At 36.5% G+C, this 72,089-nt stretch overlaps 1 protein-coding gene across 1 annotated transcript; it reads left to right on the top strand.

Moving 5' to 3' along the window:
* The first annotated feature begins 15,981 nt into the window (after positions 1 to 15,981).
* SMC2 (structural maintenance of chromosomes 2) lies at positions 15,982 to 71,390 on the top strand. The gene is made up of 25 exons (XM_060014407.1): positions 15,982 to 16,100; positions 17,545 to 17,773; positions 18,400 to 18,549; positions 20,786 to 20,908; positions 21,527 to 21,565; positions 24,190 to 24,300; positions 24,507 to 24,551; positions 25,828 to 26,061; positions 26,291 to 26,440; positions 29,418 to 29,651; positions 31,089 to 31,248; positions 31,759 to 31,876; positions 32,634 to 32,772; positions 33,156 to 33,275; positions 40,584 to 40,788; positions 42,734 to 42,869; positions 46,084 to 46,208; positions 50,309 to 50,502; positions 51,533 to 51,676; positions 54,871 to 55,065; positions 56,968 to 57,168; positions 59,495 to 59,611; positions 62,746 to 62,906; positions 65,993 to 66,140; positions 67,033 to 71,390. Exons 2-25 carry the CDS (start codon positions 17,606 to 17,608, stop codon positions 67,189 to 67,191), a joined length of 3,576 nt encoding a protein of 1,191 aa, XP_059870390.1. The 5' UTR covers positions 15,982 to 16,100; positions 17,545 to 17,605; the 3' UTR covers positions 67,192 to 71,390.
* Positions 71,391 to 72,089: the final 699 nt, after the last annotated feature.

Genomic DNA, 72,089 nt, shown 5'->3' with positions numbered 1-72,089 from the left:
AATTCAATATTTTCTGATTTGGGGACATGATATGTATCATTCTGCATTTCATCTTATAGAGGAAGTAGGGATACTAATTAAGTTGGGGACGTGGGTAGGTGCAAGCTCTATAATTACAGAATAGCATAGGTGTTTCTATTTGACATATAATCTAAGAACTCATATAAGTAAAATATGAGGAACCCCTGAACTTAAGATTACCACTGAGCTTATTCATGATTGTGTCACTTTAAGGTTGCTATTAACACTTTGATTCTAAGGGGACTTTTAAAATGTATTAAATGCTACTTTTGTAAAAAATAGCTACTATGTGTCAAGTGGTATATTTTTTCTATATACCTTATATCTAATTTTGCCAGTAATCCTATAAAATAGATATCCATTTTCTCCACTCTACAGGTTAGGAAACTAGGAATCAGAGAAGTTAAGTATCTTGTCCAGGTCCATGTAGTAAATGGCTAAGATGAATTTCATATCCAATGTTGTCTCTCTCTACAGCTATGATCTTTCACTTATACTGAGTTATTTAAAAGGGTAAGTATATTTTCTTCTTTAAACCTTAATTTTCTATTATAAATTATACTTTAACATTAGTATATTTTAAGATATGAATAAATTATAATCCATGTAATCAAAACTCTCAACCAATTTCTATTTCTGCTTATAAACCAAAAAATATTTCTTTCCATATAAATTTTCACCTGAATTTAAAAAACCCAGTATAAATAAAAAACACTTTGGAGGCCTTATCTCCCAGTGCTCTGTTACACTAACTGTACTTTCTGGGTAACAGGCTCATTTACCATTCTTTGAACATGATTTACACCTTCTTGCTTTTGCACCTTAGCTTATTTTCAACTGCAAACCTCCTTCTCCAGCTATTAGGGGTGTAATCCAAAAGATATCTTCCTTATGACAGATTTCTTAATAACTTCAGTCAAAGTAACTCCTACCTCTTTGGAATAGCTATACGACTTTGTTCTATGATCTTCTACTTCATTATTTTTATTCCACACAGTGTATGGAAAGAACATGGGCTTTGAAGTTGTACAGGCGTGATTCAGTACTCTTCCCTAGTCTAAATTATGCCACTTTTCTAAAGATTGGCATGTCAGTTAACTACTGCTGTGTAACAAATCACCCCAAAACTCAGTGTCTTAAAACAGTACGGATTTCTTCTTGCTCTTCAGTCTATGAGTAAGCTAGGTGGTTCTTGTGGTCTTGGCTGCACTTACTTATGTATCTGCAATGAGACTTGTATCAAGGAGGCAGCTTTACTGGTCTTGGCTGGAGTCTTTCATGTATTTGGTGGTTGGCTAGCAATAGATGATGTAGAGAAGTCTCAGGACCACTAGACTTTTTCCACATAATTTCTCATCCTCCATTAAGCTAACCTGAGCTTTCTCCATATGGCAGTGAGCATTCCAAGAGAGAGCAAGTGGTTTTCTTAGAGCCTAAGCTCAGAAATGACAGTCACTTCTACCACATTCTGTTGGGCAAAAACTAATCATAAGGGAAGTTCAGATTCAAGTGGTAGGAAATAGAGTCCGCCTCTTAAAGGGAGGAGCTGCCAAAATCAGCATAATGGGAATATCTACATTTCAGAGCTGTTAAGAAATAGGATATCTGAATGAAAAGTACGTAGCAAATGCTTTAAATATATATGTATACTCAACATGCTAAGTTACATGTTCCTTACACATATCAGCCTGCCATACCCTACACAAAGTCCACAAGAAATACCAAATGAATGGATTATAGAAATATATAATTTAGAAGACTTTCTGGAAAAGATTTTTAAAAAACATTTTAATAAAAATATGCAATTAAATAGATACACTATTGCCTCAAAATTATATTTAACTCAAGTTTGTAAAATATATAGCAAAATAAAAATTGATGCTAAAAGTCATGACAACTTTAACCATTTTTCTTTAAATTTCTGTTTCCTAATTTATATTTTTATGTCATATAAAAAGTGGGAATTTTGAAAGGAGGTATTTGATCATTTTCAATATATAATTTGATCAGGACCATTATTTTTGGCAATAGATTTTCTTTTATGGGAAGAAAATAGAGTATATAAATTCTGCATCACATGCTGGGAGAAAATCAGTATGGCTACACACTTCTCACGCTTCAAAGATTTTTACTATAATAGAAATCTACAGGAACATAACACCTTCGAACTTCACTGCCTCAATGTGTCTTAGACAGACATGGTGAGAATGCATTCTCGTGAGTTTTACTTGCTGAAATAAAGCACACATTGTGTTTAGTAGCCAAACAAATGTGCTGACTTTACTTACAGTTTTAGAAACCACCTTATTTTGTCAAAGAGCTTTGAAACAATAATCTGAAAAAACTAGTATTTCCAAGAGAAAATTGAATATACATGTGTTTATATATGTAGTAAAATTCAGGGCCCAGATTTGACTCATATAAAAATGAATAAAATTTCTCTCATTCAATAAGAAAATACAATCCCCTATGATAATGAAACTTCCCTAATTAATCTCCTTTTACAGATTTATATGTTTCTATAGAACCCTGAGCAGGCACTTCAGTGTTTCTAACATTTGACTGACATTTTAGCTTTTATACAGGTCAAGGGCAATTTTCATACATGTAAAAAAAAATACGCAAGTTTGAATGTTCTATATACAATATTTAAGCTTTTAAAATTAGTGTTTCAAAGTTATGAAGTAGTTCAAAAAACTCAGACAACAATGTTGAATAATATAATAAAAATCATGTGCTCGGCACCTAGCTTTACCATATTCTCACATTATTCCATATTTGCTTTAGTTATACTTGGGGTTTTCTCTAAAATTTTTCATATTTCCATTACCTTCATTCCTTCCCACAGGTAATCTACTCTCATTAACTCAACGTGTATCATTTATAGTTAGGTTTTCTAATATTTCCATTTGTATTTGTCTCTAAACAATATGATTTTGCAGAATTTTACACTATATAAATGATATATTATAGGTAGGTATTATTTTTCAAATTGCTTTGGGAGCTTTTTCCATATTAATATGTGTTGCTCAGGTTTGTCTGCATTATTTTTGTAACATTCTATTTTATGACTATATCACATTATTTATTCTCCTGTTGATGGACACTGCAATTGTTTCTACTTCCTTCCCTTTTCAAACAATGCTGCCAAAAGGTCTAGGACATATCTCCTTTTGTACACATAGAAGAGTTTCTCTGCTAGAAAATGAGCTGCTGAGTTATGGGGAACATACTCCTTCAACTTGACTAGATATTACCAGTTCACAATTCATTTGCTGTGGTTGAGAGTTCCCATTCTCCACATTTTTCTTTCTATAATAAGTTATGTGCTTTCTTATTATCATATAATAACACCTGTAATGTGTCTCTTAACTCAGACCTCAGTGTAGTACTCAACTATGGTAATTGCCATACTCCTCATCAAGATCATGGATCATGATTAAACATACCAGTTGGTCTACCATGGTTTGCAGCAAGGAAGACGTTTATTTTGTGAGAGGAAGAAATTGGGAATGTTGAGAATGGGACCTCTCTCTGCTCCCATATGGAAGGAATGTTTGATTGGTTAAAGACTGACTATTGCCAGATGAATCCTCTGCAAATAAACATACGGATCTCACAGGGCAAGGCTCTTGGGATTTTGTAGCCTGGGAATCAGTAGTCAAGCATTCTTACCCCTCCACTCCCAAGTTCTCCTAGAAAGTTTATATTTTGAGAAGCTCCTCTTGTCTTTGGAATGAGACACCTTTGGTACGTGTTGTGTTACAGTCCAGGAGACACCAGATTTTGCCCTCCTATCCTCCAGAAAGTGATAAGTCTATTTTGCCTACTGTTCTGATTTTGATCTTCCAGGTGGCATCAAGTTTGTCTGATATTATAATGATACATTAATGATATATCATTATAATGATACATTAACCTCTTCAATTCCCAGCAGCCTCATTTATTCCAGGAGAGACAACTGGGAATCAGGGAGGGAAAGTATTTTCTCAGAACAGCGAGAAACTAGCAAACCATAGATTGTAACCCAGTCCTTCTGCTTCTTAGCAAAATGTTCTTTTTCCTATACCATTCTTCCAAAATGACTCCCTTTAGTTGCTGTAGTTTCTCCTCTGAGATTTTATTGGCATTTGCAAAACTGGGTTTTGTAATGTGTTCCTAGAAATAATACTGTGTAAATATGGACTTTAGTCTCAATATTATACAGGTCCTCTGCATTGTATTCTACCCCCTGTCGAGTCTTACAGCCACAGAATTTCAAAGCAGGAAAGGATCTTCAAAAAGTTGGCTCAACACTATCAATTTCCAGATAAGACAAAGGTGAAAAATTAAATATAAAGAGGTTATTCGCCCAGTGTCATACTGCTAGCAAGTGGCACTACCACTATCATACTAACTTCTTCTAATTGTAACTGTAAAGGACAAAATAAAACTTAGCTACAAAATCCTATTAAACAGAGATAACTACTATTAAAATATCTTTGTTTCTCCAATCTTAGTATCCATCAGAAAAATTTATAAAAGAGAAATAAAGGGATGCCTTCTCCCCTGTATTAATTGTTTATATCTGAACCATAATACATTTTTAATTGAAGACAAAGACAAATCTTTGGGTGTCCAACTGAGGCTGACTTACATTACGGTATGTCACAAGTTAGGCCACGCCTCTGTGTTTTTGCTTATCTGTGTTTTTGCTCCCACTGCCTGTATCCCCTTTTCTCCTTTCACCTCCAATACTCATCATCACCCTGAAGGAAAAAAACCAAACCATATTGCCAGACACAATTTGATTCTCCTCCTGAATTAAGATTTTATTAATTACTCAATAATAATTGACCTCTCCTATCTTTGTAACACATTGTAGCTTGAACTTATACTTGTCATAAAATGAAGCAATTTTTTTTCATCTTTCCAAGTATATGTCTCTACCTTGGGATTACAGACTAATTCATCTTTCTTTCCTCAGTACTTAGCAGGATAGGTGTTCTGTGAATATTTGTTAAGGAAGGAGAAAAAGAGAGAAGGAAGGAAAGAAGGATGGACTCTGATAAACTGGAGCCAGACTGTGGTAAGGGACAATAGCCTTTCAGCAAGAGAATTGTTTTTATGAGTAGAAGGAATTGGTCTGAAAAGACATGGGCCCCTTTCAGTGTTTTTATTTGTATCCGTTCTAACCCAGGTAGGATTGTGTATACGTCCAGAGAGAATAAAAAGGGCTGTGTGTCAATTGAAAGGTCTGTTTCACTAGACTCAGTAATGACTTGGGACCCAAATAACTCTGCTGTAGAACACTTCTTTTTACAAATGAACATAACATACTTCACAAGTGCAGAAGTACTTGCATATTGGCAGCAGTAATACTGGCTCATGCCATCATAGATCACTGGACATGATGCCGTTAAAATAAGGGCAAAACAGTTTTGGAGCAGCTGCTGAGAAATCCCTATTATACTAGCAACCTTGGCTGTGACATTAGCAAATCTTGAGAGTGGCTGGTTTTCAATAAATTGTGGTGGTAAAAATGGTCTGATTCTAAGGCCAGTGAGAGGTATCTGCTTAGACCAGAGATGTGTCATCTTGGAGCAGCATTTCTGTAGAATTTTTGAGGCTGGTGGTTGTGGAATCCTGACTCAGTTAACAGAAATGAATTAGCTAATTAATTTCTTCACAAATTCATTCATCATATATTTGCCTAGTGCCTTACCTCTATGTAAGTCATAGTCCTAAGTTTTTGCAAGTGCTGGACATACACTAGGGGACAAAACATCTGAATTTTCTTACCTAGTGCAACTAAAATTTTAGGAGGAGGAGATAGGAAATAAACAAGTAGATGAGTAAATAAGTAATGGAATTTTAGGTATTCATACACAGCATGGGAAAGAAAGGAATCAAGAATGACTTCTAGGTTTTGGAGAATGGTTATGCCATTTACTGAAATGTAGTCATTTTGTGATTTTTTAGTGAGCAAAACCAAGTGTTTGGTTTTGAACATGTAAATTTGAGATGCTGACTTGATGTTAATGGAAATGTTGATTAAGCAGTGGAATATAGGAGTCTGGAGCTTGATGCCCAGCAATGAATCTCCACTGCAACAAGCATGGAATTAGGGATAGGAGCATTGGTAGTGCAGCCTGGAGCAATACATACAGGCTGACAGCAAGCGGCTGCCTGGACTGATTCATAATCTGTATGTCCCCATCTCTTGTGTGTTCCCATATATGTTTGAGGATGGTTACTCTGAAAGGAAAGGACCTAGAATTGTTGAGGAGCATGTGGAAGCTTGAAGCAAGCAAGATTTGAGTGCTAATGTTGATGTGCTCACACTGATACCTACAAATTAGTAAGGTATGGCATATTCCCATAATAGATGTACCTGCAGAGTGCTATGTAATTGTTTAACAGTGTCCCAATGTGATTATTTACTCTCACTATATAATTCACAATTAACGTTTATTAATGTCAACAGACTAGTGGTGTTACATCAGTGGAGATGGGTGACAAAATGGGAGGGTACTGGATTTGGAACCAGTGTAAGTAATCTTCCTTCAATGAAGAACTTGTTGCCTCAGCTGCTGGGAGTCCTACTGGCAGACAATCCTCAGCTGTCACCACCTTCAGGGGTTGCTTCAGTTGCAGAGAACCATGTTTCCCCAGTTCACGCCCCTTCCCAGGGTGGCCCACACCCAATGTGGAGAGTCCATGTAGGCAGACCACGGAGAGAGCTATGGCTGAGAAGCCCAAATGGCTCTCACACTGGATGCTAGAGACTTCCCAGCCCAGGCATCAAACATGTGAGTCAAGCCTTAGAGGTGACCTAGCCCCAGCCATCACCTGATTGCAACTGCTTGAGAGACCCCAGGTGAGCATTGACTAGCTGATCCTAGTCAACCCTTGGGTGAGCAAAGAAATGAGCGCTATTATTTTAAGCCACTGTTTTAGGGTGGTTTGTTCACAGCTACAGATAACTGCAATTATGATTAAATTATTTTACTTCTTTCAGCCTCAATTCCTCTATCTATGGTATGGGAATAATTTTATTAAAACTTCCTGAACCTAACTCATGAGCATGTTGTGGAAATAACTTTAATAGTAATGTAAACTAGGCATTAGAGGAGCAACTTACTATAATTATCACCGTAAATCATCATTAACTTGGAAGGGATTGTACAGAATACCAAAAAAGCAGGGCTCTTAATTTCAAGGAGCAATGATATCACCTTTCAGTTCACAATCATTTGTCCTAACCACACAAACATTTGTGGCATTATCTATGGAATTTTTTTAATATAAATAAAGGATCTGGAATGGGAGGGGTGGAATGGAAATCAAGAAGTGGACTTAAAAATGATAATGTAACATTTACTTTTGTTTAGCCCCTCTGTATAGCTCAGATCAGCAGGCTATTTTCAAGCATATTTGTAGATGGCACAATTTTGTCCACTCCAGCTTCAAACCTGGAAACTCGGCACTTAACAGTTAGCCTCTTTTACACTCACTAAACACGGCCTGCCCCGCACCCCATCTTCTCTTTGTTTTCTTCCCCTATATAATTTGAATGCCTATATCTCCAACTAGATATGTCTTTAAAGAAACAGATCCAGAGATTTCTTTTTGTAGTTGTGCCCTAAGAGTAACTATCATAGCACTTCGTAAATAGCAGATACCTAACACATGTTTTCAAAATAGATAAATATAAAATCCAACAGTGCAAATATAATTTGAAAGATAATAAAGGATCAATGAGTACTTACTACTAAGATGCTTTCCATTTAATTGAAAGTTGAAAATTCAACTATCAGTTTAACCTATTTCTTTTCTTTTTTGATTTTCTAGATTCCAAGATTTTCCCCTAGTTGCTAGTACAGCCTGCCAAATAGTCCAGTTCTCCCCTTCTCCTTGTGCCTTTCCAGGCACATTTTGAGATTGCATTTCCTGAGCCCCTTGTCATAAATAGCTGTGGTGAATTGTGAGTGTAAGTGACGTGTGTCACTTTGGATGGAGCATTTTAAATTCTGGTTCTAGGCACTTCCAGAGCTCTTGTTCCCTCTAGCAGGTATCTACAAGATTCTAGGTAGTGGCTGCTCCATTAGGCTGGCTTCCTTACTGACTAGGAAAAGAAGAAATGCCTCCTCCCTCTGCAATGGATATGTAGTATAAACAAGAAATAAGTCGTTGTTTTTAAGCCCTTGGTAATTTTTAGTTTTTTTCCCCACAGCATAATTTCCTGATATAGCCATTCTGATAGAGCACCTAACGCTTAGTGACCAGAACTGATTGATAGGTTTGGCAAAGCCTGAGAGCAGAAGAATCACAGCTCAGGTATTTCTTTCCTTTCCAGTTCTTTGTCAGTGGAATATAAATCGGTTTAGTAATTCAGCACTTAACTTGAGATGCCAACGTGTTACCGTAGAGACCACGAGTCAGCACTTCTAATGACTGAATCATAGGCACACTTTAGGCTTTCCAAACTCTACATTAGATTCTGTTAAAATAGCCTATAGTATCCCAAATTTTATCTGGCATTATCTTAGGTGGATTCCCCAAAGAGTAGACTGAGACAGAGATTTGTGTGCAGTAGGTTTATTTGGGAGTGCTGTGCAGAACACCTGTGACCTAGTAAAGAAAGCAGAATTGGCCAGAGGGAGAAGCCGCACTGCGATGCAGTCACAAGGCTCCAACTGATGGCATGGGGAGCTCTTCAGATGGCCCTTTATAGTGGTCCTGGTTGAAGCAAAGGGGTTTTTGTGTCCCTGCATCAAGTCATTGGATATGGGCCAACGCAGAAGAGGAGGTGTAACTTTCAGCTGGGCAACTTCCTTCTGTGGAGGACAATGCTGGGGAAGAGGCTCAGCTGTAAGCAATCTGCAGCCAACACTCCTGGCAACTGGAGGATCTCATGCCTCTACCCGAAGGAGGATTCTGCGTGGTATGGCACAGACCCGCTATAAGAGTGGTATAAATTGCTAGTAAAATTATTGGAAGCCTGTACAGGGTTATCTCCTATCAAAGCCATTACCTCCTTGTATTGTCCCCAAATGATCTGTCCACTTGGACTGTTGTTTCCCTACCTCCAACTGTCAAAGGCATATTTTTCCTTAAGGATTCAGCTCAAATACCATCTAGGAAAATCCTCTGAGGATGTATCTCTTGATGATGTCCACAGCCATGATTTTTTTCTTCTTTTGGGCTTCCCTGGGACTCTGCACCAATCCTGTTTTACAAGTTTGCCTTATATGAGGAAAAGGTCCTTTAAGTGAATGACTGTAGGGTTGCTTCTCAAGCAAGGCATAGAGAAACTAGGATGGAAGATGGTGGGGTCCGGGGGAATAACAGGAGGGATTCCGATGCGACACTCTAGTGCCATTTGTTTTTCTGGGGTCCCACACAGATGACACTATGCCTGTGAGTCCCAGACTATCTTGTTGACCCATTTTGTGTCTTGTAAGTTAGAGTCTTCTCTCTTTTCACCATATTCTATTGATCGTTTCCCCAATATTATTCTTAAAGTTCTAGTCAAGGATTGTTTAAATGTTCCATTCTTGACTTGGCCTTATTTCAGAGCCTTAAAGGGAGAACAGATCATTTCAATTCCTTCTCAGGCTTTCTGTCCCCACTCCCCACCCGACTCTATCCGCACCCACAGCTGAATCCTGCATGGTGGTTGTGCTACTACTTATTGAGGTATTTGTCGGAGGGAGAGGGAAATGTCAGAGAGTAAAAGTCTGGGCTGTTAGGTCTAACTGTTATTTTACAAGTAAAAATCCTACCTACAGAGTCAACCTCTGATAATCTGTTTTAATTTTTATTTTGCAGGAAAGCAATTTCTTTATACTTTGAATTAAAATCATTCATATACCTATTTTATTTCCTCATTAGACCTTAATTTATTTGAGATAAAGAATAAATTTAAGAAAAATCATCAGAAGCCTTAATTTCCCCATTTGCAAAATGAGTGGCTATAATTCTTCCAGGGCCCTTCCCTCTGTAGAAGTTGCTGATTTGATGTGAGTCAGCCTAAAATGATAGGATGTCACAATTCTAGAAGAGTTGAGAATACCTTATTCTCCAGTTTCCATATTAGTTTGCTGGCAGATATGCTGCCTACATCTTTTTGTTACTGTCAAGTAAAATAACTGCTCTGGAATAGAGGGCGAGAATAACACAAAGAAGTAAAACAAAGAAATTTCACAACAGCCATCATCAGGAATTCAGGGGCAATTTGACTTACAGCAGCTTGAAATTTTAAAAGAAAAACAGAAAATGCAGTCTGTTTTTTCATTTGCTTTCTGTTTCTTCTTTAAACAAGCATACTCTATCTCCCCAAAGATTTTCCCCTAGAAAGAAAACACATTGCACAGCTTGACCTCTAATTTAAATCATAATTAAGCTTCCAGTTAATCCCCCAGTGTTCCGTTAAATCCCCTTATCCTCTTAAACAGCATGACCCCAGTTTTATTTTCCCCAGACATAAAATGCTGAATTATAGCTTATTTATGAGTTTCATGAATAAGACTAATTTGATTGCCGTTTGCAGAGAAATTCTCACCAGGTTATTACATTTCTAGATCCCATTAACTAAAAAAATATACAAAATAAAAATTATTTTAAATTAGTCTTCCAAGCAGAATCGCTGGCAACATTTCTTTCTATACAAAGAAGGCGTGGGGCTTCCCTGGTGGCGCAGTGGTTGAGAATCTGCCTGCCAATGCAGGGGACACGGGTTTGAGCCCTGGTCTGGGAAGATCCCACATGCCGTGGAGCAACTGGGCCCGTGAGCCACAATTACTGAGCCTGCGCATCTGGAGCCTGTGCTCCGCAACAAGAGAGGCCGCGATAGTGAGAGGCCCGCGCACCGCGATGAAGAGGCGCCCCCGCTTGCCGCAACTGGAGAAAGCCCTCGCACAGAAACGAAGACCCAACACAGCCATAAATAATAAATAAGCAGACGCCACCAACCAGCCCAATTAGGAAACTTTCCTCCTGTTGTCCCTGCTCAGCACTACTACCTATGCTAAATCCAACCTATTTTTTATTTTACGGGTCAAAAGAGCAGGACTGAGGAAAGTATATGGCGCTGACAGCTCCGTGAAACCAAAAGCTGTAATGTTCATATCATGATAGATTCCTCAGCCTTATGAATGTCACAGTGGTCGCTGGTGGTATTACACAAAAAGAACACTGCAAGCTGAAAAAAATTTTCAGTGTTAGATCAATGAAATAATCACCACTCTTAACTTGCTGAATCTTATAATATTGACTAGTTCGTGGATTATGTCATATAATTCAATATTTTCCAAGTCTTTATTTTTTAAATCTATTCTTTCCCTTTACCTTGATCAGAAAGCAGCAAATGAATCTCCTAAATTTATTCATATTCAACCAATATTGTCTACTATGTGCTATGTCACGAAGATATGTCACAATAGCAATATAGGTCAGAAGAAAAGTCTGGATAAAGGGTTAAGGGATTACAGAAGAGGTTGCAAATAAATCATCCAGAAATGGATAAGATTGGGGTTACAAGTATCAGTAGAAATACACATGGGGGTAGATATGGAGAAGGGATAAGCATTTCAAGTTCAGCATGGGCAAAGATACAAAGAAGATAACAAAGAAGAGAACATCAATATTTCGGGGATGACAAAAAGTTCTTTAAGATGGCACATAGGGGCTTCCCAGGTGGCGCAGTGGTTGAGAGTCCGTCTGCCGATGCGGGGGACACGGGTTCGTGCCCTGCTCCGGGAAGATCCCACATGCCGCGGGGCGGCTGGGCCCGTGGGCCATGGCTGCTGAGCCTGTGCGTCCGGAGCCTGTGCTCTGCGACGGGAGAGGCCACAGCAGTGATAGGCCCGCGTACCGCAAAAAAAAAAAAAAAAAAAAAAAAGATGGCACATAAAATGCTCCATAATCTGGCTTCTGTGTATCTCCTACACTAAATCTTGCTACTTCTTGCCTCATACATTATGTTTATCTTCTATGCCCTTGCCTGTGCAATCTATTCTGTTTATAATGCCTTTCAGTCTTCCTCTGGTTAATGTCTTTATACATGTCATCTCTATTGAACTATGGACTCCCTTGAGGACAGGCCCACATCTTATTCATCTTTGTATCCCAGAACATAGTACAATTCTCAGAATAAGGTAGGCATTCTATAAATGCCTATTGAATTCATACATTCATTCATCTATCCATTTAAAAAGGTATCGAACACTTTTTTTTTTTGTCATTGGTTGGTGCTTGGTTTACAGTAGTGAACAACAAATGACATGGTAATCTAAGGAAGAAGCTGCAGGAGATGAGTCTAGGAAAGCAGGTTGAGAATAAATTATGAAAGGCCAGGCATGCCACCTTAAAGAGGTTAGAATTAATTCTGTAGGCAATTTTCACCAAGTTTATACAGAGTAAAGAGATATCATATTTCTGATACAGAAACATATATAGTTTGTAGGACATTAGAGAGGGCAGAGACTGGTGGCTAAGTATTGTTGAAGTAGAAATTTAAGTAGGAATTTGAATAATGTAACAAGAGAGGAAACGTTGATTACAGAGGGGCAGATCTTGTGGGAAAAAATCTAAGAGTGAAATCTAGTAAGAATTGAGTTGGTAGTAAAAGGAAACCAATAGAAGAAGGTCAAGCAGATGTTGTGGATTTGAAATAAAAAGTAATAAGGGACCACTGTGAGAGGGAGAACAATGAAATGAGAATGATATTTGAGAAAGGGGAATGAATAATCCTCCCATAATGGAAGGGGTGTGGCAAAGCAGAAAAGCAATGAGATGAGTAGCGTTGGCTATTAACCAGTGTGGAAGTGATAAAAGCCAAGGAGAACTGGAAAAACTGAAAAAATGTGAAATAAGTACATAGACACTGGATTTTATGAGTAGTGCATGAAAATATTTTCTTAAGCACTAGTACCAGACATCTTTCTCTGTTTTTTAGGAAAAGCTAATTTGAATGTGGAATGTGAGAATCTGAAAGCAAGGTTCAGCAGGAGCAAAACAAAGATCCCTGATGTGCTTCATAAAAGGTCAATGGGAAGATCTCCTCTAGCCTGGCTGACTAAAATTCCCTTTATAACCTCATAGGAATACTGGGTAAAACATAACTATTGGCATGTAAACCATATATCAAGCACGGTAACAAAAAATAAAAAACACTTAGAAAATCCTAAGTGCCAGAGACAATTTGAAGAGCAGGCACTGACAGGCAGCCCTCCAACATTTATTTTACACTTGGCTATAGAGCTCAGAAGCCAGTGGCTGGGCTCTAATGCACAAGCACTGGCCCTTGAGCTTCACTGAGTCAGAGGAGCTGGAACTAGGCCCTTAGGTAAAACCTGGAGCCTTAAAGATCTGCCAGTCATTGGGATTGGAAAAACTCCACCTACTAGCTTGGGTAAGAGGCAAGGAAATTTGTTCTTTGCCTGGAGCTTTGGATAGGGGAATAAAACAAAAGATGACTCCTGAGCAATCAAAACCCCAGACCTGCAACAGATATAAATTTACAATATCTGTATTATTCAGGAACCACAAACTGAGAAACAATCATTTACAAATGTACCCAGATCTTTAAGAGTCAAAGAACCCTGGCAGAAACAAATGTGTAACTGGTCTGAAAGGACGCTTTCACAACTCAGGGCATAAGAGACTCCCATAAACAAAACAACCCCATCCCAGAACAGCACCACAGGAGGAAATAAATCACTATGAGTAAGAGTCAGCCACTGCTGTAAACAGTAAGTTAGGAACTCAACAGCTGGAAATAGTAGAAGTACCTGAAAGAGAAGATAAAGATATTTAACTTGACTAAGGAGGCAAAATAATAGAAATCATAATGAAAGTACAGGCAGATTTCACAAGGCACCAAACAGAACATGGAGTATTGAAAAGAATATTGTCATTGAAATGAAAATGAATGTGTCCAAGCAGATCCCACAAGTGAATGAATATAATCACCTCCTTTGCTATTCCTCATTTTAAATTATGCTCAGCTGTATTTCTTTCCAAGTTTGTCAGACAGGTTATACTTGGTGTATTCAAAATGTGCTGCTACTCAATACAATTTTGCAATGTGAACTTCAGTTCATCCCCTTGAACCAAAAATTAATCTCTCAACAAAATGAATCAACCCTTCCTTATTTCTGCAATGAAGGTAAAGTTCTTTCAGTTTTTTCCTTCTGTCCTAAATTCCAGGGAAAGAGGATTCACCCAGGTCCACAGAAGAACTACTGTAGGACTCCAAAATTAGAAAAGTGCACCCAGGGAAAGACGGTCCCTGCCAATGCCCTGGAAGAGTAGAAGACCAAGTCTTTTTCCTAGGTCTTGTTTCATGGCTTTTATCAGTGTCCTTGCTGGTGCTGCTGCCTTCTACATAAGGACGAAGACTACACTAGCCAGCCAGTGTTAAAGCTTTCAAAAGCTTTTGATACACGGTGATGAAACAAGAACAGTGCTCTATTTATACTATATCCACCCTACAGTCTATCTTTACTTCCAGCCCTAACCTCTCCACATTAGAGTGGTTTTAGCGGCTTTGTGCCTTGGTGTTCTCCACTTCTCTGTGGTGATCTCAGGGGCCAGTTGTAAGTCAGCCATTAGTGATTTCCTCAAGTCCACCTGTACTAACGGAAATTCCTTCGTGCTTCTGACGTGTTCTAAGACTAAAATTGCTCTAGATCTCTCCTTTTATAAGGAATTTTCCTTTTAATAATTACTTTTAGTAGTTAGATGTGTTTATTTTTATAACTACCCAGAAGTTCTTATCCAGCAAGTGTATTTGCATATATTTTTATCCATTTGACTTAAATAATATCAGCTAGTTATTAACTAATTAAAATAGTGTAAAGGCTAATAATGTCTGTCTTAACACTTACACTTTCACCCCAAAGAACTGCTTATCTCACAACTTGGTAAAATCCACATTAGGGTTTGTTGGCAAATTAAAATTCTTTATTCACAGTGATGAAGACGACAGAGTTGAAAAGAAATGTATATTAAGACCGAATAGAATCAATACAAGTGAAGAGCTGTGGAGTGTAGATGAAGGAATCACAGCACACAAAGATAACTGCTTGACTAAATGATGTTAGGCCTGTAATGATTGACTTATATAAGTGGGTGGGATGAGAGTAAACAAATGAATTCTTTCTTATACAAACAAAAAACTTCATAAAACTTATTCTCTTAAGTAGAGAAAGAACTTCAAAACACTGGCTCATTCTTGGTAATTCTTGGTAGTTCGACTGGTATTAAATATTGCAAAGCCAACCCGGGGCGAAGAAAACAACTTTAAATATACAACCTAAAACAGCATACTGACTGAACCATCTTTTTATACATCACCTAGGAATAGACACCACCATAGTGCACTATGAAGCCAAGCCCTTCCTAACTCATTAGTATCAATATCCTTAACTGTGAGTAAACTGGCCTTTTTTTTTTTTTTTTAAAGAAAAGTACACACTGATAACAGGATCTGTTATTACTAGTACTGGAGTCTATACACGAAGAGAAGTAAATATACTATTTAAGAGTACGTGCTCTGGAGCAAGACTGCGTGGGAACAAATCTCCACTGCTCCGCTTACTACTTGTAATAAGTTGCTTAACCTGTGACTCAGTTTGCTCATTTGTAAAATGAGAGCAATATCACGAATTTCATAGGGTTGCTACGAGGATTTTTAAAAGCCCTTGGAACGCAGGCTGGCACACGAAACGCAATAAATATCAGCTGTTACAAGGTGTTCCTCCTAAAATTCTCTGAAATGTTAGTTCTGCCATTGCTTATCATTCTACAGCTTTTCAGTGAAAGGAGGGGAACTCCTATTCATCCAGCACCTATTATCGGCCCCACTCAATTTCTCCCCTGGGCGCTGCACAGCTTTGGCTGCGAGCCTATCGTCCCTTCCGGACGCTAAACCCGAGATGTAGCCGGCGAGGGGTGGAGCCAGACCGCGACCCACAGTCCTCACAAGTTCGGTCGGCGCTGCCCCAGTCCCAACAAGGGGCAGCTTCCATTTTGGACGAATCTGCGCCAGCATGGGGAGATTCCGGGGCTTCTGAAGCAGAGCGAGGAGACCGGTAAGAAGCCACCCTGCCTCCCTTGCTCACAGACCACACAGCAGCCGGCACCTGCAAGTACCCCACCCCCCCCGGCCCGCGGGAAGGCAGGGCTTCCCGAACGCAGCTGCCGCAAAACCGGGCCTGAGGCGGGGCGGGGCCGGCGAGCGCGAGGCCCCGAGGCGGAGGTGCGGGGCTGTCCGAGGTGTGCCGGACGCCGAGCTCAACGTATGCCACCAGCTCCTTTAGTCCTCAGGCCCAAGCCGTCGCTTTCCCGGAGGCGCCACCGTCGCGACCTTCTTTTCTATCTCCCTGTCACTTTGGTTGTTTGATGGAAGAGAAAAATGGAAGTCAGGCATCTCTGAGGCACCAGCCAATGAAATAGGCAGAGGAGGTGGGGTCCTTTGCTCGCGCCTAAATTCAAAGGCATAAATAGTTCCTCTCCGCTGCTGAGCGCGGGCTGAGTGTTGTAGTCGCTATGGTGGAATTTGCTTCTTAGCGCCCGAAGCCGGGCAAGGCTGGCCCACTCTCCGCCCTAGTGACTAGGAAGAGCTTTGTGGGTGCCGCAAGCCCAGGCGGCCTGACGCAGCGGTGAGGCAGGTGCGTGCGCGCGGCCGGTTGGGCCTAGCCTGGCATTCCTGGCCGGAGATGGGCGTCGGGGGCTGGGGAGCCGAGGAGCAAGGGACCTCAGACTAAAGTTAGTTCTAAGGGGTTCCTGGCAGAATGGCTAGTTCTTGCCATTGAAGTAGGGCGAGGAAGTGTTGACAGAAAGGCCTGGTGAGGCGAGGAAAGAGCCTGAGTGAAAGCAAAAAGCTTCATCTCTTTATGTGGCGTTTATCTATTTAATAAATATTTACGAACCCCCCCTCGCCCCCATCCCGCGCCCTCGAGTCAGGGACTATTCCGGCATACAGCGGTGGACGTAGGCGAAGATGCTACGGAGATTACATTGTGATAGGTTGGATAGACGAGTAAATAAGTACTGTTTAGTGTCAGCTTTAAGTGCAATGAAGGAAAAAGGAAGCGGAGCGAGGGGGTGGGTAGAGGTGCTCTTTTATATAGGGAAGTCAGGAAGGACCCCAGTTAGGTGACGTTTGAGCAAAGACGTGAGTGTTGGAATGGAGAGTGAGCCATGCCAGTATCCGGGAGAAGGGCATTATGGGCAAAGGGGATGCGGTGTGAAATAATCAGCCTACGTTACCTAGAGTATGATAACGGTGGAAGATAAGCCTGGAGAAGTAAGTGGTTGGCTTCCAGGTTGAATTAATGGTTTAATTAAGTTCTAACTAGAGACTAACGCCTGTATATTTTTAGGTTAAAGAAAGATACCTTTGCATCAGAGGAAGTAGCTTGGCAAGTGGCTGTTTTATTTCTATAGAGCTGTCATTCTTATGTTTCAGTCTTCTACATTTATTATGGTTCCAGTTTTACATTCCACTTATGTGTTGTTATTTGTTTTGTACAGAACTGCTTTGTGGCTTGCTTGATTTCTAGCAGAGATTTGCCTGTCGGAGTCAGTAGTGAAAATGCACATTAAGTCAATCATTCTTGAGGGATTCAAGTCCTATGCTCAGAGGACTGAAGTCAATGGTTTTGATCCCCTCTTCAATGCTATCACTGGTTTAAATGGTAGTGGGAAATCCAACATATTGGACTCCATCTGCTTTTTGCTGGGTATCTCCAACCTGTCTCAGGTAAAGTGTAAACTTTCTCATTTATGTGAATTTAAGTTTGAGGAGCCTCGAGGGAATCCTCATTGCACTTAGAGACTATTGCCAGTATCCTCTTCATTTGCATTTTTATGTGAAATATCTTATACCTCACCACAGTCCTTTAAAGGTCGGTATTATTACTCCATATTTTAGGTGAGAAAATAGAAACTTAGAGGAGTTGCCTAAGGTTCATCTTCTTAAGATGTTTGGAGCAACACTGAAACTCAGGCATTCTCATTGCAGAGTTGTACCCTCACCCCATCCCTGCCCCCGCCCCCCCATTATAATGTCTTTTCAGGACCTTCTAATGGGATTGGATGAATAGTGAAATTCGTAGACACTGTCTTTCCTTAAATCTTTCAAATGAGCTTTTGTTAAGAAATGAGTAGAAAACAGTTCTCTTTAAGGTTGAAAAAGTCCTATGGAGAAAGGTGCCCATTTCAGGTTGTTACCCATTTTCTTTGCTCTTCTTGCTTATGAATGCCACTGCCTATCCTTGGCTGCTTAATGGATACTACATGGGTGATTTTCCGACAGCAAGAAGCACATTTTTAGTGCTATTTTGCGTAGTATGGGGTTTTGTAACTGAAACTTTTCCTTTATTTTAGGTTCGGGCTTCTAATTTACAAGATTTAGTTTACAAAAATGGGCAGGCTGGTATTACCAAAGCCTCCGTGTCAATCACCTTTGATAATTCTGACAAAAAGCAGAGTCCTTTAGGATTTGAGATTCATGATGAAATTACAGTAACAAGGCAGGTGAGTGGCTACTAAATATTTGGTTACCTAGAAACTTGCAGGTCTGATGTGCGTTTTGGCAATGTGACTACTGGAGTGCGAAAGTTTATGAGCAAAACTGATGGATCAAATACTGACTAGATTCCTTAAGAATATCTTCCTTATGTTAAATTTTGATCATGCAAATTCCGCCGTGTACCAAGAGGATTGAAAGGGATCTGAAATCCATCAGTCCAAGCACTCAACCATGCTTAAATCTTGAACCACACTTGAGTCTTCTCTCTCTGTGCTGGAACATCTGTAGCTCTTGGGATCTTTCTGTGTTCTCAGGTAACCCATTCTGTTTTTGGAAAGGTCTAATTAGAAATGTATTCCTATATATTGAGCCAAAGTGCTGTCTTCAAGTTTTACACATTAATCCTCATTTTCTTGAGAGCATCAAGAGCAAATCTAATTTATTCCGTATTTCAATATTTAAGTGTTCTGTAAGTCTGTTTCCTAAGCTAACTCTAGGTCTTTCAATTGATATTTAGTTGTTTATAGGTCTTTCAGTTGAATTGAATACAAATTTGCTCCAGTTTTTTATATCTTTGTTTTTTAATGCTTGGCATCTCAAATTACATATACCAGAATTGGTCTAGCTACGACAGGATTAAGCAGAATTGTTGCTTCTTTCATTTTAAGTACTCTACTTCTATTTTTCTCAATATGATGTTGGAGAGTTCATGATACGTTGTGAATTCATATCTGATTTACTAAAAATCACTGTAAATTGTTCATGTGTTATTACTTAGCCACATACTGCCAGTTCTGTATCTAAGCAGGTTTTTGAAACCAAGGGAGGACCTTACATCTGTCCCTTAAAATCTTTTTTTATTATAGTCAATGTTTTCAGTTTGTCAAAATTTTATTTTAAAAAATTCTGTTAATTCGCATTTACTCTCCAACTTAGCATTATGTAACTTAGATTTCCCTCGCTATTTTACTTTTTTTTTTTTTTTTTTTTTTTTTTTTTTTTTTGCGGTACGCGGTCCTCTCACTGTGGCCTCTCCCGTTGCGGAGCACAGGCTCCGGACGCGCAGGCTCAGCGGCCATGGCTCACGGGCCCAGCCGCTCCGCGGCATGTGGGATCTTCCCGGAACGGGGCACGAACCCGTGTCCCCTGCATAGGCAGGCGGACTCTCAACCACTGCGCCACCAGGGAAGCCCTCCCTCTCTATTTTAATGAAAGCCTCTGGTTGAAAAAAAAAGGGCGGGGGATTGACTAGATTGGGACAGAATCCTGTTCTCTGTCATTAAGCATCTATCAAATAGTAACCCTTTAAGGATTTTAAGTAAGTCTGCTACTAATCTACCCCAAATTCCTGTCCTCATGCAATCCATATGCCTGTATCTTCACCATAATTTTGTTATAAAGACTGTCTCAAATTACTTATGGGTAAATTAGGACTGTTGTTCAAATATATTAATAAGTGATCTACCACCCTCATAATCCTGTCAGGGAAAAGGAGTGAATTAATATTTATTTAATATTTATTAAGTGCTTAATGTGTGCTGGGCATTGTTGAAGGCACTGGGAAATACAGATAGAAAGAATGAGAAACATACCTTGTCTTTAAGGACCTCAAAATATGGGTGAGACAATCATACCCAAAAAATGATAATGCAAGTGCTGTAGTAGAGTGTGAACAAGCTGGTATCTAGTATAAGTTGTTCCTATTAAACCCATGCCGAAGTTCCATGGTTACTCTTTTTCTTTCAAGTATTTACCAGTCCTGTCTTTTACTAATCCCTTTTAGCATCTTGACAGGGATTGATATTAAACTATTTGCCTTTCATTTTCAGTATCTGACTTCTTTTCCTTTGGAAATCAAAAGGGAGGAAGAGGGCTTCACCTCTGAGTATGGAAAATTGTAGAAAGAGGGTGATCAGGGATAGAAACTACAATCTACACATACTTGGAACCATGAAGCTAGAAGGGCCCTTAGAGACCTAATCCACTGCAGGGGAGGTTAGGAGGCTTGTGCTTGGTTACGTAACTAGTTAGTAAAAGTCCCTGGATTAGAAGCCAATTATCCTGACTCAGTCTCATATTCTTTTTGACCATGTCACACTTTCTTTATTATTTACCCTATATTGATTTTGTTTACCATTAGTTGGACAGAACAAACATGAAAAATAATGTATTTGGGAATTTATCATCATAGCACAAGATGTGTGTGTTCATTTATATCTTTTAAAATTCTTTCCTTTTTAGGTGGTTATTGGTGGCAGAAATAAATATTTAATCAATGGAGTAAATGCAAACAATACCAGAGTACAGGATCTCTTTTGTTCTGTTGGCCTTAATGTTAACAACCCTCACTTTCTCATCATGCAGGTATTTCGTTTGTGGTCTTTATATCTCTTTCATAATAGTTTTGACATCTTTTATTTTTTAACTTATAAGAGAAGTGCTTCTGTTTGGATTTTTCATTTTTTATTTTACTATTAGCCTGCTGTTTGGGCACCTGTTAAGAAATGTGGGTTAGTTTTTTGTACTTACGTGGTCTAGTATATTATATACATTTGAATTTTGAAGAATGTCTGGAAGTAATTTTCTTTGACTTATCTTGGAGGGCCATTGTTCCAAAAAATCAAGAAATGTTCAATAATTATGCTAACATTAATTTATATACTTACCTGTCTTAGAATTGGAAACTTCTACATCATTAATATTAACTGTTTCGGAAATATGGTCGAGTTAACTTTGTATCATTTAATAACATGTAATTTGTATCACTCATGAGAAAGTGGGTAACAAAATTCTAGAGTTATAAGCTACCTTTGGTCTCAACTATAATAAAAGAAACATCTTTTCATGTAGGTGGAAGAAATAACTCCCAAAAGATTGGTGTATTAGGATACAACAGCTTCAGTGCAGATAAACATGTATGTCTTAGGTTATTCTTTCTGTATTTTGTTATTATCATAGTAAGTTTGCCAATTTTATTTTCAGGGCCGAATTACAAAAGTGTTGAATATGAAACCTCCAGAGGTAAGAGTACTCTTTAAGGACAGTAAAAATAGTAATTATAGATATTGTCTTAATCTTCTAGGTAATCAATTTTTTTAACATAATTTTTTCCATTATTAAAACTCTTGGAAACATTTAAGAATGATAAGTAGAGGAAATAGTTTTGTTTTTTAATATTTAACGCTGTGCCCCGTTTTTTTTTTAAGTTATGTAACAAACCTTCTGAGCCTTACTTTCCTCATCCATAAATTGGAGCCAATAATCCTTACCTCAGGGTCTGTTCTGAAGATTAAATGAGAATCCTTAAAAGAAGTAAAAGAAAAGTCTTAGGACCTTATTAAGCAAAATTTTTAAAAAATTATTTTTTTAATTGAGATATAATTCATAAAGTAGTTTCAGGTGTACAACATAATGATTCTATATATATATACATATATTTAATATATGTATATATCACAAAATGATATAAGTCTACTCAACATTTGTCACCACACAGGTAAAATTTTTTTTTAAGATGAGAACTGTTAAGATTTATTCTGTCAGCACTTTTCAAATATGCAGTACAGTATTACTAACTGTAGTCACCATGGCATACATTACATCCTCAGGACTTAGAGTTTGTACCTTTTGACTGCCTGTACTCATTTTGCCCACCACCCTTTCCCCACCTCTGGCAACCGCCAATCTGTTCTCTGTACCTGTGAGTTCACTTTTTTTTTTTTTTAAGAGTTTACATAGAAGTGAGATTATACTGTTTTTGTCTTTCTGTGTCTGACTTAATTTACTTAGCATAATGCCCTCGAGGCCCTACCCATGCTGTCACAAATGGCAGGATTTCCTTTTTGTACAGCTAAATAATACTCTATTTAATTTATTTATATATATAAATATCACATATTCTTTATCCATTCATCCATCAGTGGACACTTAGGTTGTTTCCATGTCTTGACTATTGCAAATAATGTTGCAGTGAACATGGGAGTGCAGATGTCTTTTCAAATTCGTGTCTTTGGTTCCTTGAGATAAATGTCCAGAAGTGGAATTGTTGGATATGGTAGTTCTAGTTTTAATGTTTTGAGGAGACTTCATGCTGTTTCTCATAGTGGCTGCACCAATTTACAATCCCACAAACAGTGCACAAGAGTTCCCTTTTCTCCACGTCCTCACCAGCACTTGTTATTTCTTGTCGTTTTGATAATAGCCATTCTGACAGGTGATATCTCATTGTGGTTTGGATTTACATTTGCCTGATGATTAGTGATGTTGACCATCTTTTCATGTACTTGCTGCCCATTTGTATGTCTTCTGTGGAAAGATATCTATTCATACCCTCTGCACATTTTTTTCATTTAATTTTTTTCTATTGAGTTGTATGAGTTCTTTGTGTATTTGGTTATTAACCGCTTATATATATGATTTAGAAATATTTTCTCCCATTCAGTAGGTTGCCTTTTCATTTTGTTGATGATTTCCTCTGCTGTGCAGAAGCTTTTTAGTTTGATGTAGTCCCGCTTGTTTACTTTTGGTTTGGGTGCCTTTGCTTTTGGTGTCAAATCCAAAAAAAAATCATTGCCAAGGCTGATGTCTAGGAATTTTATGTGCCCGATACAGTATTAAAAGAAATTTTGCCTCTATAAAGTAGCCTTTCTCAACTGGTGTTCCATGTCAGCCTATAGAAAAAGATTTGAGTGAAATTAATTCATTACATACAATGGATTGCTTAGGACATTAAGACTTAATTTTCTCTTAGAGCCCCCTTGAGAAGAGTTGGTACGAAGGAATGAATGTTTTGTATAAGAGCAAAAGCTCTTTTGGTATTTTTTTTCTATGGAGAAGAACTAAGAAGACGACTGATAATTGATAATACTAGTCTGGTTTGACCAGAGGTCATGCTTATTTTCTTTAGATAACATCTTAAGGGAAAACTTCTAATTCAAAACCTGTCAAATACATAGAAATCAAAATGGTTTTCAGAGAAATAATCCTCTTGAGATAGGGATTGATGGTGACTAGAAGCTTCTGAAAAAGGAGTGCTAGCAAAATTGTCCTACTTACAAAATTGTAATTAATATTTGCCTTTTTCAGAGTACTTCTCATGAATTATTTTACTTCATGTTTACTTCTCAGCAATGTTGTGAGATATTATCAGTACTCTGCAGAAGAAGAAACAGAGGCACAGAGAAAATTAAGTTACTTTCCCAAGTTCTTAAAGCATGTGCCACAGTTGGAATGCAGACGTTAGGCCATGCTTCATCCTTGTAGGAACAAAGTGGCTGAAGTCTCACTTGGTACAATTTTAAGTAGAAATTTCTAAAATGAAAACTGAATGTTGTTAGCCTTTACTTTTTCTAAGACTCATATTTGAAGGAAAAGAGGAAGGAATTACTGGCTTCAGTTTTAAAGGAAATGCACTCTGGAACCTCAGCGTGGCATAAAGTTTGATTTTAGAATTGGAGTGAAGGCCAGAAATGTTTCTTGAATGTTAGGGTTATTAGCTAATATGCACAATTTTATGTACTTAACTTTTATGATCCATAATTTTGTTAAGATACTTAGGTTAAGGCATTAAATAATATCCTTAATGTAAATTCCAATGAGACTCATTGTCTTGGATTCTTAAAACATTAATACAATCGTCTTTCCAGATTTTGTCCATGATAGAAGAAGCAGCTGGAACCAGGATGTATGAATACAAAAAGATAGCTGCCCAGAAGACTATAGAAAAAAAGGAGGCTAAGCTGAAAGAAATTAAGATGGTAATTAAATTTATATAAAATATTTTGAGAGAAGAGAGTACTTTTGCATTTAGAGTTTCTCTGCTGTAAAAAGGGAAATTCTACCACACCCCCGCTCCGCCCAGCCTTAGTTCAGTTTTCCTTAGTCTTACATCCTACTTCTCCCTTTTAAATTTCTTTAATGGTACTTCACATACTGAAAAATATGATCTTCCTTTATTTTCCAGATACTTGAAGAAGAAATTACTCCAACCATTCAGAAATTAAAAGAGGTATGTACTATATATGTGAGGACAGCCAGCTAGAATGTTTCTCAAAATTGGTGATGTATCGACGATCATACACATGGGGATGAAATGTGTACCACTTCTCAGGAATTATTCTGGCGGATGAGATAAGGCGTTAGAGTTGGTAGTCCATACTTAGCCTTCTGCTTATAGAGCACAGTGTACTTCATATCTATTAAGCCATAATGGTTTTGTAAGTAGATTGCCTGTCTTAATCTCAGAAAATATGCCAGATTTTAATTCTTTGTTGAAGAGAAGTCTAAATTTTCCTGTACCTTTAGAATTGAATGGAATAATATTTCATAAAGATATGGCCCTCTCAGTGACTTTTCTTGGTAGAGTGAATAACTTCTTGGATAAAAGGGGGCTGTCATTATAATTGCTGCTGTCAAGGCAATTGGTAAACGAAAGGTATTGAAACAGATGACTGTTTTCTCTATAATCTTTGCAGCTTCTGACATTGTAATTAGTGTTTCAGTGAAAGAATGTGTTTATAGCACATTGGTTTTAAATTATGTATTTAGGAATTTATTAAATGTTCATTAAAGTTTGATATTTCTCAAGCTCTCTTCTGAATCCATATAGTAGCATAGACATTATTGGAAAAACTGAAAAATTGTGATCTTGAAGGTTCTGCCTTTTGTATGTATGATTTAGTAGAAAACACTAGATCACGAGTTTAAACCTAGATGTCATGTTTGATTTTGACAAGTTCTTTCTAAATCTAAAAATATGGAGTGGTCATTTAATCACCCTGAATTTGTTTCTTCAAGTTAGGAACTTTTTGTTATTTTGTTACTTTGTCCCAGTAGGTCCTAACGGGAATCAAGTTTAGTAATGTGTGAGCAAATACTTATAAATAGTTACATGAATGAATGTTGGGTGGGCATCTTGGTAATACTACTACAAAGTACATCTAATAGTGCATCATTCATGGTTGTGTAGGTTGTATTTATATAGACTTCTTATTACTGCCAGTCTGTGAATCTTATGTCTGCATTTCTTTGTTAATCCCAACTGCCTGATTATATTTGAGAAGAAATAACCACATTCACTAGAGATGGTATTATGCTATCTAACCGTAGTTCTAATGTTATTTAAAGCTTTCTAAAATTTATAATCCATGATCACTCAGTTTAAGACAAAATCCATTATATCATGTAATGGGAAATTGTATACATGTTGCTGTATTTTGATTCTTTCCAAATTTGTTTAAAAATATGAATTTTGAGTTATACTTTACTGGTGATTTCTCTTTCAGGAAAGATCTTCCTACTTGGAGTATCAAAAGTTAATGAGAGAAATAGAACACTTGAGTCGTTTATATATTGCTTATCAGTTTTTGCTGGCTGAAGATACCAAAGAACGCTCAGCTGAGGAGTTAAAAGAAATGCAGGATAAAATTGTGAAGCTTCAAGAAGAATTGTCTGAAAATGATAAAAAAATAAAAGCACTTAGTCATGAAATAGAAGAGTTGGAAAAAAGAAAAGATAAGGTCAGGCATATATGTAAGAATAGAATATACACTGAAAAAGATATTAAATTATATATTATACAATAACTATTTAGGATTTACTGGGCATTGTCTTCTGTATCGATTTCTTAAAGTATAATAATGAAATAGCTTATAAAAAGTCAATAATTTATATAGAAATTATACAAGAAAAGGGCATCGTGAACAAATTTTTAAGTACATTGATTGAACTGGGTGCATTTGATTATAGGAAATTGGAGGTATACTCCGATCTTTAGAAGATGCTCTTGCAGAAGCTCAGCGAGTTAATACTAAATCTCAGAGTGCCTTTGATTTCAAGAAGAAAAATCTGGCAAGTGAAGAGAACAAACGCAAAGAGCTGGAAAAAAATATGGTAGAGGTAAGCAAACGAGAAGTGTAATTTAATTCTAGTAGTATACATTTATCCATTCTGTTAATATTTATTGAGTGTCTGCTATGGATCAAGGGTAATTGTTTGGGGTAGGATGTAGCAATGGACAAAACACCTTGTGGGTCTTTGTTCCAGTGAGGGAAATGATGATAAAGATGATAAATAAGTGAAAAATATCATATGTTATATAGTGATAACTGATGTGGAGAGAAAATAAAGCAGTGGAGAGGGTTGTAGTATAGGGGACGGGGGTGTAGTTTGGGATTTTAAATTGGGTAGCCATCGAAGGTCTCATTGGCAGGGCTGTATTTCATTAAAGACCTGTAGGAGGTCAGAGAACAATGTAGATAAATTGGGAGGCTGTCGGGAAAGATGTTCCAGGCAAAAGAACAGCAATTGCCCCAAGTGCCTAAGGTACTGGAAAAGTAAAGAGATAAGTGTAGCTGGTTATCACTAAGTAGTAGAAATGCAGAAAGGTAATGGGGTGTAGGATCACATGTGATTTTGCAAAACATGTGAAGGACTTTGACCTTTATTCTGAGTGGCATGGGAAGCTGCTGGAGTTGGCTGAGCAGAAGCATGACGTTTTAATATTTTAATAGGACTATTGCTGTTTTGAGGATAAACTAAAGATAAATGGAAGAAGCAGGGAATCCAGGTAGTAGGTGTCCAGGTGATAGCCCTTGGATAAATGCTATAGAAGTTGGGATATTAGAGAAGTTGTGGGAATTTATGTGTATTTTAAGGATAGGTCCAGCAGACAGACCCAGTAGATTTTTTTTTTAATTGAAGTATAGTTGATTTACAATGTTGTGTTAATTTCTGCTATACAGCAAAGTGACTCAGTTATATATATATACTTTTTCATATTCTTTCCCATTATGGTTTATCACAGGACATTGAATATAGTTCCTTGTGCCATACAGTAGGACCTTGTTGTTTATCCATCCTATATATAATAGTTTTCATCTGCTAGTCCCAAACTGCCAACCCATCCCTTCCCCACCCACCTCCCCCTTGGCAACGACAAGTCTGTTTTTTATGTCTGTGAGTCTTCCTGTTTCGTAGATGTGTTCATTTGTGTCATGTTTCAGATTCCACGTATAAATGGTATCATATGGTTATTTGTCTTTCTCTTTCTGACTTACTTTGCTCAGTATGATAATCTCTAGGTCCATCCATGTTGCTGCAAATGGCATTATTTCATTCTTTTTAATGGCTGAGTAATATTGCATTGTGTGTGGGGGTGTGTGTGTGGGTGTGTACATACACACTACATCTTTATCCATTCCTCTGTCCATGGACATTTAAGTTGTTTTCATGTCTTGGCTGTTGTAAGTAGTGCCAGCAGATTGGTTTTTGACTGTGAAAAAGGACTGAAGGATAACTCCAGAGATTTGTCTTTGACAGTGTGAAATATGGTTACCATTTGTTGAGTAGAGGATAATAGGCTTGAGGAGCCAGTTAGACATCTAAGTAGAGATGTTGGTTTGATAGTTGAATATATGAACCTTGAATCCAGGTTGAAAATACAAATCAAAATACATATGCTGGCATGCCCCAGGGCTAGTGCTCAGACTTCTTTTATATACACTCATTTCTTAGGTGATCCTGTCCAGCCCTATAGCCCTAAATACCGTCTATATATTGATGCCTTTCAAATCAGTAATTAGCCTTGACTCCTTCTTTGAAGGACTCATTTGTCAAGCTATTTAATTGACATTTTTATATGGATGACTTTAGAAGTCTAAAACTTAACATAACCAAAATAGAACTCTTAAATTTTCCCTACCTACCCAAACCTGCCTGAGTTACTGAATTTTTCTCATGTAAGTAAATGATACCACTATTAACCTAGCTGTTCACTCCAGAACCTGGAGTCCTCCTGAATTTTCCCTTTTCTCTCAAACTCTATGGTATCTAGTTCATCAACAAATTCTGTTGACTCTAAAAGTATATCCAGAATACAGCCACTTTTCACACCTCCTTCACTGCTAACCTGGTTGAACCCATCACCTCCCAGGAGGGATACTCAGTAGTGTCCTTAATAGTTACCTTGCTTTCACTTGCTCACTGTGCTCCAACCACAGTTCCTCTAACACCCAAGCATATTCCTCAGAGCTTGCCAAGTATGCTGTCCCCCTAGTATTAGCATGATCACTCCTTTTGTTTCATTTAGGTTTCTGCTCAAAATATCATCACAAAAGGCCTTCCTTCATCATTCTTAAAACAGTAGTCCCATCATTTCTTGTCCCTTTACCTTGCTTTAGTTATTTGTTTACTATGTCTTCCACCTTAGAAATGTAGACTCCCTGAGGACCCTATGTCTTTAATGTCTAGAATAATGCCTGGTACATATCTAATAAATATCCAATGAATCATGAATTAAGTGAGCCAAAATTTCTGGTCACTTTCATGTAAATATGACTAGATTTTTTTTTTCTTTTTTTTTCCTTTCAGTGCTGGTATCTTACATAGCATTAGATACCTGGTTACTAGAACTTAAAAGGTATTAAGTGTTAGTAATGCTGTTTCCATAATTATTTAACACTTAAATTTATGGCCTTTAATAGCTTATATTTTCCTATTCATGCTCTTAATCCTAAAATCTCTACTTTGAAGCTTTGGGTAGGGTGGTTATTATTTCAATTTTATAGGTTTAGAACTTGATTTTTAGTTTTTTCAAGTGGTTTGTTTAAATTTGCAATGATGTTTTAGTTCACTGTCTCCCAGATTTGACTATAACATATGGAATGAAAGTATTATTAGGATAAGAGGTACATTTATCCTAAAAACTGAGAAAGGCTGAATTTCAAAATGGGAATAAAGTATAAAGTTATGATGGTTAAATTACCATGTTCACTTCAAATTGCTGTGAAATTTGATGACATAAAGGTATATGTGTTTAAGAAAATGGATGGTTTTCTAAAATATAATACTTTCCAATCTGAAACTCTTCCTAAAGGATTCTAAAACTTTAGCAGCAAAGGAAAAAGAGGTTAAAAAGATGACAGATGGGCTGAGTGCCCTTCAAGAAGCAAGTAATAAAGATGCTGAAGCTTTGGCTGCTGCACAGCAGCACTTCAATGCTGTTTCCGCTGGCCTGTCCAGTAATGAAGATGGAGCAGAAGCAACTCTTGCTGGTCAAATGATGGCCTGTAAAAATGACATAAGTAAAGTTCAGACAGAAGCCAAACAGGTAAGTATAGACAGTAAGCACTATGTGATTGCAGTTTTTTAAAATTTTTTTATTTTCATTTTTTTTTGAGAAGCTCCTTCACATTATGCTTTGGCAGTTGTTATAAAATGTTGAAAATAATCAGATCAATATCAAGGAACTTTTTATTGTTTACTATATTCTGTCACTCTTTAGCACCTAAAACAATGAAATTCAAATATGTTGATTGCTAACTGTTGACAATGTTAGTTTAAGATGTTATAAAACGTAAAATACCTTTATAGATTAATTGAAATTATAAGTGCCATAAATGCTCTGTTCTGCTTTCAGCATTGTATGGAATATTTGAGGTTAGTTTGTTTTCATCTTTTTGCTATTTTATTGACATAAAATTGAAGTTTTAAGCTTTAACAGGAAAACAAAAATGTCTTCATTTCTATGTCTACCACACTTAGTTCTTTAAAACTTTGTTTCTGAAACTTTGTAGTATCCTCCTTGGAAGTATCTCTACCTCCCATTTACCCCCATTCCAGTCTTTGGTTTCCCTACTCTGATTTCATAATCTTCAATGGCTTTTCGATCTATAAAATGGTTTTCATATTTGTTTAGATAGTTGTGCAGCTTAGAAGTGCTATGAACGCAGGAGTTTTGATGGCAGAAAGAAAAAATGTATATATACACACGCACATTCTTTTATTTGTTTTTTAATGGAGGACTCATCTTTAAAAATATACACAGATGTGTGTGTATTAATCCCATTCAAGGTTTTCTATTATATATTTGCAACTTTTTCATTCGAAGATTATGGTCACAAAAAAGGTGATGGTCAGTTTTTTTTTGTTAACTTATTTTATATTGGGAAAAGTCCACCATTCAGTTTTAAAGGAAGTATACAGTCATTTAGATCTTAGAATACTAGTTCATGGTTTTAAGGAATAGTGCTCAATTATATAAACTAGCATTTAAATATCAGACTTATAGCTTTTAAATTTTTCTGTCAGTTTAGCTTCCTTTTCCTGTATAATTTTATTTCTCATTGTTCAATACAGTTGTACAGTTAATTATACAACACAAATATACATAAATACAAACATGCATATCTAAGTGGAAAAGGAGGGAAGAAAGTGATAGAAATAGCTTTCTATTTTGTTTTTAATTTAACCAGCTAATGATAGTTATTCTTTGATATAATTTTTGAGCTCATTGATATCAGTTTTATAAATATTAAAAATATGGACTTAAATTGCAAATTATTTAATGATTGGAGCTTTTATTCATTTATATTCTGAGTAGTGTTTTGAGGTGAAAACATTGGGAAATGATCTATTGAGATGTTGATCCAAGTGACCAAACAGTTACATTTTTAAGGCTGATGTCTCTTAAAGCAATCTGAGTCTGTGGCCATTTTACCACTAGCACTGTTTGCCTCATATAGTCTGTTACATTTTTCTGTTATAGGCTCAGATGAAGTTGAAACATGCCCAACAAGAATTAAAGACTAAACAAACAGAAATTAAGAAGATGGATGGTGGCTATAGGAAGGATCAAGAAGCTTTAGAAGCTGTGAAGAAACTTAGAGAAAAACTTGAAGCCGAAATGAAAAAGCTAAATTATGAAGGTTGGCCTTTAAAGATGTTAAATCATTAGGAAGTAGTGATTATTGATAGAAACTTCCTTAAATAAAGGAAATAGCAAGTAGGAAATATTTTATCCCATTAATATTAATGGGTATTAGTATAGGAATTATTTATAAATATAGTCACAAAAAATAAGTATAAATCAACCCTTTGAATTTTTGAAAGCTCAATGCTGAGAATTTCCTGCTTCAGTCACTCTGAAGTGCCACTTGAAAACTCAAAAATGTTATTTATATGTTTCTACATTAGTAGGTATCCAAGTCATATGTTGTTTCTTGGCATGAAAATGGTGTTATGTGTTGGAAATATGTCTACTTGACACTTGATGGAAATCTGAATGTCAAGCATGCTTTTATTTAATACTTACCAGAAGTTTGTATTTTGCTTTTAGAAATGCTTTGGAAATAGAGGTTACTAATATTTTCCTTAAAGCAGTAGAATATTTGAGTTTTTAAAACTTGGTTTCAATCTACTTATGACTTATTGTTCAGAAAACAAGGAGGAATGCCTTCTGGAAAGGCACAGGCAGCTATCTCGTGATATCAGTAGATTGAAAGAAACATATGAAGCTCTCTTGGCCAGATTTCCCAATCTTCGATTTGCCTACAGGTAAGAGAGCTAAACATTGAATTCTAACATCATGGTAATAACCAGGATATATTTTTGTATGAAAATTATTGTAAGCTGCTTTTCCTTAATTGATACATTTTCCTTAAATGTGTTTATTGAATGTTTCAGATTTGTAGGCAGGGGAAATTCTTGTGAAATTTAAGGCTACTAATGCCACTAATCTTAAAACCAAAATGAGGGGAATTTAATCTCAGTTGGAAAGTTCCTTTAAAGTTATTATATCATTAATATCAAGTAACTGTAAACATTAACATTTTACAGTTTGTTTTACTCTATGGTTCTTTTTTTATGAATACTTAATATATGTATTACAAAGATTAGAACATCAAAGTTATTTTTGTTACATTGAAAAAATATATACTGAAAGATCTTTCAATTGATTTTAAAACAATAGTCAAGTGTATAGTAGCATACTGTGTAAAGAAACCAATGTACCTACCTTAATTAAAAAAGGCTTTATTACTAAAAAATACTATCAGCTGACAGTGCAGGGTTGCCATAAACCTTCAATTTGTAAAAAGCAAAACAAAACAAAAAACAGCAGTATTTGTGAAACACAATAAAAGGTATGCCTGTAGCTGGCTAGTCATCTGAGACATTTGAAAATTTTTGTTCCATTAAAACTATATGATTCTTGTGCTATTACTTTATTGTCAGAAAGAGCTCTTGACTACTAAAGTACAACTTTTTCTATTTTCTTATCTAAGATTAATTTTTGTCCACTTTTCTGTTTTAGGGATCCAGAGAAGAACTGGAATAGAAATTGTGTGAAAGGACTTGTAGCTTCACTGTTTAGTGTGAAAGATACTTCTGCAACCACAGCTTTAGAATTGGTGGCTGGGGACCGACTCTACAATGTTGTGGTAGACACAGAGGTAAATTGATTTTCATGAAAGAAAAGCTATAATTGCTGTTTAGCTTGAAAAATCATGTGTTCCTAGTAGAACTGGGTACTTTCTTGATGTTTTAAGCTTCTCCTAAGGCTGGATGCTTATCTTTACAGGGTAAAACTATAGAGTTAATGACTTTTTAATTATGTTATTGATTGTATTTGATTAACTGTATTCCGTTCTTTATTATGGCTGAGTAATGCTAACTCAGGAGCCCAGAATGCATATTATCGATCTTAGAATTTTGATCGTTCAGGATAGTAGGCATTCAGCATTTATTTGATTATGGATTCCTAAACTTGCACTCATTCCATTTAAATGTTCTCTGTCATTAATATTTTTTTCATTTCTAATGCACAACGTTTTAGGTTACTGGAAAAAAGCTACTAGAAAAGGGGGAATTGAAGCGTAGATACACTATAATTCCACTGAATAAAATTTCAGCCAGACGTATTGCTCCAGAAACTCTGAGGGTTGCTCAGAATCTTGTAAGTCTTTTTTATATGCTTTATCTGCATCTCACTTTTTTTTTTAATTACAGGACATTAGCTTTGTCCTTTGAAGTAAATTCGGATTTAAATCATATATCAAAGCACAAAATTTTGTTGTGATACCATGCTTAAAAAAGTTAAGATACCAAAGAGAATAAGTTGGCTTTTGTGAAATTAGATGGAGAGAGAATAGAAATGTTGGAAGACTAAAATACCCTTTGATATTTTAAAGTTGTAGTATTAAATGTCCTTATTTTATTTTTTAAATTTTTATTGGAGTATAGTTGATTTACAATGTTGTGTTAGTTTTAGGTGTACATCTACGTGATTCAGTTATATATATATATATATATATATATATATATCCATTATTTTTCAGATTATTTTCCCATATAGGTTATTATGGAATATTGAGTAGAGTTCCCTGTGCTATACAGTAGATCCTTGTTAGTTATCTGTTTTATTTATAGTAGTGTGTATATGTTAATCCCAACCTCCTAATTTATCACTTTCCCTCACGTTTCCCCTTTGGTAACCATAAGTTTGATTTTGACATCTATGAGTGTTTCTGTTGCTGGTCTCTTAACTTCAAATGCATTTCCCATTTCTTGGCATTTGCACTCTTCTCTTCTCACAGTTGCTGGTTTTGATACTGTATTTGTGTCTGGATGATTTCCAACTTTTACTTTATGTTTATCTTTCTTGGTGAGCTTTCCCATTTGTGATTTTCTTGCTTCTAGTTGTGGACTCCTTTTTGGCTTTTTTTCCTGCCTAGAGAAGTTCCTTTTGAATTTGTTGTAAAGCTGGTTTGGTGCTGTTAAATTCTCTTAGCTTTTGCTTGTCTGTAAAGCTTTTTTTGTTGTTTTTGTTTTTTACATCTTTATTGGAGTATAATTGCTTTACAATGGTGTGTTAGTTTCTGCTTTATAACAAAGAGAATCAGTTATACATATACATATGTTCCCATATCTCTTCCCTCTTACGTCTCCCTCCCTCCCACCCTCCCTATCCCACCCCTCTAGGTGGTCACAAAGCACCGAGCTGATCTCCCTGTGCTATGCGGCTGCTTCCCACTAGCTATCTATTCTCTGTTTGGTAGTGTATATATGTCCATGCCACTCTCTCACTTTGTCACAGCTTACCCTTCCCCCTCCCCATAGCCTCAAGTCCATTCTCTAGTAGGTCTGTGTCTTTATTCCTGTCTTACCCCTAGGTTCTTCACGACATTTTTTTTTTCTTAGATTCCATATATATGTGTTAGCATATGGTATTTGTCTTTCTCTTTCTGACTTACTTCACTCTGTATGACAAACTCTAGGTCCATCCACCTCACTACAAATAACTCAATTTTGTTTCTTTTTATGGCTGAGTAATATTCCATTGTATATATGTGCCTCATCTTCTTTATCCATTCATCCGATGATGGACACTTAGTTTGCTTCCATCTCCTGGCTATTGTAAATAGAGCTGCAATGAACATTGTGGTACATGACTCTTTTTGAATTATGGTTTTCTCAGGGTATATGCCCAGTAGTGGGATTCCTGGGTCATATGGTAGTTCTATTTGTAGTTTTTTAAGGAACCTCCATAGTGTTCTCCATAGTGGCTGTACCAATTCACATTCCCACCAGCAGTGCAAGAGCGTTCCCTTTTCTCCACACCCTCTCCAGCATTTATTGTTTATAGATTTTTTGATGATGGCCATTCTGACTGGTGTGAGATGATATCTCATTATAGTTTTAATTTGCATTTCTCTAATGATTAATGATGTTGAGCATTCATTCATGTGTTTGTTGGCAATCTGTATATCTTCTTTGGAGAAATGACTATTTAGGTCTTCTGCCCATTTTAGGATTGGGTTGTTTGTTTTTTTGTTATTGAGCTGTATGAGCTGCTTGTAAATTTTGGAGATTAATCCTTTGTCAGTTGCTTCATTTGCAAATATTTTCTCCCATTCTGAGGGTTGTCTTTTGGTCTTGTTTATGGTTTCCTTTTTTTTTTTTTTTTGCCGTACGCGGGCCTCTCACTGTTGTGGCCTCTCCCGTTGCGGAGCACAGGCCCTGGGCACGCAGGCTCAGCGGCCATGGCTCATGGGCCCACCAGCTCCGCGGCATGTGGGATCTTCCCGGACCGGGGCATGAACCCATGTCCCCTGCATCGGCAGGCGGACTCTCAACCACTGTGCCACCAGGGAAGCCCTATGGTTTCCTTTGCTGTGCAAAAGCTTTGAAGTTTCATTAGGTCCCATTTTTTTTATTTTTGTTTTTATTTCCGTTTCTCTAGGAGGTGGGTCAAAAAGGATCTTGCTGTGATTTATGTCATAGAGTGTTCTACCTATGTTTTCCTCTAAGAGTTTGACAGTTTCTGGCCTTACATTTAGGTCTTTAATCCATTTTGAGCTTATTTTTGTTTATGGTGTTAGGGAGTGTTCTAATCTCATACTTTTACATGTACCTGTCCAGTTTTCCCAGCACCATTTATTGAAGAGGCTTTCCTTTCTCCACTGTACATTCCTGCCTCCTTTATCAAAGATAAGGTCACCATATGTGCATGGGTTTATCTCTGGGCTTTCTATCCTGTTCCATTGATCTATATTTCTGTTTTTGTGCCAGTACCGTACTGTCTTGATTACTGTAGCTTTGTAGTATAGTCTGAAGTCAGGTAGCCTGATTCCTCCAGCTCCTTTTTTCGTTCTCAAGATTGCTTTGGCTATTCGGGGTCTTTTGTATTTCCATACAAATTGTGAAATCTTTTGTTCTAGTTCTGTGAAAAATGCCATTGGTAGTTTGATAGGGATTGCGTTGAATCTGTAGATTGCTTTGGGTAGTAGAGTCATTTTCACAATGTTGATTCTTCCAATCCAAGAACACGGTATATCTCTCCATCTATTTGTATCATCTTTAATTTCTTTCATCAGTGTCTTATAATTTTCTGCCTACAGGTCTTTTGTCTCCTTAGGTAGGTTTACTCCTAGATATTTTATTCTTTTTGTTGCAGTGGTAAATGGGAGTGTTTTCTTAATTTCACTTTCGGATTTTTCATCATTAGTGTATAGGAATGCAAGAGATTTCTGTGCATTAATTTTGTATCCTGCTACTTTACCAAATTCATTGATTAGCTCTAGTAGTTTTCTGGTAGCATCTTTAGGATTCTCTATGTATAGTATCATGTCATCTGCAAACAGTGACAGCTTTACTTCTTCTTTTCTGATTTGGATTCCTTTTATTTCCTTTTCTTCTCTGATTGCTGTGGCTAAAACTTCCAAAACTATGTTGAATAAGAGTGGTAGAGTGGGCAACCTTGTCTTGTTCCTGATCTTATTGGGAATGGTTTCAATTTTTCACCAGTGAGGATGATGTTGGCTGTGGGTTTGTCATATATGGCCTTTATTATGTTGAGGGAAGTTCCCTGTATGCCTGCGAGGCCACTATCACCCTGATACCAAAACCAGACAAGGATGTCACAAAGAAAACTACAGGCCAATATCACTGATGAACATAGATGCAAAAATCCTCAACAAAATACTAACAAACAGAATCCAACAGCACATTAAAAGGATCATACACCATAATCAAGTAGGTTTTATTCCAGGAATGCAAGGATTCTTCAATATATGCAAATCAATCAACGTGATACACCATATTAACAAATTGAGGGAGAAAAACCATATGATCATCTCAATAGATGCAGAGAAAACTTTGACAAAATTCAACACCCATTTATGATAAAAACCCTGCAGAAAGTCTATAAAGCTTTTGATCTCTGTTGAATCTGAATGAGAGGCCTGCTGGGTAGAGTATTCTTGGTTGTAGGTTTTTCCCTCTCATCACTTCGAATATATCATGCCACTCCCTGTGGCCTGCAGAATTTCTGCAAAAAATCAGCTGATAACCTTATGGGGGTTCCCTTCTATGTTATTTGTTGCTTTTCCCTTTTTACTTTTAATGTTTATCTTTGTATTTAATTTTTGTCAGTTTGGTTAACATGTGTCTTGGTGTGTTCCTTCTTTGGTTCATCCTGTATTTGATTCTCCTTGCTTCCTGTAGTTGAGTGAGTGTTTCCTTTCTCATTTTAGGGAAGTTTTCGGCTACATCTCTCTAAATGTTTTCTCAGACCCTTTCTCTCTTTTCTCCTTCTGGGACCCCTATAATGTGAATGCTGTTGCAGTTAATGTTGTCCCAGAGGTCTCTGAGACTGTCCTCATTTTTTCTCATTCTTTTTTCTTCATTCGGTGGCAGTGGCCAGTGTTGTGGTGACCAGAGCCTGCACTAGATATTGAGCAGGGCCTCCACTTTCCTCTGTGGTTGTCACTGCCATCAGGGGCAGGGTCTGCTTCCTAGTTGTTGGAGTAGAAGCCCCCAGATCTGTTTCTGAGCTGTGTTTCTGATCTGCGGTGTGAGGTAGGCAGGATTTCTCTCCCACTGGGAGAGAAACCACTGAGTATTCCTCCTCTGGAGTTGTTCACCTGTGATTGTGCTCTACTGTGTCACCTTCCACCCATTGTGCTGGCTCACAAAGTACACTGTTGTTGGCCCTGCTCTCATCCCCTTAACTGTGGGTATGCTGGCAGTTGGCCCTGGTGTCTCTAAAGCATTGTTTTCACCAGGTCACCAATGCACATCCACTGAAGTCAGGTGCCAGGACTGCAGAAGTCATGCACATGGAGTTGCTGTGGGACCTGTGGAGGCAGCTCAGACCCTGGCCTGGTTCAACCCACACAAAGCCCACAGCTGCTAAAGGCAGACCTGTCTCAGCTGCAGGAGCACTCGTTGTCTGTTTGGATATTCCGTAGGTGGTAAATTTACAAAGCTGGCAGCAGAGGTGTAAATCCATGGTTGACAAAGCTGCGAGGAGAGACGTCAGCTCTTCTTCCTTAGTCACACGGCCCCTGGGGCTCAGACCTACCAGCCTCTGCTCCTGAGGCTGCCCCTGAGCACATGAGCCTGCCCAGGCAGGAGGGGGCCGGAGTGGTGACTGGTGCTTGTGAGGCCACTCAGGCAAGAGGGGGCCAGGGCGGCGGTCAAGATGCTCGGGTCCGCCCAGGTGGGAGGGGGCCAGGGCAGTGGTCAGGTTGTGCGGGCTGCCCAGGCGGGAGCCCCTCGTAGTGCCTGCAGCGGCAGGTGCCAGTGCGTGGGGAAAGAGGCTGCAGTGGCGGCTGTGTCCTTCGCACACCGCTCAACAACAGCGCTTTGCTTCTGTGGTAGCTGGGTCTTCTTCCACGAACATTCCTGGTTGCTCCTATCCCTTCAGGCTGACTCCATGCAGACAGACGTGGTCCTCTCCCCAGGTCAGCTCTCCAAACCCCACATTCCAGCGCCTAGCCCCTGTCCGTACCACCACACATGTCTCAGGCTGGGGCTCGCACGACTGTGGCACGGACTGTCCGTGTAGGTCTCACTCTGTCCTGCCTGTCACAGACTGGTTGCTGTACTTCCCTCTGAGCCCTCGAAGCTCCCTTCCTGTCCCATCTGATCTCCCCACTGGTGAGGATATCTCCCCAGATGTGGGAACCTCTCCTCTCCTTCAGCTCCCTTCCAAGGGGTACATGTCCCATCCCACTTCCTCTTTTCTTTTTTATTTCTTTCATCCTACCTGGTTACATGGGGATCTTTCTTGTCCTTTCAGGTGTCTAAGGTCCTCTGCTAGTATTCAGAAGGTGCTCTGTGAGAATTGTTCCATTTGTAGATGTATTCTTGATATATTTGTGGGGAGGTGTGTTCCACGTCACCCTACTCTGCCATCTTCTAGAATGTCTTTAAACCTAAGTCACATGACTATCAGGTGGCATTAAATGTTAAAAGTTTTGATTTCCAAATTGAATTATAGAGCTTATAGATAAATACAAGAATTCTTCAGGTTTTTTCATGCCAGGCACACTTAAACTGACTACAGTGACAACCGTTATGGAAGGTATCCATCCATCTTGCAGAGATGCTTCTCTGTTAGAGCTTTTCTAGATTGCTTACCAACCTATGAACATACAAAGCAGGTAACCAGTATATACAGTCAGCTGCTGAGATAGATCTAAAGTGGTGTGGTTACTAGTAAACAGATGAGTACAAGGAAATACATTTAAAAGGCTGTTGTGGTTGCATAATATTTGGTAAAAACATGAAGCCAATCATAACATTCAGCAGTGATATCAGTTATTGAGCAGGCATTCCAAGTGCATGAGTTGAAAAGAAAATTCTATGAAACCTGAAAATGCATGTATAATTAAGATACTAAATGGATAGTATATTTCTTGAAATTGAGACGCCTTCAATGAAAATTGTTTACTATCAGAAGAAGAAAGATGAGTACAGAGTAATTGAAAGGTGGTAATTTTGGTTAGTATTTACATCCTTTACTTAGAAAAATCACCTTAGAGTCTAGAAGGTTTTGGAAGTTATTTTAGTCCTATGTCAAGTTCCAGTGTTAGAAGTCAATTGGGGTTTTAAGTAACAACAAAAGCACTTCTACCCAGATCCCTCAGCCAGACCCATTTAATGGTAACTGCTATGTCAGAGGACACTGCTGAACATATGTTACATAGAGCTGCCTTCATTATGATTTCTGCTACTACTAAGCTCCATAAAGTATGCTAAGTTGTTCTAAAAATGTGGGCAGAGGTAGACATTATAAACAAAGGTTGAAAAGACAGTTGGATCAAAATAAAAGATTGAAGGATTTTAAAAGATTTTTTTTACTCAATTGTTTTTATTTCTGTAACTGGCAGGTGGTTGCCTTAGCATGTTTTATTTGAATGAAAAAGTATTCACTTTGGAACAACCAAGTTAATAATTGAAGCAAAACATTTTATGTAATTGTGTTGATCCAGAAATTGATGTACTTTAATTAAGAAAGGATGTTCAATAGAGGGGTGGGATAGGGAGGGTGGGAGGGAGGGAGACACAAGAGGGAAGAGATATGGGGACATATGTATATGTATAACTGATTCACTTTGTTATAAAGCAGAAACTAACACCATTGTAAAGCAATTATACTCCAATAAAGATGTTAAAAAAAAAAGTTTGTTCAAATAATCCACTTTGAATTTAGAAACTTGGTAGTGGCTTCTGCTTGATCGAAACTCTCATAATGACTGGTATTCTAGCTAAATGTTTTACTTAGATTTTTCAGTGTTTAAACTTGGAATTGTTTTTTTCTAAAAGTGTTGTTTTCTACAGCATTTTAGAAAATTCAAAAGGAGTTGTAGTGCTGGATAGGTATTCAGTTTCTGTTGTGGCAGTTCTTACTATTTTATAAAATAATATTTGAAACGAAAGGAGTAATATGTATCACGACATAACTGTTTTCCCCCAGGTTGGCCCTAATAATGTTCATGTGGCTCTTTCCCTGGTTGAATACAAACCAGAACTTCAGAAAGCAATGGAATTTGTCTTTGGAACAACATTTGTTTGTGACAATATGGATAATGCAAAAAAGGTAGCTTTCGATAAAAGGATAATGACTAGAACCGTAACTCTAGGAGGTGATGTATTTGATCCTCACGGGACATTGAGTGGAGGTAGGTTTTATATCATTTTGTCCTCACAATTCTGCGTGGTAGATAGGATGGGTTTTTGTTTTTTTTTAAACAGGAAATATTGGGCTTGGAATGAGTTAATCCAGTGTTTTATTCCTAATCAAAGGATTGTTTTCTTTTGAATACCTACTTTGTGACAGGTGCTTAATATTAATTGAGAAATTCTACACTGTCATTGTCCTGAAGGAACTCATAGGCTAGTAATCAGTCCTATAGCTTTTCTTATTCATCTTAAGTCTATTCCCATTTATTTTCTCTTGCTTTTTGTCTTATTAAGATATTCTTGTCACTAGGATATGAAGTCTTTTTAGTCAGTACATTTGTAGCTTAACTAACCCACTTCTCGTTTAGGAAACACGTTAACTTCTAATTTGTGTGTATGTTACTGCTCCTGTCAAAAGTAAAACAAAAAATTAAATCTGCCTGAATGCCTTAAGTAAGGAATTCTGAGATAATGACCATATATTTCTTGTTCTAATATTTGCAACACTGAGTTTCCAGATCCGTGTCAAGTGACCATGTAATAAATAACAAACACTAAATAGTACTTATTGTGTACTGGGCAGTGTTGTAAGACTGTACTGTCCAAAACAGTAGCTACTAGCCACATGTGGCTCTTTACACCAAAATAAGATAATTAAAATTAAATAAAATTAAAATAATTTCCTTAATTGCACTAGTCATATTTCAAGGGCTCAGTAACCACAAGTGGTTAGTGGGTAATTGGACAGTGCAAATATAGAACATTTCTATCATTCTATAAAGCCCTATTCTAAGGACTTTAAATGATTAGCTTATTTAATCCTTATAGCAACCATAAGGTAGACATTACTATCATCTCCATTATACAGTTGTAGAAACTAAGGTATAGACTGATTAAGTAACTTGCTGGTAAGTGGCAGAGCTCAGAATTTGAACTCAGGTGGTCTGATTACAGAGTTTGTGCTTTTAACCAAACCAAGAGACTTGGATGCCTCTTGAGATATCAAGTGTCTTAATTTCTTTCTAGGCCAAGAAAACAGCCAATATAATGAATTCCATGATATAGTATCAAGTTCCCCAGTGTACAAGATGACTAGCATCTGCAATTGGAAGATAGAGACCAAATATTTTTAAATATCTAAAATAGAAGAAACATTTTAGATTTCATTGAATTGGAGGTTCTTACAATTCCTGCTTAAGAGATGGCAAATATGTAACCCCATATCATATAAACAAAGTGCTCACAATAGCATTGCTAATTGACCTTTGCATCCTCCCATCATACCTAGAGTTTTCTTGCCAACCTAACACCTCAGCCTGTTACTGCCAGACAGTTATAGTGCACGTAAGGTGAAACCAGTTTACGCTGCTACATCGAGTTTAGACCACATTATGATGTGGTAATAAACAGCTCCCAAATCTCAGTAGCTTACAAGTTTATTCCATAATTATGCTACATTAACTGTGGGTCACTTGTCTCTGCTCCATGTTATTCTCATTATGGGACCCAGGCTGACCGAGAAGTAAGTCCCTTTTGTGAACATACTTTTCTCATGGGAAGGGAAGGGGAAAACATGGTAAGTTATGTGCTGCCTCTTAAAGCTTCCTTTCAGAAGAGGTACATTTCCCACTGGTTGGCTAGAGCAAAGCACATGGCTAAGCCTGATGACAGTAGAGAGGGAAATGGACCTGGGAGGGATGGGCCCAGTAGGCAAGGGCAATGATTATTTTGAATAAATAATCCACCACATCTACTTAGAAGTATTTGTTATCAAGTATGTATGCCCTAAGATTCAAATGATGAAGTGAATTCTGTAGCTTCATAAACTTACTAAAGATTGGCTGTTGAATTATTTCAAGTATAATTCTCTCAGAAAAGTTTTTATTGCTTACTAAATACATGGTAACTTGGTGTCAAAGGCCTGTTTCAATTTGCCTCTGTCAGGTGCTCGATCCCAGGCAGCTTCTATTTTAACCAAGTTTCAAGAACTCAAAGATGTTCAAGATGAGCTGAGAATCAAGGAGAATGAGCTACAGGCTCTAGAAGAGGAATTAGCAGGCCTTAAAAACACTGCTGAAAAGTAAGACTTTGGTTGGATTAAGCTGTATTTAAAAATTTTCTTGGTCAAAGATTTGGATGGTAGAAGATGAAAGAACATTTTATTTAAAGAAATACTTCTGGGCTTCCCTGGTGGCACAGTGGTTGAGAGTCCACCTGCCGATGCAGGGGACACGGGTTCGTGCCCCGGTCCGCGAAGATCCCACATGCCGCAGAGCGGCTGGGCCCGTGAGCCATGGCCACTGAGCCTGTGCATCTGGAGCCTGTGCTCCGCAATGGGAGAGGCCACAACAGTGAGAGGCCCGCGTACCGCAAAAACAAAAACAAAACAAAACAAAAAAGAAATACTTCTGACTTTTTTAATAATAACCGTGGTATTATTGAATAAGTTGTGAGTTGATAACATCAGTTTTTCTTAATATAAATAGTGTCTTTGTTTTAAGAAATTGGGGAAAGCTAATTAAAAGAAGGAAAGAAAAATCAGCCAAATATTCCCCTTTTTCTGCTGAGATACACTCTGTTAACATTCTGCTGGGATTAGTGAGGAAATCCATAGATACTCTAGAGGTTGATGCCAGAGGATACTTGAGTCCTTGATTTGAAATGATGTAATATTATAGCGTCGATTGGGTGTCTGCACTAAGTTTTGCAGCATTATGGCTGTCCTGTAGATGTTGAAGATCACTAAGTTTCCTATGGAGAAGTTAAACAAGTTCATGTCAAAAGTCACTGCTAGACTTAAAGTGTTTACTTACAGTGTATTTTCTGTGTGGGTGTGGATATAAGTATGCGTACCTTTCAACATTACTTCTGCTTGTGTATGATACATATTTTGTGTATGACACAATATGTGTATGCCATTTTTTTTTCAAAATTGGTACTATGCTATTTAATGTAACCTTTTTTGTCACTTAACGTTATTTACTGTTGTGTGCCTCATGCCAAGTACTCTTCGAGGAGCTGGGAATATAGCAGGGAGTCAAACAGATAAACCTCTTCATCTTGTTTTGATATGTGTAGCTGGGCAACAGACAATATAAAAAGGTAAACTGGTAAAATGTATGTTAGATAATGCTAAGTTCTAAGAAGAAAAAAGTAAAATAGTAAAGGAGATATGAACTATCCAGGGCAAAGAAAGAGGTGTTGAAATTTTATATGGGGTGGGCAGGGAAAGCCTTACTGAGAAGACTGTTGAATAAATACCAGAATGATGTGAGTGAACTCGCCGTGTGGTTATCCAGGAGAACAGTCCTTACTTGCTGTAAAAGCTTCAGGAGTATAAATGCCACAAACTTACTAAGTACAATATTTGAGAGCTTAATTGTAATTTTTTTCTAGTCACTCTGAAGATGGCAAATGGGAACTGAGATAAAATTAAAATCAGGGCTTCCCTGGTGGTGCAGTGGTTGAGAGTCCGCCTGCCGATGCAGGGGACGCGGGTTCGTGCCCCTGTCTGGGAAGATCCCATATGCCACAGAGCGGCTGGGCCCGTGAGCCATGGCCTCTGAGCCTGCACGTCCGGAGCCTGTGCTCCGCAACAGGAGAGGCCACAACAGTGAGAGGCCCATGTACCGCACACAAAAAAAAAATCAAACATTTTATTTAGAATTCACAATACTGAATAAAGCTTTAAAAAAGAGAGAGAGAGAGATAAAAACCTTGAAATGAGAGACTTTCCTGGTTCGAGCCCTGGTCTGGGAAGATCCCGCATGCCGCAGAGCAACTAAGCCAGTGCGCCACAACTACTGAGCCTGTGCTTTAGAGCCCCGGAGCCACAACTACTGAAGCCTACATACCTAGAGCCCGTGCTCCGTAACAAGAGAAGCCACCGCAATGAGAAGCGCATGCATTGCAATGAGGAGTAGCCCCCGCTCGTCTCAACTAGAGAAAACCCATGTGCAGCAATGAAGACCCAACGCAGCCAAAAATAAATAAATAAATTTTAAAAAACTTGAAGTGATTTTTTTTTTTTTTTGGTTAACTTTTGGCATTCATCTTCTGAAATCATCAAAACTTAGAATGGTACCAAGACTTCTTTGGGACACAGTATTATATGGAAAAGATTGCTACAGTAAGTCAAAGTGGCCATTTGAAGATGTAAACTGTATCAAAATGCCCACTTTCAAACACTATATACATGTAAAGCTTGCCTTTTACCTTCATTAACATACATTAACCATAAAGTGAATGAACTTTTTCTGTGAGAAAGATACAAGAAGATTTCTCTGCTATATGGAAGCTCTGTCAAGGCAATGAGTTTGTGGTCACATTTGGCTTGGAACTGTTAACTTTGTTGAGCAATACTGGATCATTATTCTGCAGAGATGTCTTGTAGACTAATTGTGGCCCAGAGGTTAAGGAAGAGAAATAGATTTTGAAAAATGAGAGTGGAAGGGTCAACTAAAGCCATTCTTTCATATATCATATCAGGAAAATAGCTTATATCTTTTTGCACATTTCTACACTTTACATTTTTAAATGAGTTGGAAAATGACTCGTTAAAATTATGCTGTCAAGCAGTCTCAGACAAGAATACTCAAGGGAGTATTTATGTTTTATAAGTTGCTTCCTTACTTTTTCCTCAAACCTCATGAATTTCTAGTGACAAGCAACCTGTGAATTTACTGTAATTTAAAATTTCACTGCAGCTGAATTAGCGAAATACCTTCCAAAGTAATAACTTGAAGCATCCAGAACTGGGGGAGAATTATAGGGTTTGCAAAAAAAGTGCTTTGCAAATGTTTAAGTTCAGTACTGTGCCATTTTAAACTACCAGTCTCCTTACAAAATGTAGGGAACATTATTTTTTTAACATTTGAAACTAGGGATTAATAGATTACAAAATTTTTGAAATTTTATATAATTGTTATGTATTCTATTTTTGTGATGGGGAGCTGTTATGGAGTTTTTCTTTTTGATAAGGATCAGTGGGAGGAGTTATTTTTAAGGAAACCTATTTATTCAAAGATTATTGGTATTTTCTAAAATTAAGAATATTTCTCTGGATAGTTACTATTGGTCTTGGTCATTTAGGGTTGTTTACCTTCAGTAACCAAGTCAAACTTGAGTTTAATTGATGCCTCAGAAATGCGGAAGTTATCAAAACAAGTCTTGTAACCAGTGGCATCTTATATTATGTTGTATGAGTTTGTTTTGGGTAAGAGCCTGTTATTTAAAAGCATGTCTCTAACATCAGAAAAACTGTTGTCATTTATTATAAACTTCTCTTTCTTAAGGTATCGCCAACTAAAACAGCAATGGGAGATGAAAACTGAGGAGGCAGATTTATTACAAACCAAGCTTCAGCAAAGCTCATATCACAAGCAACAGGAAGAATTAGACGCTCTTAAAAAAATCATTGGTAAGACAAAAACATTCGGTGCTAATCTGTTTCTACTGATAACCTTACTTTAGGTATTTAGCAGCTTTTGTGTTTATTATATATTTATCTGCATTAATTATTTTAAATATTTTAATTTAAAAACTTTTTCAATTTAAATATTTTAATAATTTTCTATTAATTTGCCCTTTTTTTTTTTTTTTTTGCGGTACGCGGGCCTCTCACTGTTGTGGCCTCTCCCGTTGCGGAGCACAGGCTCCGGATGCACAGGCTCAGCGGCCATGGCTCACGGGCCAAGCCGCTCCGCGGCATGTGGGATCTTCCCAGACCGGGGCACAAACCCGTGTCCCCTGCATCGGCAGGCGGACTCTCAACCACTGCGCCACCAGGGAAACCCTTCTTGTCTTTTTGATAATAGCCATTCTAATGGTCAAAGTGATATCTCATTGTGGTTTTGATTAGCATTTCCCTGGTGATTAGTGTTGAACATCTTTTCATGTACCTGTTGACCGTCTGTATGTCTTCTGTGGAAAATGTGTATTCAGGTCCTCTGCCTATTTTTGGATTTGGTTGTTTTTTTCTATTGAGTTGTATGAGTTAATATATTTTAGATATTAACCTGTTATCAGATATATAATTTACAAATATTTTCTCCTATTCGGTAGTTTGCCTTTTAATTTTGTTGATGGTTTCCTTTGCTGTGCAGAGGCTTTTTAGTTTGATATGTAGTCCCACTTGTTCATTTTTGCTTTTGGTGTCAAATCCAAAAAAATCCTCAAAACCTATGTCAAGGAGCTTACCACCTGTGTTTTCTTCTAGGAGTTTCATGGTTTCAGGTCTTATGTTCAAGTCTTTAATCCATTTTGAGTTAATTTTTATGTATGGTCTTAGTGGTCCAGTTTCATTCTTTTGCAAGTCCAGTTTCCTTCCACCATTTATAAAAGAGACTGTCTTTTCCCCACTGTATATTCTTGACTCCTCTGTCATAAATTAATCGACCATGTATGTGTTGGTTTATTTTTGGGTTCTCTATTCAGTAGTTCCATTGATCTGTCTGTTTTTAATATCAATACTATACTGTTTTGATTACTCTAGCTTTGTAATAAAGTTTGAAAACAGGGAGTATGATTCCTCCAGCTTTGTTGTTCTTTTTCAAGATTGCTTTGGCTGTTTAGGGTCTTTTGTGGTTCCATACAAATTTTAGGATTGTTTATTCTATTTCTGTGGAAAATGCCATTGAAATTTTGACCGGAATTGACTTGAATCTGTAGCTTGCCTTGGGTAGTATGGACATTTTAACAATATTCTTCTAATCCGTGAGCACAGAATATCTTTCCATTTATTTCTGTCTTCAATTTCTTTCATCAGTGTTTCCTAGTTTTCAGTGTACATGTCCTTCACCTCCTTAGTTAAATTTATTTTTAGGTATTTTCTTTTTGATGCAATTGTAAATGGGATTGTATAGAAACACAACAGATTTTTTATACTACAACTTTGCTGAATTTGCTCATTATTTCTAACAGTTTTTTGATGGAGTCTTTAGGGTTTTCTATTTATAATACGTCATCTGCAAATAGTGACAGTTTTACTTCTTCCTTTCCAGTTTAGATGCATTTTTTTTCTTTCCCAATTGCTATAGGACTTCCAACACTATGTCAAATGAAAGTGGAGAGTAGGCAAGGATCCTTATCTTCTTCCTGATCTTAGAGGAAAAGCCTTCAGCTTTTTACTGTTGAGTGTGATGTTAGCTGTGAGCTTGTCATGTATAGCCTTTATCATGTTAAGGTATGTTCTCTCTGTACTCACTTTATTGTGAGTTTTTATCATAAATAGATGTTGAATTTTCTCAGATGCTTTTTCTGCTCTTCAGATGACCATGACTTTATCCTTCATTTGTTAATATTATGTATCACACTGACTGATTTGCAGATGTTGAACCATACTTGTATCCCTGGAATAAATCCTACTCGGTCATGGTGTATGATCCTTTTAATGTATTGTTGAATACAGTTTGCTAAGGTTGTTGAGAATTTTTGCATTTGTGTTCATCAGGAATAATAGCCTGTAATTTTCTTTTCTTGTGGCGTCCTTGTCTGTTGTGTTTTTTTTTGTGGTATGCGGGCCTCTCACTGTTGCAGCCTCTCCCATTGCGGAGCACAGGCTCCGGACGCACAGGCTCAGTGGCCATGGCTCACGGGCCCAGCTGCTCTGCAGCATGTGGGATCTTCCCGGACCGGGGCACAAACCCGTGTCCCCTGCATCAGCAGGCAGACTCCCAACCACTGCGCCACCAGGGAAGCCCCCTTGTCTGGTTTTGATATCAGGATGATGTTGGCCTCACAAAATGAGTTTGGAACAATTTCTTCCTTGTCTGCTTTTTGGAAGAATTTGAGAAGGAAGGATTGGTATTAATTCTTCTTTGAATGTTTGTTAGAATTCACCAGTAAAGCCGTCTAGTCCTGGACTTTTGTTTGTTGGGAGGTTTTTGATTACTTACTAAATCTCCTAATAATCTCTTTTCAGATTTTCTTTCATCATGATTCAATCTTGATAGGTTGTATTTTCTAGTAATTTATTTTTTCTAGGTTTTCTGGTTTGTTGGTGTAAAATTGTTAATAGTAACCTTTTATGATTCTTTATATTTCTGTGGTATCAGTTGTAACATCTCATCTTTTATTTCTGACTTTGAGTCTCTTTTTTTCCTTAGGTCTAGCTAAAAGTTTGGCAATTTTAAAGAACCAGCTCTTAGTTTCATTAATTTTTTTTTCTATTTCTTTTTAGTCTCAATTTCATTTATTTCCACACTGATCTTTGTTATTTTCTTCCTTCTACTAACTTTGGGCTTTGTTCTTCTTTTTGATGCAGTTGTAAATGGGATTATTTAGTGTATAGAAATACAACAGATTTTTGGTATAAAGCTGTTTGAGATTTTTCTTGTTTCTTTAGGTAGGCATTTATTGCTATGAACTTTGCTATGAACTTCACTCATAGCTAGAACTGATTTTGCTACATATGATGTAAGTTTTGGTATGTTGTATTTCCATTTTCATTTGTGACGAAGTATTTTTTTATTTCTCTTTTGATTTCTTGGAATGACATTCCTACAATGAAAAGTAGTATAGGAAATTGTCTAATCATGGCTTTTAGGGTTATATTTGTACCTAGGTCCTAACGCTTAACAGTGTATGTCAGTTGTGACCATCACATGCTCATTCTGTCTTACTTTTTTATTTTTAAATTTATAAATTTAGAGGTAATATGTTTCCTATGCTTCATCCTAGGCATGTTCTCACAGTGCTTCTCTACTTTAATAAAAGATTCCTTGAATAAAAATAAAGGAGCAAGGAACACTAAGTAAGCTTGCTTATGAAGTAAATTGTAAGCTTTCTTATAACTAAAATAAAAAGAAAATACCATAGTTACTCAGTTCTGATGTTAGGAAGCATACAGTCATATAAAAAGATGGTCTAAAAGATGGTCTGTGATATATATATATTTTTTTAGATGTTGGGGGTAGGAGTTTATTAATTTATTTTATTTATTTTTGCTGTGTTGGGTCTTCATTTCTGTGCAAGGGCTTTCTCTACTTGTGGCAAGTTGGGGCCACTCTTCATCACGGTGCGCAGGCCTCTCACTATCACGGCCTCTCTTGTTGCGGAGCACAGGCTCCAGACGCGCAGGCTCAATAGTTGTGTCTCACAGGCCCAGTTGCTCCACGGCATGTGGGATCTTCCCAGACCAGGGCTCGAACCCGTGTCCCCTGCATTAGCAGGCAGATTCCCAACCACTGCGCCACCAGGGAAGCCCAAAATAGATGGTCTGTGATCTTTTTATAAGTTAAGTTGTAGGTAAAGTTTATGTTACTCAATTTCATGTGATTGGAAATAATTTCTTTACAGATCATTAGATAATTCAAGTATGGCTCTTAGGCATGATCTGTGTTTCAATATACCATTTCTAGAATAAGGTTAGAACAGTTGATTTTTTTTTAAAACTCTTGGCTCCAACTTTCCATACCTTTTCTTCTATTAAAAGTTGAATTTGTAAGCCATTAATATCTATACCTGTTAATAGTTGTTGGAAGACCTCACATAGGCATATTTACCTGCTTTATGATGCAGAGGAAAGTGAGGAGACCTTAAAAAACACCAAAGAAATTCAAAAAAAAGCAGAAGAAAAATATGAAGTATTGGAGAATAAAATGAAAAACGCAGAAGCTGAGAGAGAGAGAGAACTGAAGGATGCACAGAAAAAACTAGATTGTGCCAAAACTAAAGCAGATGCTTCTACCAAGAAAATGAAAGAAAAACAACAGGTAATAACTTTGTTTTGAAATGGAAGTAATCTTTGAACATCAGAATAGAACTGAAGGTGGTAGAGCACCATTGGTTGGCCTTGGCCTTATTCATCGGTATTTATCACAAAATCCAAAAGTGAGATGTACTTCTTTAGGAGACACATTACACATCTTATGAGTCAAATTAAAATATGCTTTACTCTGAAACCCTGGAATTAAGTGTTATGTAATTTTGAGTAGGGGTTGCATTGGCTTGCTAATTTTGGAGAAAGAGCAAAGTTGCCTTTTGGTAAATGTTTCATTCAAGAGTGGACCAAAGCTCATATCATGTACGCAGAGCTGTGTCGTATCAGAGATTCACTGTTGACATTTCTGTTTGATCATCTTCGTGAACATACATAAACTGTGAAAGAATGATGTAAGACCAGGCATGTTATATTTACAAAGTGCTATTCGATCATGGACTGGTGATATCTGATTATATCTTTTGGATAGTGCCAAGGCTGGAATTTGACCTGCGTTTTTCTGTCTGCAGAGGCTGTGCTCAATCACTGTTCTGTACAATTTCACTTAAGTCTAACTTTTGTTCATAGTTTTTTTTTGTTTGTTTTTTTTAACCCACCTTATGATTCTTTCATAGCTTGCACAGTATTTTCTAAAGAACTAAAGGCTATAATGGGAAAGAAGAAAATTAAGAAACTAATTTTTTGTCACTGAATAATTGTTTAAAAAGGCTTTACCTCTGTTAATTTATCTGCTGTGTAGAACTGTACATCGTTTATCCCTATAGGAATAAAAGGATAAAGGATATAGTTTATACAAAGTTCTTTGAACCCTTAAAAACTGTATGTACATTTGTCTTTTTTTTTAATATAGAAAAATAAATTTCCCCTTTTTTCTTTAGAAGTAGCTTACATGTTTTGGTAGTTGAGTAACTAAGCTATGGGTCTTACTTGCTTGAGAATCTTACTAATTTTGTTGACATGCATGTATTTATTTTTCAGTAGTTAATAACCTGTTGAATGCCCAGATGCTGTGTTTCTTATAGGAAGTTGAAGCTATCACCCTGGAGCTAGAAGAGCTCAAGAGAGAGCATGCATCCAATGAACAACAGCTTGAAGCTGTAAATGAAGCTATCAAATCCTATGAAGGTCAGATTGCAGTAATGGCAGCTGAGGTGGCTAAAAATAAGGTAAGATTTACTAACCATATTAGAGAAATTACAAATGTTAATCTAATTCTGAAATGGTGGCTTGAAGATGTTTGACTTTAGAGGTCTTTAGAGACTTTATGGTCTCTTCACTCCTGTCATGATGAGTTAAAATTATGAGTACCAATCCAGAAAGAGACCTGAAATAATATTACTGACTGTTTTGGTCCAGGTCTATTCAGAAGACAAAAACTACACAGTAATTTGACCAGGCAAAGTTTAAATAAAAATTATTAACTATAACAGGAGTTTGTAATGATGCAGCATTGATTGCTAAGAGATAAAGAAAACTCTAAAGACCATACGAACAGCAGATACAGGGAACAGCGTTACCCATAAGGCTGAGGCAGTGCACCCTTGGAAGAAACAAATCTGGAAAGGAGCCCCATTTTACCTGCAGGGCTGAGAACCACATCTACTTGTAGAAGATAACTGTGGCCCACTGGTGGTGGAGTTTGGTGGAGTACTAGGGGAAATCATGCATAGGAAAGTGCTACACAGGGGCACTTGCTGGGAAATAGCTTTCCAGGGTGCCATGGAGAGGTGCCCAGCCTGCAGACTTGCTGGGATGCCAGGGGAAGCCATGAAAGCTGCTAGCCCCTGCACATGACAAGCCTGCCTTTGAGAAAAGCACATTGGACCAAAGAAGTAAAGCCCCTTCCTTCTACAGTGACCCTATAGCATCCTTTACTGATGAGGCTTCATACTGTTGCACCTGGCAAGGGAGAAATGTCCCCATCTCAGAAGCAGGAAGTAAAGGGTGGATTTGGGACTGAGGGGCTTTCAAATGTTATGAAGACATTTCTATTATCTACAAATATTAGAAATGGTCCCTCATGAATATTGGATACCCTCTTAACCCTGTTTTTAAATTCTGAACTTGTTTTATTTCGTATTATTTCTACTCCTACTTTTTAAAACTGAGATATAATTAGCATAACATTTATATTAGTTTCCTGTGTACAACGTAATGATTCAATATTTGCATACATTGTGAAACTATCACCACAATAAGTCTAGTAACCATACATAATTACAGAATTTTTTTTCTTGTGATGAGAACTTCAAGATGTACTCTTAGCAACTTTCAAATATACGGTAGTGTTATTAAATATTGTCACTATGCTTTACAAAGTGTACCCACTTTTGTTTTTTCAATATAACTTTCATTTTTAAGTTTTCTGCTGTGTGGCTATATAGATACTCTTTTTGTAAGTAATATATCATTGATCTTCATGTTAACTAAAATATAACAGCTTTTAACAGGGGAGTTCCATCCATTTTACGTACATTATAGTAAAGTGTGCTTTTGCCTTTTGTCATCAGCTTTTACATTTTCTGTTGTTTTTCCCTTGAGATGATTGTTTTAATTGTTGTAGCATGCAGTGTTTTAGAAAGTAGTTCCTTCCTCTTCATTCTGTTTGTGGTTAAATTCAAGTTTTGTTTTTTTTTTTTAACACATTATTTATCAAACCAATAGCAGAATAACAATTATTTACTCTTTTTGAAGATAAGGAATAGAAATGCTTTTCAGCTTTGTGTTTCTGATTACATTTTCTACAGTTTCTTTTCTGCCTTCTGACTTGTCTTTTAATCTCATTTTTCATCTCATTCCTCCATATTTTCTACCATCTTTCATGGACATCATGTTGTGGGATTTTAAAAAATTAGATGTCATGTTTCTAAAGAGAAATGTGGAAGTAAAATAAGCCACTTCTTCCTTAATCTAAATAAAGATAAAATCAAAACATGTACATATTTCTATAAAAGAGGGCATCCATTTCTCTTTATGGAAAACTATAAAGTGGATCACTTAGTTTGTAAAGGTTGTTTTTTCAGGCTTTACATTCTAAATTGTTTCCATTTGCTGATAATAGTAACTAAGGACACTCTCAGGGAGCTAAGAAGAGAAATTGCCTACTAACTAATTAGGTTCAAACAAAAGTAAAATTTTATTTTTGCTCAATCTTAAGTGATAGATTTCCTTGTTTTTTTCTTACCATTGTAAAGATTGAAACAGTCATACCTGCGATGCAATCTACAACCTCTAGGCATGAGGGAATCTTCTTCATAAACACGATTTTGTCATGGGTTTTTGTTTTGGGTTTTTTAGCTGAATGCTGTGATTTATCTTCCTCCTGCAAAGGACCTTAAGTGAGACAAATTAAACATTATAAAACATTATAAGGAAATTAAAGCATTTATGGCACATTCATAACCTAACCATAATGTCAAGTATTGTTTACTGCTCAAAATGATCTTGTTTTCTAATGAGCATGCCTAAAAAATTCCTAAATTTTTACTGGTGCTTTTCATCACTTACAGAGATCTATGCTTCCTCAGTCTTTTAGCAGGTTGTTCTACTTAATCTGTTTTCCCTCTACCTAAATCTGAGTTGAGCTAGGTTTTTTTGTTTTCAGACATTTGTGTGAGTCTGTGACCATATCTTTTTACCAGAAGGACTTTTAAGATCTAGCAAAGAGGTTTGAGGGGGAGGAGGTGAGAGTTGATAGACTAAATCCCAGCTGTAATTATCACTTTGGAGGTTGAATAACTTCAACCTCGGGAGGTAGGGGATAGTAAAAGTCAAAGCAAGAAGTTTTTCTTTGTGCCACAGATCCATTTCTTCAAAAAAGTTTCTCTTCCTCTTCCATATCTCCGTTTTGATCCCTCTGCTAGAACCAAACACTGACTTTCTACTGCCACTGGTAAAGTCCCTATGGCTTACTTCTATAGAAGGGAAAGGAACAAATGCCAGCTTACCTGCTTCCACCCCTGTTCTTTGCCCCTCCTAATAAATGTCATTTGGGAGTCTGTCATATTATCTTGTAAACTCCCCAAAATGCCACTTTTTTGAGAGACCTCACAGGTCAGATTCCAGTAGTCCCTCCTCCCCAAGGTGATCCCAGTTACACTGTATCTTGCAGAAACATTGTTGCTTTCAGCATGAACAGTACATCCCATCCTTTTTTTTTTTCTAGTGGTCATACAAGTTTTCACTTATCTGTAAATTCATTAGTCATTTTAATGGGGATATAAAATGTAGAGGGTTAGATGACTACCTGTCTGTAATCACATTGCCATCTTGCCCAGAAGTCTGTTAGATGATCTTTCAGTAAACTAAAAATGTCTCCATCTTACCTTGCTATATGTTGTCTTCTAATGATCTGTTTCAGGAGTTAGTAAATAAAGCTCAAGAAGAGGTGACCAAGCAAAAAGAAGTGATAACAGCCCAAGACAGCATAGTTAAAGCTAAGTATGCAGAAGTAGCAAAACATAAGGAGCAAAACAATGAATCTCAGCTTAAAATTAAGGAACTGGACCACAACATCAGCAAACATAAACGGGAAGCTGAAGATGCTGCTGCAAAGGCACGTTTGTGTTGTTCGTTTTTACCCTTGATCAAATTTTTGCCTCTGTGTTGAAATATTCTGGTAAACTGCTCAATGAAGACCTTACTATAAATGGCAGAACTACTGTGTAACATAACTTTGAGGCTTACAACTATGTTAACTGCTCCTCAGCAATCACCAAGAGGCAAAAATGTTTTATTTTTAAATTTAATTTCAGGAGTTTATTCCATCTCCAAGATGTTTTTAACCAAATATTGAGTGGTCTCCTATGGAAATGACTGGTTTTTATCCCCAGTTGCTCATAGAACTAGTTATTAATGTGTTAGTAGTAATAATATGTATTCTTTACCTTATTGCAAATTGAATTTAGGGAGCTCACAGAGAAATATACACAGGCAACTTCTAAAATAACGTCTTAAATGGTTTCTGGATGTCCTTATGAGGATCGGTTATAGTCAGTTTTAGCAGCCGCATTTGAAATCTGATGTTTTGCTAAGCAGTTATCTTTTTGAAGTTATCCCACAGTTTTTTGGTTACTCTTGAAGTTTCTTTCTTTCATGTGTCACAGTGCCTTAAGTACTTTAGAGAAAATACATGGTTTTGTAGAAATTCGTTGTTTAGTTAAGAGATTGCATTTATGTGGTCTTAGTAATTCACTCAGCATGTTTTCTTACTGGTGTGTAACAGTTTGGTGCCTTTTAAATCTTAACATCATAAAAATACAAGAGATTTAACATACAGAACAGTTTTCCACCCTCTCTGAAAGAGCCATGAGTATCTGTTCAGGTTCATTACTTGGTTTAAAAAACATTTTTTTATGGCCACGTCATAATATCCTAGTATTTTATTAGTATTGCTTTCCTAGTAGCCTCCTATTAGTGGATTCACTGAATTATTACCAATGCTAATATTACTGTTGATGGTTTTTTTATAATTGAAAATGCTAGTATTGGTGATTGCTAGGGGATTTTATTTACAGTTAGGGAAGGGGGTAGAAAGAAGGACTTGTAAGTGGAACTGCTAAAAAGTCAAGGATTCTTTGAAATACATAGTTTGTCAAATATTTATAGCATACTATGCCAGGCACTAAAGAGATAAGAATGAACACAGAATGTGTTCATAGAGCTTACAGATCAGCAGGAAAGAAATGATTATTTTACTTTGGATTCTAGTGGTGAGACTGTACCTATGGAACTAATAAGGATGATTGAAGAGGATTAGATTCTACCAGTCAGAACCAACCTTGAACAATTCTAGTAGAAGAAAGTCTTCCTTAAGCACTATAATTAAAAAACTTTAATTGGTTATATTATATGAAGAAGTATTTTACTGTGCCTTGTCAAAAGAGGGTGGCAAGGGGATAGAGTCAATATTCAGGACAGTTTTTTACTTAGATTATAATTTCCAGAAGAATTATTAGATATCACTCAGGATTAGGCTTCCATGATTTACCAACTCTGTGACTTAAGTATTCTTATAAGACTTTTAACTTTCACAAGTTGTTTTTTTGAAGCAATTGATTGAATTTGGTAAAATCTGGAGCCTCATCTGACTTATATTTCATTATAATGGAGATGTTCTATATATGTGTGTGCATACACACACACACACACACACACACACACACACACACACTTTGTAACTGTTTCTCTTGAGTTGGCTCTTACTCTCATGCTTGAGTAATAGGAAAATCTTTTTCTATATAGTCTCAAGTTTCTTACCTATCCTCCAGGTAAAAATATTCTTACTTATTATATAGGTCCACTGTCAACAGTGAATCTCATTTTTTCCAAATGTGTCATTGTGGGATTTTTTCCCAAAATGTGTGGTTTAAAATTAGTAAATATTTAAGAAACTAATTTTTAAATAAAGGTTTGTAAGCAATGATATCATTCTATTATCATTATCACATGTGGCTAGGTGTCCAAAATGTTGAAAGATTATGACTGGATTAATGCAGAGAAACACCTCTTTGGGCAACCCAATAGCACCTATGATTTCAAAACTAACAACCCAAAAGAAGCTGGTCAGAGACTTCAGAAGTTGCAAGAAATGAAGGAGAAACTAGGAAGAAATGTCAATATGAGAGCTATGAATGTACTGACAGAAGCTGAAGAGCGGGTAAGTCACTTTGCTATGACTGTTTGGCCACTTCAGAATATGAGTAGCATTGAGGGCTTCATATGACCCCTGAGGCGATTATTAGAGTCAATCTTTTACTTGATGCTTTTGAGAACTTGTTTTCTTTGCATTTTCCCTTTCTCCCTTTCCAGTTATTTCTTTTCTTATTTCATTCTTTTTGCATCATCAGTTATATATTCTGTTTTACCTTGAATGACTTTTCCAACTCCTTTCTTATTTTTGGTGTAAATAAAAACAACATTTTTGATCATGTTAGCTCTTCACATTTCTATCATTTCTTTCACTTGCCTTTTTGAAAGATTTTGAAAAATAGAGTACAGGTTTCCCCCACTGTCCAAAAGTAGCACCAATCCTGTGAAACTATTCCTGTGAAAGGGTATAAAGCAAAGAAGCAATTACCTTAGGGCACATCTTGCTAACAGATGCATGAAATAAACTGAGATAAAGCACAGATGCTCATCGACACAGTTCAAAGCTCTGGCGGCTTAATGCTGAGATGCTTAGTGTTGTTCCCTGTGAGGAGCTTGATGGTGCCACTCTCCCTGCTCGGGGTGTGTGCTGCTTCTCTAAGGGCTCACTGCAAAACACATGTTGAACACTATTTGTGCTTTTTACCTTTTCTTGTAAAAGTAGTGATGTAAAGCAAACTTCTGAAAAGTGGGGGACACCTGTGTCCTGCTGTCTCCCTCCTCACGGTCAGCCACTCCATAACTCCTGTCTTCCTTTGACTCCAGTATATGCTGGAGCCATCACATAAGTTAATGGCTAAGATTGTTATATACATAAACACTGTTTTACTAATCTGTAAATGCAGCAGTGTCTTCTGTTTTAATGCTCTCAGTTACTTGATAATGTTATCCATCTCCCCTACCTTTTATAGTCTGCATGTCCCTAGAAAAACCCAAAAGAGAAAGCAGTTCCTATTGATGGCTCCATAGGAAATAGCAATCTGAGTAATTTTATATTATACCTTCTTTAATTCTGTAAAATTCTGTTTGAATTTGTATAGCAGAGTTAATGAGAGCTCTGTAAAAATGGAAATACTTATGAGCTCAAGCACTTTTAACAAATTTTTTGGTAACAAGTTTTTGTAAACCGTTATTGACATTAGTGTCTACAGAGAATCTATGTTAGATGCTGAACAGTCTAATAATGCACCTGCTGTGATCTCTATAAAATGTTCCTGCTGGTTTACATTTCTCCATTAAACCTTTGCAATATATGGCATCTTTTTGGAAAGGAAATATTTTGTCTGAATTTGAGCTGCTTAACATCATGAAACTTGTTTACTTTTACTTGTTTGCTTCATTAGATAATGATAACTGGGGCTAATATTTTTTAAAAGAATTTACCAACTCCCATCTCCTTACCAGAGAGGAAGGCTCTATTGTTAATCAGCAGCTGGCCTTTTGTTGTTATATTTTGTGTCACCACATATAAGAAACTATATGGAATTAGCAAGGAATAGGATAAAAATATGGCCAAGCTCCTAAAACCTCCTCTCCACAAAGGAGAGGGATGGCAAGGAAACTAGCAAGACTGGCTGGAGTTTTTCAGGGAGAATTTGAAGCTCCTTGAAATGTGAGGCTTTGAGGAGAAATAAGTTAAAAGGATTTTTAGAAAGTTCTGCTGCTGCTCATGGTTTATTCTCCCTCTGTTGCCTCCCTCAAAATTTTTTCCAGTAAATTTCTACCTTAACCAGGGAAGGCTACTTTGAAGATGTGATGTTTGAGTGGAAACTTGAGGCACCTGTTATGTTAGAAATAGAGGAAGAACAATGCAGGGTCCATAAAGCTACAGTGAGCTTATTATGTTCACGAAACTGAAAAAAAGTGACCATATGGCTGAAGCCTGGGGAGGAGTGTGATGCCAGAAATTCAGAGATAAATAAGATCCAATTTATGTAGGACTTTATACACCATGGTGAAGAATTAAAATTTTATTTGTGTCACTGCTAAGACTGACCTTGCTTCTTAAGCATGCAGGGCTACTTTTGAGTTTACATATGACAAATTTTCCTTTTTGCCTTGGCTGCTAGGAAGATAAGGGAATACTAGTGGAGTCAAAATATTTCAACAGCTTGTCCTATAAATTCTCAGTTATAGTAATTGGATTTTACATATAGATGATATATTTACTTTCGTTAATTTGGCTTACATTATAATTCAATGTAGTATATCTTTTTGGTAAATAGGAGTTGTATATATTGCATATAAGAATAATGAAATCTCTTTATTCTTGACTGAATTCTAGAATATAAAGAAAATGTTGTTTTCCCAATTAAGTATGCCTTTTATCTTACTAGTATAATGACTTGATGAAGAAGAAGAGAATTGTAGAAAATGACAAATCCAAAATCCTTGCAACTATAGAAGACCTTGACCAGAAGAAAAACCAAGCCCTAAATATTGCTTGGCAAAAGGTATTTGAACCAAAAATTGTATAATTTATTCTGTATGAGGAAAGGATGAAAGATAAAGTTAATAGGGTTGTACTCTAAGATGAATTTGAAATAGCTAATTTTTGTTTGAGGCACAGCTCAGACCTTAATTAAAACCTTGTAGGCTTTTTAAAGCATTTTGTCCTTCTGGACTTTACTACTGATTTGCAAAGATAAGTTGTGTCATTCCATCATGCTCTCATAGTCTACTTCTCTGGTTCCTAAGCTATATTAAATTTCTAATTTTCTAGATTTCTACATGTTTCCTTCTTACATCGTTTGCCGGGTCTGGGTTACTGTTTACCCTCTTTCCTTCTTATGAGATCATAGGTTCTAATATTGGACAGTATCTAAGGTATCTTCCAAATATCTGCTATAGTCCCACTCATCCTCTGCTTAAAACTGGAAGCATTATCTGTTTCACATTGGGGAAGCTCTCTCTAACTGTTGGAAAACCTCTCCAAAGGACTTCTTCAGTTCTTAGCTCTTCAGTTTCTCTTGCCCAGACTCACAGAGGTCAAATACTAGTTCTAAGAATGTTTCTATAGCAAGACTGTGTATTCCTAACCACTTATAAATTAATTGCATTTCAGAATTCATAAGTATTAGGCATTCTTAGATTTTTAGCAAAGGATTTTTATACATGTTAGATTAATAATTACATAATTATAAAGTAATACTAATTTTATATAATTATATTATAGTTAAGAGCAGTTCTGTCATTTTACATGAATTATCTTAATTCCGTAACTTTGATAATTATTATCTCTATTTTACAAATGAGGAAACAAGCTTAGAAAGGTGAAATAGCCTAATATCATAACAGTCAAAAGGTAGAAAAAGTGGAATTCTCTTTTCCTAATTAGAACTAAAGTTAAAATTGCCTTTTGTTGCTTTTTAAGAAGTAGAACTGGGTAATAAACAAGGAAGTTCAGTATTCATTTCCAGGATTCCTATGCAACAGAATCCCAGTTACCATTTTTGTTTCGTTTTATGACAACTTTGGCAGATTTCAAGGTTCTTTACTATGATTTCTACTTCCCTGGCTGCATAGATTTATCTCCTTTAGGATAATTCCTTAGCCTCTTCTGTGAAGTTTTCCTATACCTACCATAGAAAAAGACCCCTCCTCAAAAGATTCCATAGTTACTATGCTGTTTGGTACTTTAACAGGCCTGGGCCTCGGGGATTTAACTGGCACCTTACCTCTTTTTCTCTTTTTAATTCTTCAGGAACTTTATTTTTGGTAATGGCAGAACAATTGTGTCTTTCAATTGCATTGTTTTTCCTGCTCTACAACTTATTTTCAGTGTTCAGTCTCCCTGTAGTATTTGTCTTTTTAAAAATGCTTGCAAAAAGTTGGCCCCATTATTCTTGCACAATATGTGGATTTAACACTAGATCTGAGAGATTCTGTCTTTTGTTTTCCCCATGGTTCCTGGATTTAGTGTGAGTACAAATTTATCTTTTAAACTGATTTTTCCCCAGTCTCTAAAGTTCTCCCAAAGCAAGTAAATTTATTGAGTGCTTATGATATATGTCAGGCACTATACTATTAATTTTCCCACTTAATTCTCAAAGTAAACTAATGAAGTAGGTACTATTATTATCAGCATTACATTATTTCCTTATGGCTTCAAGTATAGTTGATTGACAAAGCCAGAGTATTTTAGGCACTGGTTGTGTTTTTTGCTTTTTTGTTTCCTTCTAGCCTTATTGGAATTTCAAAATTCAGTTTATTCCCTATCTATATTCTTCTCTACCCATTAACTGAAAGTTTGTCTTTTCCCTTTTGGAGGAATTTCCACATGGGATCCAGGATCCATGGTCATCTTTGGGATTTAGTAGCATTTAGTAGTCTTAGTTTTGAGCTGCCTCTCTCCTGCCTGGTCAAAAAATTTTTTAAAAGAAAAGGTGTTTATAAATACAATGCTATCTTCTGTCATTCTCCTAGAAAAGACAGCAGTCCTCTCCTCATTGTGATGAACCTTGCCTAGCTCTGGAAATCTATCCCAGATAAAACTAGAATCTACTTTCTCTGTGTAGGATATTAGCATGTGTACAGTTGTTCTTAAGATATGTGTTCCTTAGTAAATTTATATTTAGGAGACTGTTTATGTCTAGGAGATTTCCTTATTACTACAAATATTCATAAAAAGTGTATTTGCACTTGAATTTTATACTTGAAGGTGGAGATTTCCCTAGAGAACATGGATGTCAAATCCTCGTGTGTGTGTGCACATGTGTGCATGCATGTATACATTCTCAATTTTGTCTGCTGAACTCTCTAAGATTCTTAGTCATGTCTTTGAAGACAGATGGCTGAATTCTCAAGGCATTGATCAAGTGTGTATGCACAAAAATTACTCAGTTACAGTCTAGAATATTGGTCCTAAATCTCTGTGTAATCTTCTGCTGAGCCTTTATGGAAATAGGCCAAATAGCTTCTTTAGCCTTTTTCTTTTGGGGCTCAATCCTGTTCCTGTCCCTTGATACCTTAACTTCTTTGGCTTTGAGAAGAAGCATAGAAAAGAACCACTGAACACCTTTAACAGATCTGGTTTGATTTCATGCCTCTTTTTCTCCTAGACTTCACCCTGATCTTAGGCTTCTTAAAGTTAGCTGATAACCACAGGCCTTACCATTACCAGTCAACAGAAAACACATTTTTTAAGAGAACATTTTATGCCAAAAAGAGTTTTTGTTTTTCTTCTCCAGCTGAAAGTTCAATCTCCTATATTATCCAGTTGTGTGTCTCTGAGGATTCTGGCAACCATGGCCTTTTGTTGTATCAAAACTTCATGGTAGAGTTAGAGGTATAGCCTCTAGTTTCCCCTGGAAGTTAGAGCAAAGCTCAGTAAACTCTTTCTGTAAAGGGACAGATAAGTATTTCAGAGCCATGTAGTCTGTGTTGCAACCACTAGACTATATTGCTGGCAGCCATAGACAATACATAAGTGAATGGGCATGGCCAGATTTGCCACATGGACCATAACTTGCCAACCTCAGAGCTAGGGTAACAGACAACAAAATGCTCCTGCTGGTTTGCATATATACACATCATTTGATTCTTCTTGGAAAACCTTCTCTGATATTTTAATCTTTTTTTTATCCAGGTGAACAAGGACTTTGGATCTATTTTTTCCACTCTTTTGCCCGGTGCTAATGCTATGCTTGCACCACCAGAAGGGCAAAATGTATTGGATGGTCTGGAGTTTAAGGTTGCCTTAGGAAATACTTGGAAAGAAAACCTAACTGAACTTAGTGGTGGTCAGAGGTGAGTGAGTAATCCCTTTGCAATAATCCTCTTACTTTATTATAGTCCAACATCTCATTGCCTCCCAATTTTATTTCAGATTTGCTTTGCTATCTTTGCATGTAGAATTTAAGGAGCCTAATATGTGAGACTACAAATTTTAGTTAGGACATTTGATTAACATAGTAGGCAACAAAGTAGAAATAAGGATTAGCAACTAGAAAACTAGACAAAATACATGAGAAACAATTACTTTCAGACATTGGAAAATGGATAACCCAGGAGATACCTGAGAGAAATGAAACAAAAATGCTGAGTCCACTGTTTACCCTAGCTTTCTCCCTAGGAGCAATTTTTTGACTGCAGATGCAGGGAGGGAAACCCACACAAAGTCCAGTAGTCTGACTAAAAAATGAAGGAAACAGATTAGAATTTGGGGAAGCCCCAGAGAGCTACACATTAGCATTACATTTGCACTACCCCTAAAGTGAAGGCTATTTTAGACACCCCTTAGCAAAGGTTCATTGCAGGCCCAACATGCTTTAAAGACAGACAACAACGTTGAGACTGTAAACAACATAATCACAGTGTTCAGCATCTAATAAAAATTACTAGACAGAAATCGAGAAAATATGATTCTAGACAGAAATTGAGAAAATATGATTCATAACCTAGAGGAAAAACAGACCCAGAAATGACAGGTGATGAAACTAGCAGACAAGGAGGTTAAAGAGTTACATTAACTATTTACAAGAAAAAAAGAATGTGATGAGAGACATAGAAGCTATCAACGAAGAATCCAGTGGAACTTCTAGAGATAAAAAATATACCTGAAAGGAAGAGTTTACTGCATAAGATTAACAACAGATTCGACAGAATAAAAGAAAGATGACTCAATTTGAAGACATATCAATAGAATCTATTCAAGTCAAGCTTAGAAACACGAAACTGTAAAAACAAAAAGAGCTTCAGTGACCTGTGGGACAATATTGAGAGATCTAACATACATGTAATTGGAGTTTCAAAGGGAGAGGAAAACAGAAAAAAACAAAAAAAATAATGGACCCAGATTTTCCAGATTTGATGACTTCTGTAAACCCACATACTTGATTTCTGTGAACCCCAGGGAAGATAAAAGCGTACACTCGCTTCCTGCGCATACAGTAACACAGCAAGGCATGTCATATAAAGTTGCTGAAAACCAGTGATTAGGAGAAAAATCTTAAAAGCAGTCAGAGGTAAAAAGGCATATTAAGTGCCAAGGAACAAAGAAGAATGACTTTAGCCTTCTTGTTAAAAACTATGCAAGCCATTATAAAGCAGAAACTAACACACCATTGTAGAGCAATTATACTCCAATAAAGATGTTAAAAAAAAACAAAACAAAAACCTATGCAAGCCAGAAGTCTGGAACAACATCTATAAAGCGCTAAAAGAAAAATGTGTCAACCTAGAATTCTGTATCTAGTAGAAATATTCTTCATATTGAAGGCAATATATTTTTTCAGAAAAACAAAAGGTGGAAGAATTTGATTCCAGCAGAACTGTACAAGTTAAAGGAAGTTCTCTGGTGAAAGGAAAATGATACCAAATGGAAACTTGGATCTACATAAATGAAAGAAGAGTACTGGAAATAGCATGTTCTGGGCTTCAGGGAAGTTTCTCCCAGCCTTGTGTTATGCAGTGATTTAGACAATCAGTATATCGAGAGAAACTTAGAAGGTCATTTGGCCTAACTTCTTAATTGCAGAGAGCCAAATAATTAAAACCTCCTGAGAGAAAATTGTGAATATCAATATAATTGAAGATGTTTATTAATTTTGTATTTTTTCCCCTGCAGGATGTACAGTCCACAGTTCTTGAATTGTTCTCATGTGCTCTATGCCATCATGTAACTCTTCTCTTATGGATGTAGAAAATACTAAGACCTGTTAATTTCTCTTATGAAATCTTTTGTCATTTTTATGAATAGAAGTCCACTCTTTATTTTTCATTACTGATAAAATTCCAAAATATTTTAAGTCAAAAAAGACAGCTTCTGCTGCCTGTCAATCAAAGTTGAATTCCACAGTTTAGATCACAGCATCTTTAATTGTTTTTGCCAAAGTCCTAGAAAATTTTTTGAGGAAAACAGAGAATGTATGCTTATTTTCTTACTGGAACCTAAAAATTATTTCCATAATTAAGATGATATAAACTTATTTTCGGATTATTATGGATTATACCATAATCCAGCATAGTAGTTTAAGTGTTGATGAATTGTTTTTAAGCTCAGTGCCTTAAATATTTGGTACAGAGAAAGACACTGAAAAGTAATTTTAGGTTTCTTGAGTGACCTCAGCTACCCTCGCTACCCTCTATAGCAGTAAAGATCAATTTGTTTGGTTTTTATTGTACTGTTTCATTCATTTCCTTTGCTAGAAATTTTGGTTTCACCTTCCTAGACCCCTCTACTTATACACACAATTTTTTTTCCCCACTTACATGTTTCTTAATAAATACCCTATTGGAATACAGTAAGCATTAGACTATTTACTCCAGTGCTGCATGTCAGGAGATATTTGAAGTTACAGAATTAAGTGTGCTACAGATGTTACTGTAATTTTAATACTATTTTTAAATAATTCTAAACATTTGTATTACAATAAACAAGGCTTTTTAATGAAATATTTAAGAAAAATATAAGAATTGTTATATTTCTTCATTCCAGACTAGAACAAAAACAGCTGTAGTTAAAGGGGATATAGAAAAGAACTGAAAAAGAGTTTTAGGGAGAGAAAGAGAAAACTATTAACACTAATATGATCTTTTCTTAAGGTTAGGTGCCAAATATAACATCCTAATTATCTGACAGGAAAGAAGAACATATACCTGTTTTATTCAAAATAAAACTTGTTGAAGAGAGGGAAAAATGGAAAGCTAAAGTAAAAAACATTTTAATGAAACAAAAGTTTTCAAGTTTGAAACTTAAGATTCTTTTTTCTCTATCTTTCAGCCAAATTGGCACTATTCATAATAGTAACAGGACAGCAGATTTGCTTCAGTGCTTTGGTAAAAAGTGGTAAAATCAAGTTCTGACAGCTTTTCTTTCGGCCTTCTTTTCTTAGGTCTTTAGTGGCTTTGTCATTAATACTGTCCATGCTCCTCTTCAAACCTGCCCCAATTTACATCCTGGATGAGGTAGATGCAGCCTTGGATCTTTCTCATACTCAGAATATTGGACAGATGCTACGTACTCATTTCACACATTCTCAGGTAAGAACCAAAAAAAGTCTCAGAATAGTTCTAGTTTGTTTTCTAAAACTACTTTTTAGTAATGGTCAGTATAAATAAGATATTCAGGATTGAGGAATACTAAGGTGTTATGTATCTCTTTAAATATATTTCTATTCAAATGGGTATAGAAGAAAAGAGGGTTTTATCTCTTATTAAAGAAAAGAGCCTGGAATTATAAATTATAGGTTGTAACATGAGGGAGAATCTAATTTTTTTGTAATTTGGAATTTTTTAGGGTAATTATTTTCTCTAGCTAGCTGCCAGAAGATACACAATCAAAACAAGACTGTTTCAAGGATACACCTGAAAAATATATCAGAAAATCATGTGGCACTTGATGGGGTACTCTTCATTCCTCCTAGAAAGTGATTTAAAAAACCCTTGAAGCTAAAAAACAGTTTGTTTTTATTGAACTGTTGCTGCAGGAACTAAGGCTACTAAATATGATTATATAGATAATGCATTGAACAATTCTGGGGGGCTTCACTTACCGTAGTTATCATAGACTGTGTATTTATTGTGGCAGTTTTTTTAGCAGCTAACAGTGGCATTTAGAGCTAGCAACAAGACAGTGATACTAACTGGAGAAGATAGCAACAAGCAGCCAACCAGCAGAAGATAGTAACTTGGGTAATGAAGTATTCAGAGTAAAATTAAGAGACTCCTAAAACTGCATATGGAAAGAATTCATTGAGGTGCCTAATAATAACTATTTGTTACTTGCATTTGAGGATGTGCATATGCATGGAGCCAAGCATTTAAAGCAATAACAAAGTATCGCCAAATGATTCTTAACCTCAGTATAAAAAGAGTGAACTTCTTCAAGGATACTGCAAAAAGTACTTTATGCTGTTTTTCTTTCTCCCTTAAGTTCATTGTGGTGTCCCTAAAGGAAGGTATGTTCAACAATGCAAACGTCCTTTTCAAAACCAAGTTTGTGGATGGTGTTTCTACAGTAGCCAGATTTACTCAGTGTCAAAATGGAAAAGTTCCAAAGGAAACCAAATCCAAGGCAAAAGGACCCAAATGATCACATACGGAAGTTAAAAGTACAAATTTATTCTTTCACCTTGACTTGTTTTTTAAACATAAACTTTTTAAGAACTTGGGATTCATGTAATTTTTTCATATAAAAAATTTAATCATTTTGTTACCTAACCCATTTTCTCTTCCTTTATATAATCACTTATAAATGAGCATAAATTCCTCTGTTCTGAATTAGTGTAAACTGTGGTCCAATTACTGTGATTGTGATTTTATGTATGTCATCAAATGTTTTTTCTTACACAAGTCTTTTATATATTAGGAAGCCAGAGATACATATTTGGTGGTATGTTTTGTATGTAAAAGCAAAACTACAAAGAAACAGATGAAATTAAATTATAGGATAAATATAGCTGATAATCAGCTTTTAATAATTAGCTAATTCCTACGGTAATATTTGTGTGTTTTCTATTGCTAATAATGTCATTCAGGTAAGGAAGAATTATAAAGCAAGTAGCTGGACCAACAAAGGGAACACAAAGAAAGCTATTAGGCATGCACTGAGTTATTTGTGGTTAGTTCCTTGAGGACAATGCCAGATCCTTGATTTAGACTCAGATGGGAAGCAGATCTTAAAAGATTTCTGTCATTTTAATGACGTTTGAATATCATGTTTCTGTATGCTTAGTAATTGGTCTGTGCAGTCTTGTCTTTTTAAAAATCTTTATGAGTATTTTAATAAAAGCTTGGGAGAAAGGTATGTTGCATGCTGCTCTCTGTTGCAAGTTTATCTGAAGTCTCCTAATATTTTCAAAGAGTTTTGTCAGCCTTTTCATAATCCAGTCAATAACAATCTTGGTGAGTGAGAATATAGGAGCCAATATATATAAATAAATAGATCCATCTGTTCTACCAAAAGGACTCAAAATTTGATGATTATTATATTTCTTAGTGTCCTCTGCTTTCAAGCTTAAAACCATGAATTTCCTTTAAGATTTCAAAAGATGGCACTAATAAACACTGTAAGAATACTATATATGGTTCTTAGTATCTCTTAATATGTCCCTAGAACCATGTGTTCTGAACTCCAAATCTTGAAAGTTCTGACACGATCTAGTCTGACCTTGGGTTTGTTATTTTGGCCCCACATTTCTTAATACTTGAGTCTCAGTTCCTTTGTGGTATCCTTTTCCTAATGTACGCTCATACTTCTTGGCCTGGGTTTAATACTTCTCATCCTTCATCCTCATATCATATCTGAGCATGTCAGATAACACCCAGGTAACTGATACTGTGGGGCACATTGGAAAGACTGAATATGGAATTAGTTCTGTCCACTGTGGGAGGAGAAGGAGACAAAGCTGAAAATGCTGAGTTACAGGAAGTCCAGTGTCACATGCAACAGACGTAAGTATACTTCTTTTCAAATATATGTTTTGCAAATCATTTGCCAAAAAGAATTACATCAGTTCACACTGTCACCAATACAGTATGCCTGTTGACTAAAACCTAGTCAGACCTGGCTGTTAATTTTAATATTTCTAATTTACTAGTTATAAAATATTTAATTGCTATTTGAATTATCATTTTATAAGTAACTTGTGGGATTGAATATTTTGCATATGTACTAATTTTGTTTCCTCTGCTAACAAATTTTCTATTTGTTTGTTTGCTTTCTAATGGAAATCCCCAAACATTAAATTTTTGTAATGTCATTATTCTTTGATTAGAGGGAACACATTAAGGGGAATGGGAACATTTGTTTCAAACATCTGCAATAATATGAGTAATATTTATTGAGCTTTTTCTATACATCAGACACTATTTTCATTTGCACACCTTTTCACACTTAATCCTAGTAATCCTAGTAATAATCCAGTGAGGTAAGTAACTGTTGTCATCAGCACTATATAACTGACGAAATTGAATTGAGCAGAGAAGTTAAGAAACTTGCCCACAGTGTTCATACAGGTAGTGAATAGCAGAGCCAAGATACAAATCTTAGTAGTTGGTCTCCAGAACCTATTATACACTACCTCTCTGACAGCTCAAACATCTGCATTTATTGTACATAGTAAATTTAAAAGAGGTCTGGATGACTAGTATGCACAACATGTGAAAATTATCTTTAGGAAGAACCACCAACATTTGAAGAAAGGATTCCTTGTATTTTTGTTTTGGTATTTCACGTATGCTAACAGCAAATGCAAAAGCAAAGACTTGAGAATCCCTCTTCCATATGGTGGAGTAATCTAACAGGCCAATACTCCCACAGTCATGTCATTTGCAAATAAGAGTGATGAGAGCTGGCATATTTGCCTTTTCCCCCAAATTAGGAGCATTCAATCTTTCACCACTGGATATAATGTTAGCTCTAGGCCTTTGGTAGATACTCTTTATCAAGTTAAAGAAGTTCCCTTCTATTCCAAGTTTGATCATAATTTTGTCATGGATGGGTGTTGAATTTTCTCAAATGCTTTTTCTGCATTGATATGACCAGATGACTTCTTTACACCTGTTAATGTTATAAATTTACATTGCTTAATTTTTGAATATTAAACAAGCCTTGTATCCTTGGAATAAACCCCACTAGGTCATGATGTATATTTCTTTTTAGCTGTTGCTGGATTCTGTTTGCTAATAGTTTGATCATGATTTTTGTGAATATTCATGAGGGGCATTGTTCTCTAGGGTTTTTTTGGTTTTTTTTTCTTCTACTTTTTGGTTTCAGGGTAATACTAGCTTTATAAAATGAATTTGGAAATGTTTCCTCTTTTGTTTTCTGGAGGGTTGTATAGAATTGGTGTGAATTCTTTATTTTGTAGAATTTTCCTGCGAAACCATCTGGGCCTAGAGATTGGGGAGGGGGGTGGTAAAATGAGTACAGTTTCTTTAATAGTTATTGGGCTATTTAAATTATCTATTTCATATTGGGTGACTTGTATTTTTTAGGAATTGTTTCATCTAAACTATCAAATTAGTGTATAGAGGTTATGGCATTTCCTCATTATCCTTCTGATGTCTACAAATTCTAAATTGATATCCCTTGTTTTATTCCTGGTAATGGTAATTTGTGTCTTTTCTCTTTTTATCTTTGTCAGTCTTGCTGGAGATTTGTCAATTATATTGTCTTCAAAGATTTTCTAATTTACATTTTGACTATTGAATTTTTTTTGGAGTGTTTTTCTTAATATCCAAATATTTAGAGATTTTCCAGGGAGCTTTATTTTACTGATTTCTAGTTTAATTTTGTTATGGTCAGGGCTCATACTTTGTATCATTTCAATTTTTAAAAAAATTGTTAGAAAATGATAGATTTAAGAACTTCTATTAGAAAATTTAAAAAGATACAAATTCAGTGGTCTAAAGTTCTCTTAATCTTTTTTCTAGATAAGAATAAACCCAAATTAAATAAATAGAAATAATAAAGTGTAAAAATCAACAATGTATAAGACAGAAGAACAATGGAGAAAATCAATGAAACCAACATCTGTTTCTCAAAAGAGCAACAAAATCAGTAGATCTCTAATTAGACCAATCAGGTAAACCAGAGAAATTACAAATCACAAATACCAGGAATGAAGGAAGAGTTGACACTGTGGATCTTACCTTACTTAAAAGGATGCAAAATTATGACCATTTTTATGCCAGTAAATTTGACAACTTAAGACAAGATAGAACAATTAGGAAAATAAAACTCACCAAAACTGACACAAGAAGAGACAAAACCTGAATAGCCTCACATCTATGAATACAACTGAAATTATTATGAAATATCTTCCCACAAAGAAAACTCCAATCCCATTTAGTTCCTCTTATAAATTTTTCCATTCAACGAAGAAATAACACCAAGCATAATTATACAAAGTTTTTCAGAAAGTAGAGGGGGAGGGAATACTTCCAACTTATTTTATGACGCCAGTGTTGTCTGATACTAGAACTTGACAAAGACATTACAAAACAAGAAAATAACAGGACAGTGGTCCTCATGAACATAGGAACAAAAATCCTGAAAATATTAGCAAGCCAAATCTAACAACATCTATAAAAGTTAAGCCATTTTCAAGTTTTTCAAAAGATGGTACTGACATATTTATTTGGAAAAAGAAACATACAGGAAGAGTAACTAAAAATGAGTCATAGACCCAAAAGTAGTTAAAACACTTCTAGAAGACCATTTTGGTGGCCTTAGATTAGGCAAAGATTTCCTAGGACAAAAAACAAACTATAAAAAAAAAAAAGACAAATGGAACATTAAAATTGAATTGAAAATCTCTTCAAAAGATAACAAAAAGACCACAGACTAGGAAAAATTATTTTCAGTGTACAGAGTTGACAGAATTGAGTACAAGATGTATAAAGAACTTATAACTAACATTGGATATTTGCATGAATGGTGCAAAAGCAATGGTAGGTAAAACTGCTGTCACTTGGCATAAATCAAGGCAGTGCCACACACTGTACAAGTAGTACTGATTGCATTCTTCACTGCCATTTATTTGAATTTTTTAAAAATGGCAGTTTCACTTGAGTATATTTAATGAAGCTGTAAAAGTTACATCTCAACATCTGGAGCACATGTCTTCAATAATGTGAGTGATAAAATGAGAATTATGTATAAAGCACATATCAAAACATGTTTTTTTTTCAGAAATGCAGTTATTTCAGTTGGGGGCTGAAGTAACCCTTTTCATGGAATTCCATTTGTACTTGAACAGATAGACTAAGACAAACTATAGTTATTAAGTCTATGGTATTTGGTAGACATTTGTCAAAAATGAACAAAGAGAGCCTGTCATAAGAACCTGACATTTTTGTTGCAAATAATAAAATTGTAGCTCTCAAATGAAAATTAGAATTTTGGCAACCTTGTATTCCTCATTGTGGACTTGACGTCTTCTCAATACTGAAGACTTTTCTGATAACACTGGTAGTAATATTAAC

Source organism: Delphinus delphis, chromosome 6 (assembly GCF_949987515.2).
Source record: "Delphinus delphis chromosome 6, mDelDel1.2, whole genome shotgun sequence".
Taxonomy (NCBI): Eukaryota; Metazoa; Chordata; class Mammalia; order Artiodactyla; family Delphinidae; genus Delphinus; species Delphinus delphis.
This window is presented reverse-complemented; position numbering and strand designations above follow the sequence as displayed.

What these genes read in the sequence shown, in the direction of transcription:
- SMC2 (XM_060014407.1), top strand. Translation starts at nt 17,606, where the DNA reads ATGCACATTAAGTCAATCATTCTTGAGGGATTCAAGTCCTATGCTCAG. An exon ending in TGAATATGAAACCTCCAGAG is followed by an intron (nt 21,566 to 24,189) that starts GTAAGAGTACTC and finishes TCGTCTTTCCAG; the next exon opens with ATTTTGTCCATGATAGAAGA. An exon ending in CTGAAGATGCTGCTGCAAAG is followed by an intron (nt 55,066 to 56,967) that starts GCACGTTTGTGT and finishes ACATGTGGCTAG; the next exon opens with GTGTCCAAAATGTTGAAAGA.